Below are 72,089 nucleotides of genomic sequence, written 5' to 3'. Positions count from 1 at the left end.
TACAACGCGTCATCTCTCAAATCAATTTGGCTGTGGTATCTCTAGTACTTCTTGGAGTTGCATTTTGGTTGGCCAGCAGTATAAAAACACCCTCATGGACGCCTTTCCGCGACGCTCCGTCTTGGCAGCCTCCAGTAAACTCGACAGGAGATTTCAGCAGTATGCTCCTACGACGGTTAACTCCTTACCAGTATAATTTGACAGTTCCATAAAACGCTCAGCATCGCCTCGTTCGATGATGGTTGGCTCTCGGCCTCTTTCCGTGTGGACTCAAATGGCTCAAATGGCTCCGAGCACTATGGGACTTAACATCTAAGGTCATCAGTCGCCTAGACTTAGAACTACATAAACCTAATAAACCTAAGGACATCACACGCACCCATGCCCGAGGTTAGGGTGGCCGTGCGGTTCTAGGCGCTTCAGTCTGGAACCGCGTGACCGCTACGGTCGCAGGTTCGAATCCTGCCTCGGGCATGGATGTGTGTGATGTCCTTAGGTTAGTTAGGTTTAAGTAGTTCTAAGTTCTAGGGGACTGATGACCATAGATGTTAAGTCCCATAGTGCTCAGAGCCATTTGAACCAAGCCCGAGGCAGAATTCGAAACTGCGACCGTAGCAGCAGAGATTCCGTCGTGAGTAATCCACATGTTTCCAATGCTTACTTTTCTCCTTTGTTTCGGGGTCATAGCGACACGCAGAGCACTCGTCCATAGTGATCAGCCTCCTGAAGTCACCTGGGATTGGCCTTAGATACATCTACATCAACATCTACATGATTAATCTGCAATTCACATTTAAGTGCTTGGCAGAGGGTCTATCGAACCACAATCATACTGTCTCTCTACCATTCCACTCCAAGAACAGCGCGCGGGAAAAACGAACACCTAAACTTTTCTGTTCGAGCTCTGATTTCTCTTATTTTATTTTGATGATCATTCCTACCTATGTAGGTGGGGCTCAACAATATATTTTAGCATTCGGAAGAGAAAGTTGGTGACTGAAATTTCGTAAATAGATCTCGCCGCGACGAAAAACGTCTTTGCTTTAATGACTTCCATCCCAACTCGCGTATCATAACTGCCACACTCTCTCCTCTATTACGTGGTAATACAAAACGAGCTGCCCTTTTTTGCACCCTTTCGATGCCCTCCGTCAATCCCACCTGGTAAGGATCCCACACCGCGCAGCAATAATCTAACAGAGGACGAATGAGTGTAGTGTAAGCTGTCTCTGTAGTGGACTTGTTGCATCTTCTAAGTGTCCTGCCAATGAAACGCAACCTTTGGCTCGCCTTCCCCACAATATTATCTATGTGGTCTTTCCAACTGAAGTTGTTCGTAATTTTTCCACCCAGGTACTTAGTTGAATTGACAGCCTTGAGAATTGTACTATTTATGGAGTAAGCGAATTCCAAAGGATTTCTTTTGGAACTCATGTGGATCACCTCACACTTTTCGTTATTTAGCGTCAACTACCACCTGCCACACCATAAAGCAATCTTTTTTAAATCGCTTTGCAACTGATACTGGTCTTCGGATGACCTTAGTAGACGGTAAATTACAGCATGATCTGCGAACAACCTAAGAGAACTGCTTAGATTTTCACCCAGGTCATTTATATAGATCAGGAACAGCAGAGGTCCCAGGACGCTTCCCTGGGGAACACCTGATATAACTTCAGTTTTACTCGATGATTTGCCGTCTATTACTACGAACTGCGACCTTCCTGACAGGAAATCACCAATCCAGTCACACAACTGAGACGATACCCCATAGGCCCGCAGCTTGATTAGAAGTCGCTTGTGAGGAACGGTGCCAAAAGCCTTCCGGAAATCTAGAAATACGGAATCAACTTGAGATCCCCTGTCGATAGTAGCCATTACTTCGTGCGTTGCACAAGAACGATGTTTTCTGAAACCATGCTGATTACGTATCAATAGATCGCTCCCTTCGAGGTGATTCATAATGTTTGAATACAGTCAAATGGTAGTTTGAAGTAAAAAGTTATAGTGTAATTGTTTTTGGTGGTTTATGTCATGTATTTTGCGTGCTGAACACGAATCTGGAGTCGTTCAACAAAACATTTCCCTAAAAATATGACAAATCATCAGAAAACCATCCAAAACAATGTTCGGTATGGTTTTCAGCTTATAATTTGCAAAGCAAGCTACTTGTAGTAAAATAAAGAGAAGAAAATTACCTACATTTAAGTACCTAACATTTTTTCTGCGTCATATGGTTTCCACGCAAAAGAGTGTTGAAATATCGGGGAAATAATTAATTTTTGGAAAACAGCAAAAACATCTTTAATATATATTTCTTTATTTCATGCAGGTGATCATTATTCTAAACGCTAATAAAGGAGGCGAATTTCTGTACAATTTACAAGTATTTAAGTACTCAGTTTTTCTACGCCTAAATCAAATAATCAGTGACTTAATTCCAAATACTTGGCAATTTATTGAACATATGAGGTAGTAGTACTTACTAAGAAACATATCTTGAACACAAAAATAAATAGTGAGTGAAGAAATGAAGGTGAGATAGAATTGTTTATGCATGGTTACCTTCAAGTAATCCTGGGAACTCCGGGCCATTCTCTGCTTCATCTTCAATTTCTGCAACGGAAATGTTTTATGGCAGCTGTTCTTGCAGTTCAGGCAACTGCTGAGGCCTGGCTTTTGCAACCACATTTTGTCTGACAGGCCTTCATGCATTTACAAGAAATAAGTTTTAAAACTGCATCTGGTGCTGGCTGCTGACCACCTTTCGTTTTCTTCCAACCCCATTGCTGAGGATCTTTTTTCGTTTCCAAGCCATTGTTGTAATTGAAAGTATACTCTCGACGTATGTTGCTGTACTGCAGTCTCAGTAGGAGATACGGACGCCGTTTGGGCTGGTGCTCTTTGCGGAGACTTTAGGTAGCATGTATGCCTCAATTTGTTCAAGGACGTGCCTTCCTTATCAGTCAGTTTGTACAATACAGTGAAAAAGGTAAGGCCAGCATAAGTGACAGCGTCAGTATGTGTCGTAGAATCTTTCAAAATTTCAGTGCTCTTGTTTTAACGAGGCTGAAATTGTGTCACATCCTTCCACGGCATCCATAAACAGTATGTTGGCAGTGGGGAGTCTGATTGGCAGTCAGGAGAAAAAAAATGAGTTGTGAAACTGTCTCTTTGCCCGGCTTCAGGAGGTATACATTTGAATGTACGCCCCGACAACGACCAATCATGATCACCTGCAAATCAACAAAAAATGGTTCAAATGGCTCTGAGCACTATGGGACTTAACATCTATGGTCATCAGTCCCCTAGAACTTAGAACTACTTAAACCTAACTAACCTAAGGACATCACACAACACCCAGTCATCACGAGGCAGAGAAAATCCCTGACCCCGCCTGGAATCGAACACGGGAACCCCGGCGTGGGAAGCGAGAGCAAATCTACATCTTTATCTTTTGTATCCCACCTGGGAGGCGGCACTTGGGTAGGAACGGGAAAAGGTAATACAAGTCGGTACTGCAAGAACGTGGTTTACTGGTGCAAAAACAAGGTGATAAACGATTACATAACTTTGTACGTAGGTGTGATGCTGAAGCGAAGTGTCCTGGCTGGCTGCACCTGATCAAATGGGCTGAAACAGTCGCGGAGCTCGTAGACCTCGACAGCACCGGCTAGAGGACGCTGTCGTCTGTGTCTCTCGTTGTGCCAACTTGAGAAACTATTCAGTGGCATCGTTGCTGTCTATACCACATTATCCATAATAACTTCGGAGTTACGCTCTTGTGCGAGAGCCATTGCTGTGGTTACAATAAGTGCGTCCGCATCCTCTTACACCTTCTTTGCGTGAATGCCAGATGTTGCAAAGTTGCCTTTCAACCCTGCAAGGATACCGCTTTGCTTTTTCATACTGCCTACGAATTTTTCGCGTGATATGGGATCATTGTTTCATCTAACATGCCACCTGCTGACACCTGTTTGCCTGATATTCTTGCTCGGTCAGCATTTTTAGTACGTTCTTGAGACGACTACAGCACTATCCTTGTTCTTGGACTCAATATATAAAACATAAATTTCACGAACTGATGAAAACGATTGACCCATGGCGCACACGACACTATACAGCAAGTATCCTCCATGTGTAAAGTACACACGCCCTTAGAGATTTTCCCGTTCAGCTAGGTTGAATGTTTTGTATAATGCAGAACTGATTCCTTTTCTCACACCGTAGGTGTCAAGAGACAACGTATAAGTGCACAGTTCGTATTTTAAGAAATCTTCATGTTTTTGATCAGATTGTTTAGCAATTGTGATTCTTTGAAAATAGTCGTAGGACTGATGGAAATGGATTCATTTCTTATTTTGAGTGCATTGTTCAAGGTAGTAAACGGCAAAACCCTGTCTTTCCTGTAGAATTTAACAGTTTCAAAACGACCATCCTCAGTTCTATCGACTGCGAGAAGTCGAGTCACTGAGACCGTGTTACAGGTGATGGTGCTTCTCCTACAGCACCAGCGGTAAGAATCGACCAGGTTGGTCGAAGTTGTTCACAGTCGGTTCTTGATTAATCGATTTGCTCTTCTCTATGCTGTAAAGCTGTATGTAGTGCATCGCGATCAAATGATGGAGCGTTTATAAAGGGAAGACAAGTAATGTGGGTAGTATCAAAGGGGAGACAACTTGTGATTTGCTCCATGAAACCATGGAATCCTGGACACATCTTCCCACTTGCCGCAAAGCCAAATCAGGTCTGCCAAAGACGGTGTGATGGTATCAGCTGAAATAAATAGCTGTTTGAGTTCCTCGATGTTGATACTGATTCAGCCAAGAGAACCTGTTTTTTTTTTTTTTTTTTTTTTCCAAAACGTTTTATAGCAACAGCTCCTATCTCACGAACTAGTTACTCGGACAATTCCTTGATTTGGAGCAATAGCATTTCTAGGGGTTACCAAATGTATTCCCCCCTTCACATGGAAGGCATATCCATCCATTGTACGAGTGTTAAAGCCTTCGTCGTCATGAACACATTGATGGAAAGCTGTCGGGTCTATTTTTAATGATTGTCTTATCATTGCTGGCACTTCAAGCCGAACAGCTTCGCAATAAGAGGTGCAATATACCAAGGATGATACAGCATCAACTAGTTTTCGTGACTCGTACTTCTTATAAATAAAAGATGACAGTCCAGTTTGTAAAAGGGAAAGGAAAGAATTTGGCGTGAGAACGCTTATAACACAGTATGAAATGGCTAAAGCTTTTTTCCCAATTGTCAGTGTTCCCTCTCTTCTTCTTGAGTATCAGTCTAAGAAAACTTAGAGAACCCCCGGTGAAAGACTTTCATTTTCGTCCAAGAAAGACTCTGAAGGAGGCGTACGGTACTGACCGTATCTCTTCAAGAATTATATCGGCCGCTGTCTCTACCCATCTAAAACGTTCTTTCCTTCTGATGAACGTTTTCCACTGTACCACACATCTGTCAAAATCTTATGGCCTATATTTTTGAAACGTACGTTTGTATTCTGTTCGTTCTTTGATATGATAACATCTTCCCCACATTTAATTTATGGATGTCCATCCTATTGCATGGACGTGGGACTTCAGCTGACAATATATATGGGAAAAAGAACCACCACAGCTATATCTTGAAAATACCTTTATTGTCCCACACGACGTTTTAGCGGCACATTACCGCCATCCTCAGGCCCCACCAATGCTAAAACAGTTTTAGATTTCCTTGGCGCATTTGTTGCGGAGTCCTTGTTACTAGCACATATGGGCTAACTTTCATGAGGAGTCTCTACTGACACCCTACATTTCTCCCATAAATGTTGTATTACAGTCTCTCTTTGAGGAAAGTAGTTGCCCTCTGCCTGAGTCACTAAGAAGTCGAATGAAAACTGACATTGCTCGACACTGCTTTCCATAAAAATGAAAATGTAATTCATAGCCCTCTCAACCTCTTCACCATGAGGGCCAACCTTCCTTTTTTTTCATGATCTTTGGGCCTATTAATGAAGATCTCTTTAAAAATTTATCATGATGCTGACGACGAGTAGTAACCACGTCTGTTACCGGCTGTATTCTGCTGATAACTGCTCCACCGAAATAACGTCCACGTAGCTGAGCCTGTTTCCCAGCTGTATCTCTATTTTCGTCACTTGAAATACCAAATTGCGTTTATGAGGAAGCAGTCGCTGTTGTGTCCTTGCGTAATCTTCAGGAATGCCTGTTAGACACACAAAACAATATGTTTTGGAATAAAAATACTCAGAGGATGACCTGAATTTTCCTGAAGATGTGCTTGGTTTAGCGGCTTTCTTCAGATGAACAGCTATCATTCTTTTATTTATGTAACTTTCTTGACATGAAACACGTACGCTAACAGAAGTTTTACTCTCCAAAACATCTTCCTTCCTGTCATTTTCTTTTACTAGCACCCCAGAACACTTCTATTCTTCTTTCGTGGACCACTTTCATTGCACACGCATTCAAATCTTTTTCTGAAATAAAACACTTATTACTGGACGAAAACACTCGGAAACGAAATTAATTTCACCCCGCTGTAGAGAGAGAGAGAGAGAGAGGACCGCGGCAGTGGACGTAAACGAACTGGGGTAGTGAGGACCATTAGGGGTTTAGACATGAACAATTCCGCCCTCTTCCCCCTTGTGATTTAGTGAAGGTCACAAATGACACAAGGGAGGGCTTCTTCTATGGTTTTCCAGGTAAAAACGTTGATAGTCAAGGAACTACAAATGAAATACTGGTTTGGTGCATAAGTTCGTGGCGTTTTCCCTAAGTGTAACAAAGACAAGCGATACACGTAACAGAGACTTTAATCATCAATAATACTGTAAGGGGTCCATGACTAAGGAATTTTTTGCTAGCGCACTCGAGCATATGTAATTTCGATGGATTGCTCACGCGCTGCCTGCGATATGTAAGCTATAGGAGAATCTCAGACCAGAGAGCAGTGTGTGGAAGTAGGAGTAAGAAGTAGCTAGCAGTCTGGTGTATCGTGTTGGCTGGGCTGGTCGTAGGGAGCGATGGCGGTGCCTGAGCGATGTAGTTTAAGGTAAAAGCAGCACCGCGCATATGTACCATTGTTTTATCAAGTCCCATGTAAAATGTTTTAAAATATATCTTAATAATATTCTTTCTTATAAAAAAATTAACTTTTGACAATCATTCATCTCAACTTAAAGAATTTACTAATTTCTCCAATCCATGGTCATCCCGATTATTGTAAAGAAAAATCAGTTGTTTCTTTTTATGCATGACAAATCTATCGGCGAGCATTGCACTGGGCTCTGCCAGAAAAATTTCTTATAGGAGCAGATATATATGCGTTATCCGGCGACCTTATTGAGGTAAGAATTTTCAATTTATTCAGTATGATCTTTCAGGGCCATGACTCAGCACTGCTGACGTCCATATTTTTCAGTTTAGATTCACAGTCCGTTAATTATTGAAAGGTTATATATGAGTCACATTTTTTTATTGAGAGATTAGTCATACGTTATTATTGCAAGGTTACGGGATAATAAACTGTTCGAAAGTTTCACTGAATGTGAATGTTATACGGCATTTATCTGTTGGTAGGTTATGCTGAATGTGAATGATATATAATTATATTTTTTAGTGTTGGGAGGTTATATGCAGGGTGTTACAAAAAGGTACGGCCAAACTTTCAGGAAACATTCCCACACACAAAGAAAGAAAATATGTTATGTGGACATGTGTCCTGAAACGCTTACTTTCCATGTTAGAGCTCATTTTATTACTTCTCTTCAAATCACATTAATCATGGAATGGAAACACATAGCAACAGAACGTACCAGCGTGACTTCAAACACTTTGTTACGGGAAATGTTCAAAATGTCCTCCGTTAGCGAGGATACATGCATCCACCTTCCGTCGCATGGAATCCCTGATGCGCTGATGCAGCCCTGGAGAATGGCGTATTGTATCACAGCCGTCCACAATACGAGCACGAAGAGTCTCTACATTTGGTACCGGGGTTGCGTAGACAAGAGCTTTCAAATGCCCCCATAAATGAAAGTCAAGAGGGTTGAGGTCAGGAGAGCGTGGAGGCCATGGAATTGGTCCGCCTCTGCCAATCCATCGGTCACCGAATCTGTTGTTGAGAAGCGTACGAACACTTTGACTGAAATGTGCAGGAGCTGCATCGTGCATGAACCACATGTTGTGTCGTACTTGTAAAGGCACATGTTCTAGCAGCAATGGTAGAAGTCAACATTACCTTTCTTCAATTGGGCCAACTAGTGGTGAATCGAGGAAGTACAGTACATACTGACGAAACTAAAATGAGCTCTAACATGGAAATTAAGCGTTTCCGGACACATGTCCACATAACATTTTTTCTTTATTTGTGTGTGAGGAATGTTTCCTGAAAGTTTGGCCGTACCTTTTTGTAACACCCTTTGTATATATATATATATATATATATATATATATATATATATATATATATATATATATATATATGTGTGTGTGTGTGTGTGTGTGTGTGGGGAGGTTACAATATATTCTCCTGCAATAATATTTACAACCGTCTGCCAACGCTCTGATACGTTTTTGATTCCGCGACTGTAGGAATGAAGTGGTTTTGAGGCGAAGGACTCGTTGAGGCATGTTCGGAGCGCAGTTTCACCCGGGGAAGTTCCTTGAAGATTGTTCGATAGAGGGCGCAAAAGGTGAAAATCTGAGGGCGCAAGATCAGGTGGGTACGGAGTGACCTTCCAACCCAGCTGCTGCACAGTGTTTTTTTTTTTTTTTTCAGTCTAGCAGAATGTGGGCGGTCATTATCGTGGAGTGGCATCACTTCACGCAGTCTTGCTGGTCGTTGTTCTCGGATTGCGTCTGCAAGATGTCGCAGTTGTCGACAACAAATGACAGCACTTATGGTTACACTTCGGGCAAGCAATTCGAGGTACATCACACCGTCGCTGTTCCACGAAATGCATAACATTATCTCTTGCGGAAGTGCGCAGGTCCTTCTACAGGAATCGCTTGGGCTCAACCATTCCTTTCTTTCCATTATGTTACCTTACAGCCACCATTTCTCGTCACCAGTAAAGATATAGGAAAGGTCGGTGTTGTTCATGACCCAGTTGATGACGAGCAAGCAGAGATGCACATGTGACCATCCACTGATGTTTGAGATTTTGGTTGAGAATGCAGTACCAATACGCGATCTTTGAACCTTTCCCATTGTACGGAGGAATGATCACAGTTCTTCACATCTGACAGATATTGAGTTCACTGACGTGGGTCATTGAGGGTTATTGCATTTAAACGATCTTCATCAAATCCCAAAGGTTTTCCTGAACTTGGAGGGTCACTAATGTCAAAACGATCCTCCTTAAAACGAAAAAACCATTTTCTTGCCGTGTTCTGTCCAGTGATATTATCCCCAGTCACAGGCAAATGTTTCTGGCTGCTGTCACCCCCTACCCCCTCCTCACTGAACTTAAACATGGCAAAACATCGAAAATGTTCCCATTTCTCCACTTGGCAATCGATTTTCTGCCATCTACAGCTCCGCTGACTATCTCCAAATGACAATATGTAAACTCGAATAGCAAGAGTGTACTACAAATAAAAAATCGAAATCTATAAATAAATCCATAGTATCCGGAATACCGACAAGTAAAACAGAAACGCCACAAACTTATGCACCAACCTAATAATTCACCTAAACAGAGAATTCCTTTTTTTTCCCTTCGCTATTTTCCAAAAGTTACTGATTTCCCCGATATTTCACCACTCTTCTACATGGAAACCATACGACGCACAAAAAAATGTTACAGACATAAAGTCTTGGTAATTTTTTCTTCTTTATTTTACTACCAAACCACTTTTTGCACAAATAGCTTCCTTTAGAATTTATAGGCTGGTCCCGGCGGAGGTTCGAGTCCTCCCTCGGGCATGGGTGTGTGTGTTTGTCCTTAGGATAATTTAAGTTAAGTAGTGTGTAAGCTTAGGGACTAATGACCTTAGCAGTTAAGTTGTAAGTAGGCTGTTTTTGTTTTCTTATTGGCAACGTTACGTAGCGCTCTGTATGAAAATCACTGGCTGTGCTGTGTGCAGTCTGTGGCTAGTTTGCATTGTTGTCTGCCATTGTAGTGTTGGGCAGCGGCAGTTGGATGTTAACAGCGCGTAGCGCTGGGCAGTTGGAGGTGAGCCGCCAGCAGTGGTGGATGTGGGGAGAGAGATGGCGGAGTTTTGAAATTTGTAAGACTGGATGTCATGAACTGCTATATACTCGTATATTATGACTATTAAGGTAAATACATCATTTCTTCTCTATCAAAATCTTTCATTTGCTAACTATGCCTATCAGTAGTTAGTGCCTTCCGTAGTTTGAATCTTTTATTTAGCTGGCAGTAGTGGCGCTCGCTGTATTTCAGTAGTTCGAGTAACCAAGATTTTTGTGAGGTAAACGATTTGTGGAACGCATAGGTTAATGTTAGTCAGGGCAATTTTTTGTAGGGATTTTTGAAAGTCAGATTGCGTTGCGCTAATAACATTGTGTGTCAGTTTAAACCCAGTCACGTATATAATTTTTCAAAAGGGGATGTTTCATATGTCGACCCTTAGCCGAGAATACCTCACTGGAATCTTCTGATTTTTTCTTGTAGTTGTGTAATTAGTGTAGCTTTTGTTTATTGCTAGCGCGTAATTATAGAGAGAATTTCCTTTGTAGTTGTAGTTTTTCATTGTTGTACAGTAAAACAGTTGTGGCATGCATGTAGATTTGCAGCAAGTATTTCGCAGTTGCGCTTGCAATTAACTAGATATTATTTTCAGTGTTATGTTAATGTGTTCTCTTATTTTTGCTCTTCAAATTGTGTTTTTCTGTGTTGTCGTGTGAAATATTGTGACAATAACGGCGTGTGAAAAACGTAATACTAGGCTCCAAAGTAAACTGAGAAATGACAGTGAAGACGAAAGCAGTGTGTTAGCGCCACCATGTAATGAATTAACTAATGTTCAACATAGTAATTTGGTAACTGTGCATAGGGAAATGGAGCGGGCGGCAAACAATGGCGTAGGCAGTGAAACAATTAGTGAACAGGGAAGCATTATCGATCGATCGGTCGGCAATAGCTCGCCTCAGGAATCCGAAATGGCAGGACACAATTTTGCAAATACTGTAGATTCAGGTTTTGCGTCCTCACCGTTTTCTCAAATAAGTCAAGACACATTTTCTGCTTGTCAAAATGTGAATGTTGCCGGTGCTAATGCACTGCCGAAAAGTGTAGAGGAACAGATTCCAGACACTAATGCATTGTTATTACAGCTAACGCAACAAATGGAACAAAAGCAGAGACAAACACAGCAAAAGCTTCAAAAGTTAGACATAATGGAACAAAATCTTCAAAAGTTAGACCCAATGGAACAACACCAGAGACAAACACAGCAACAGTTAGATGCAATTGGACAAAATCTTCACACCACGCTTGAACAAACACGTGAAGATTTAACTACTGAGTTACATAAAACAGAATCGAAATGTCAAAAAGTCTGTAATGACGCAAAAACACAAATTTGTGAACATTTCCAACCTATTTTTTCGCGGCATGAAAATGCATTGCAGAATCACGAAGCAGCCATAAAAGAACTGCAAATTATTGTTCATGAAAATCATGAAACCTTGCAAGCTAAAATTGACTCAGTTGCATCTACCGATTCGGTTACGCAACTTGCAAAAACTCAGGAAAACTTAAAGGACACAGTGGAAAGACACATGGAGGAAATTAGTTCATTACCAGAGAAAGTAGATGAACTTTCGGATCAGCTAAATAATTTATCTACAAAGCTAGATGATAATCTGAATGACACAAAACCGGTAGTCTTTAATGACACAGAAGAGTGCGAACAAATTAGGAAATTCAAACAAAATCAGAATCAAATTAATACGCAACACCAAAGAGAAATCTGGGGGAGTACAAGATCAGCTGACACAAGTAATACAAAAATTACATATTTCAGAGGACACTCGCGCTCCAACACCGGAAGAGGGACTTAGAAATACGGAACAACCACAAAATAATAACACAGGACACTTCGGAAATTATGAAAGAAATTGGCAAGGCACACCGAATTTTGAGATGGAACCGCCGAAACGGCGTAACAATGACCGACATGTGACTCGCCGACATGATGATTTTGACTATAAGCTGTTCATTACTACACGTGAATTCAAAACATTTAAGAATTCTGGCAATGACATTCATCCACAAGCATGGCTTCATCAATTCTCTCATTGTTTTCCTCCCAACCGGTCATTAGAGCACAGATTAGAATTTATGTGTGGCTACTTAGAGAATGAACCAGCTGTAAGAATGCGATCGGTCATTCACGATTGTCACAGTGAAGGAGAATTTTACCATGCCTTCCTCTCAGCATATTGGTCTCAAGCTACACAAGACCGAGTAAAACATAGCATCATAATGATGAAACATTTCGAACAATCTGAATTTTCCTGTCTTGTGAAATATTTTGAAGACATGTTGCACAAGAATCAGTACCTGTCAGACCCATGCAGCCCCTCAGAACTCATCCGCATTTGCTTAATCAAATTACCTGAACATTTACGACATATTATTTTGGCAGGACGTTGCAAAGACGACATTGAAGCTTTTCAGGGACTCTTACAAGAATTAGAAATTGACACTGATAATCGCGGAACGCGAAAACAGGAACACAACAATTACAGGTCACATTCGTCGCAATTCCGCGATGAAAGAAATAATGACTGGACACGACAAGGCTATTCTCACAACACAAATCGTGACCAAAACAGACACCACCCGTACGAAAACCGTTGGCAGAGTTGTAATAACTACAGGGAAAGATCACCTCTCCGCGGTAATGACTATCACAGAGACAATCAGAGAAACAGACAATATGGGAACCAAAATAAATATTATCAAGGGAGACAGAATAACTTTAGACGCAACGGACCAGCACGCAGTTACGATTCAGGGAGAAGTTCTCCACCACGTGACCGACAAGAAAGAAACTATGGAATCTACCGACATGACGACAGACGATATAATCGTAACGACAGACCTGAATTGCATCAGAACTGGCGGGATTCAGACAGAGCAGGGCCCTCTCGACAAGGTGAATTTGTAGAAGTTAGGTCTCCAAATCCCAATAACGGCGCGCGCCAACAAAGAGACAATAGGCAATGACTCATACCGCTGGCAGCCACGAAACGTACGTATGAAACTGACGACGCAGCTGCCGCAGCTAGTAATTACGTAAAAATGGAAGACATTAGGGACATCTTACTCCAGGAACACGACGTAAAACATAACAACATTGCATATCCTGTGATTCACATTACAGTAAATGACGTAAAATTTACGGCAGTACTTGACTTTGGCAGTCCCATTTCAGTAATTAGTGAAACAGCCTTTAGCAAATGTAACAAATCGAACGATTGCCCCACACTTCCGTTACGTAAGATTAAATTACAAGGTGCAATCTTTGGAAAAAGTGTAGATGTACGCCAGCAAACCAACTTAGAATCCTTTTGTCAAAGCCACAGCTTCTCTATGAACTTTCTCATTGTTCCATTATTGTCGACGGAAATTATATTGGGAGTAGACTTTTTGAATGAATACAAAGCAATCTTAAACTTTCACGATGCTGAAATAAGTTTAGAGTAAGAAGGTAAGTCAATAGCTTTGAAATTTGAAGATTGGCTCTCAAACCATGACGAGGAAATTAATCGGCTTTACCTTCTGTTAGACAACATTTCGGAATTTTCTACGGAACTAGACACTAACAATCACTCTGCAAGTACGACATATTTGATACTAATGAGTTAATTCAGAATAAAATTCGAACAATTGAGAATTGTAATGACACTGATAGGCAAGACCTTTTTGAGATTTTACAAACACATTCCACAGTTTTTACTCACAAAACATGAACAATCAAGGGATTTCAATACCAATTTCGTGTTCGTGAGCATACTAATTGTATTGCAGTAGTTCGAGTAACCAAGATTTTTGTGAGGTAAGCGATTTGTGAAACGCATAGGTTAATGTTACTCAGGGCCATTTTTTTGTAGGGATTTTTGAAAGTCAGATTGCGTTGCGCTAAAAACATTGTGTGTCAGTTTAAGCCCAGTCACGTATACAATTTTTCAAAAGGGGACGTTTCAAAGTCCCATACGATTTCACACACATTTGAACATTTTTTAGAAGTTATAAGCTGAAAACCACTAAACACATTATCTTAGTGGTTTTTTGATTCATTCTCGTAACTGTGGGGAAAAGTTTGGTTGGACAACTTAGATTCAAGTTCTCTGTCCCCAAAAAAACGTAGGATAAACCACTAGAAACAACTACACCAGAACTTTCGACTTCGAGACTTTTGTACACCATTTGACTGGACTAATAGTTGCAACATTTCAGCTTCCGGCTCGTTTCGGCGCACTTTTCAATGTGTGTCAGCACTTGCGGAACCCAACCGTTGGAGACATCTGTCGTGCCATTCAAGATGTTGAATACTGATCAGTGATTGCTTCTCACTCTTTCGGTTACTACTTCGATCGTCATACGCCGGCCTTGGAACATTAGGACCACCACTTTTTTTGTGATTTCTGGTTCTTCACTAGAGATTGTCTGCCATTTCGTTCTTCATATTAGAACTTGCTTGATCACGCTGAAAGCCATATGATGGAGCATTTGCTGTACCATTATGTTCTAGCTCCTCTGGCGGCATGCTGCGGTACTGTGGTGAGGGAATTTCAGTGTGCACCAGCAAACATATAATTAACTACGAAACTTTATTTTTACGAGGTGGTAATATCACATAACACTCTGACTGTGAAGAGACACGAAGACAGTTAACAGTGTTGCTGAGAGCAAATATACGACATAATAGAAATGTTTTCTTATTGCAGGCATGATCACTGCTTCTCAGAGCAATGTAGACGTGGAAGTGATAAGATTAGCAAAGAAGTTGCTGTTGTCTCTAATGGGTCGCTGGAGATCAAACGTTCCTTATAACACCTAGCAAAAGATTCGTGTCGAATTGTTTGTCACTAGAATCTTCACTCATACTGTATAAATAAGTTGCAATCATGATGCATTCAGCTCTTCATTTGCGTACACACAGTATCAGCAGCAGCCGAATGATTACTTAAGATGTTTCAACTCGGCCTCTGCAACTACTAAAAGTGCGTCTTTAATCCGTCGTATGCGTTTGATTTTATCATCATCACATATCTCAGAGATTGAGAATTTTCATCTGTTCTGTCTCCCTCAAAATTGGTCAAGCCATTTTAACCGGCCCCTTCGCTTATGTTGTTCATGTCATTCTTCCATCTGGCATAGACTTTATTTGTTCTTTCTAGTTATTGTTTTATTCTGTCAATTATGTTTTGCATATTCAGTACAACCGGAATGTCATCATTTATCTTGTTATCCATTACGGCAGGGTATATACATCAACTTATCTAAGGAAGTTCATTTCACATGCTTCTATTGTCTTTCCATCTTTCTTCTTAAGGGTCCAGTTTTCGCATCCACGTTGTTTTTGTTACGGTTTCCAGTCCAAAGAATGGTTTTATGCAGCTCTTCATGATATTCTATACTGTGCAAGCCTCTTCATCTGCGAGTAACTACTGCAAACCTACATCGCTCTTAATCTGCTTACTGTATTCATCTCTTGGTCGCCCACTATAATTCCCTTCAACCCCCCCCTCCCCCCATGCTTCCCACCAGCACCAAATTGGTAATCCCTTGATGACTCAGAATGTGTCCTACTAATCGATGCCTTCTGTTAGATTGCACTAAAAATTTCTCTTCTCCCCTAATCTATTTACTACCTCCTTATTAGTTACGTGATCTAACCATCTAATCTTCTGCATTCTTCTGTAGCACCACATTTCAAAAGATTCTAGTCTCTTCTTGTCTAAAGTGTTTATCGTCCATGGCCACACCCCATACAAATGCTGTCAGAAAAGACTTCCTGACACTTAATTCTGCGCTCGATGTTAACAAATTTCTCTTCTTCAGAAACGTTTTTCTTACCATTGCCAATCTATATTTTATATCCTCTCTATTTCGACCATCATCTCCTCCCAAATAGCAAAACTCATTTACTACTCTAAGTGTCTCATTTCCTAAACTAATTCCCTCATCATCACCAGCTTTAATTCGACAGCATTCAATTATTCTCTTTTTGCTTTTGTTGATGTTCATCTTATATCCTCATTTCAACTACTCTTTCAAGTCCTGTGCCGTCTCTGACAGAATTACAATGTCATTGGTAAATCTAAAACTTTTTATTTCTTCTCCCTGGACTTTAATTTATATTCCAAATTTTTCTTTTGTTTCCTTTACGCTTACTCAATATGCAGATTGAATAAGATCGAGGATACGCTACAAACCTGTCTCAATCGCTTCTCACCCAGTGCTTCCCTTTCATTCCCCTCGACTCTTATAACTGCCATCTGGTTTCTGTTCAAATTGTAAACAGCCTTTCGCTCCTATATTTTATCCCTGCCACCTTTAGAATTTGAAAGAGAGTATTCTAGTGAACATTGTCAAAAGCTTTAGCTATGTCTACAAATGCTATAAAGGTAGGTTTGCCTTTCCTTAATCTTTCTTCTAAGATCAGTCGTAGGGTCAGTATTGCCTCACGTGTTCCTACATTTCTCCGAAATGCAAATTGATCTTCCCCGAGGTCGGCTTCTACCAGTTCTTCCGATTTCTGTGAAGGATTCGTGTTATATTTTACAGCCGTGACTTATTAAACTGATAGTTCTGTAAATTTCACACCTGTCAGCACCTGCTTTGTGTGGGATTGGGATTATTATATTCTTCTTGAAGTCTGAGGTATTTCACCTGTCTCATATATCTTGCTCACCAGATGGGAGAATTTCGTCATGGTTGGCACTCCCAAGGCCACCAGTAGCTCTAAAGGAACGTTGTTTACCCCTAGGACCTGGTTTCTATCTAAGTCTTTCAATGCTCTGTCAAATTCTTCACGTAGTATCACATCTCCCTTCTCATCTTTTCTTACATCCTCTCTCATTTCCGTAATATTGCCCTCAAGTACATCTCCCTTGTACACACACTTTATATACTCCTTTCACCTTTCTACTTTCCCTTCTTTGCTTAAGATCTGAACTCTTTATATTCATACAAGTGTTTCTCTTTTCTCCAAAGGTCTCTTTAATTTCCCTGTAGACAATATCTGCCTTATCTCTAGCGATATATGCTTCAAAAAATGGTTCAAATGGATCTGAGCACTATGGGACTTAACATCTGTGGTCATCAGTCCCCTAGAACTTAGAACTACTTAAACCTAACTAACCTAAGGACATCACACACATCCATGCCCGAGGCAGGATTCGAACCTGCGACCGTAGCAGTCGCGCGGTTCCGGACTGAGCGCCTAGAACCGATATATGCTTCAACATCCTTGTATATATCCTTTATTCATTCGTGTTTAGCCATTTTGCATTTCCTGTCGATCTCATTTTAAGACGTATCTGCCTTATCCCTAGCGATATATGCTTCTACATCCTTGTATATATCCTTTATTAATTCGTGTTTAGCCATTTTTCACTTCCTGTCGATCTCATTTTAAGACTTTTCTGTTTCCTTTCCCCTGCTTCATTTATCGCCTTTTTATATTTTCTCCTTTCATCGATTAAATTCAATATCTCTTGCGTCACGCAAGGATCTCTACTAGCCCCCATGTTTTTATCTACTTGATACATTTATCTACTGGATCCTCTGCTGCCTTCGCTATCTCATCACTCAAACTTGCCCAATCTTCTTCTAATGTATTCCTTTCCCCTGTTCTTGTCAATCGTTCCCTAATGCTCCCTCTGAAACCCTCTAAATCAAATGTTCAAATGTGTGCGAATACCTAAGGGACCAAACTGCTGAGGTCATTGGTCCATAGACTTACACACTTCTTAAAGTAACTTATGCTAAAAGCAGAAAACACACACACACTTACTCACACCCATGCCCGAGGGAGGACTCGAACCTCCGGCGGGAGGGGCCGCGCAGTCCGTGAGGTGGCGCCTCTAACTGTACGGTCACTCCGCGCTGAAACCCTCTACAACCTCTGGTTCTTTCAGTTTACCCAGGTCCCACCTCCTTAAATTCTGCCTTTTTGCAGTTTCTTCAGTTTTAATTTGCAATTCATAACCAATAAATTGTAGTCACAGTCACCACCTGCAATTTCAAATGTCTTACAATTTAATATCTGGTTCCTAAATCTCTCCTAACCATTTTATAATCAATCTGAAACCTTCCGGTGTCTTCAGGTCTCTTTCACTTATTCAACGTTCTTTTACGATTCTTAAACCAGATGTTAGCTATGATTAAATTACAATGCAAATTCTACCAGCTGGATTCTTTTTTCTTTCCTTTCCTCCAGCCCATATTCACCTACTACTTTTCCTTGTCTTCCTTTTCCTACTATCGAAATCCAGTCACCCATGACTATTAAATTTTCGGCTCCCTTAACTATCTGAATAATTTGTTTTATCTCATCATACATTTCCTCTGTCTCCTCCTCATCTGCGGAGCTAGTAGGCATATAAATTTGTACTTCTGTGGTGGGTGTAGGCTTCGTGTCTACCTTGGCTACGATAATATGTTCACTATGCTGTTCATAGTAGCTTATCCACATTCCTATTTTTTTACTCATTATTAAACCTACTTCTGCATTATACTCATTTCATTTTGTATTTATATACCTGTATTCATCTAACCAGAAGTCCTGTTCCTCCTGAAAACCGAACCTCACTAATTTACACTATGTCTAACTTTAACCTATCCATTTCCCTTTTTAAATTTTTTAACCTATCTGCCTGATTAAGGGATCTGACACGCTCAGATCCGTAAAACGCTAGTTTTGTTTTGGTAGATGTTACGAGGCCAGATCAGTCAATCATCCACACTGTTGCCCCTGCAACTATTGAAAAGGCTGCTGCCCCACTTCAGGAACCACACTTTTGTTTGGCCACTCAACAGATACCCCTCCGTTGTGGTTGCATGTACGGTATGGCTGCCTGTATACCAACGGCAAGGTCCATGGCTCATGCATCCTTAGAGTATGCATGTATAGACATAATCTTGTAGAAAATCGATAGATTATCTCTGTGGTCTTTCTTTCCCAGCGTTCTGCGTGTACCTCCACAGAAATAGTTGAATAAGTCTAACTTATTTTGCATTTCATTATTTGTCCCATATGTAATACACTACTCTAAATATTTAGATGTATTAACTTGTTCTATGATCTGCTTGTCAAAGTCGATCTCTTTCTTATGCATTTATGTACAAACTGCGCAAGCCACCGTTTGGTGCATGAAGGAGGTATCTTAACTAACATCGGCTGGGGGCTCAAAAATGCCACTGATTTTTCTTCGCAGAGGAAATGTTCAGTTTGTATTCCCGGGGCTATTTTACTTAAATTAAAAGTAATTCTTTGTAGGTCATTTTTATTCTAACTGATAGTTGCTTAGTGGACAGCAGAAGGCAGAATACTCGCATCCACACTGAAAATTTTAAACAATTTTGTGATCTGTTCCCAATTTTTGATTACATCGTCAATATACATACTAAAAAGAGTGGGTCAAAGAGGTCACCATTATCTGTCCACTTGGTATATTTCCGATATATTATACCTGCTGCCGGATATTTTATTTTGTTATTCGTATTAGGCCCTTTACTGTTCTTACAAGATGAGATGGAATCCACCTGTTCCTTAAAATGCCCCACAGTGAGTTTCGATTTAGTCCATCAAACATTTTTGGATTCATTGAAAGCAGGAAAAGTATGTAAATTGAATTCATGAATTTTTTTCTATTAAATGAGGCATATCCGCCGCTCGTGGTCTCGCGGTAGCGTTCGCGCTTCCCCGAGCACGGTGTCCCGGGTTTGATTCCCAGCGGGGTCATTCATCCCCATTACGGTCGGAGGAAGGCAACGACAAACCACCTCCATTAAGACCTTGCCTAGTACGGCGGTGTGGGTCTCCCGCATCGTTCCCTATGCTCTGTCAAGAAGCATGGGACTCCATTTCCATTTCCAATATAGTCATAGTGAAGATGTGGTGCGGCAATGATGTTTGTTAGTGATAATCAAGATAAGCAACTGATGACATCGTTTTGTTAAAATTAGCATACGATTTCTAACATGGATTTCGCAGGCCAAAAACGCTTGAATTCTAACGTTCTTAACTATTTCCTTTCTTGTAAATCTGGCCCATATTCCATTATTCGGGTATATAACCACTTAGTCAGCAGCCACTGATAAAATCGAGTATTGTAATCATGTCATACTAATAATTAATTGCTTGTCGAAAGATGTAGTTTAATTTACCAGAGGAGCCTCGGGAGTTCAATCCTAGTCAGTGGTATATTAACGCTGTGCTTGGTAGCGAACTCCAATGACGATGTTTCATAATAACAGTCTAATAATACGATTATTTAATTTAAAGAAGTACATTATGCGATCAGCATAAATAACTTCTTACGAAAAAACTGAGTATCAATATTTTTCATATATTTGGTTATGAAACGTCCCCTTTGAACTATTTATACAGGACTGTGCTTAAACTGACACACAATATTTTGTTAGCGCAACGCAATCTGACTTTCAATAATCCCTACAAAAGAATGGCCCTGACTAACATTAACCTATACGTTTCACAAATCACTTACCTCACAAAAATCTTGGTTACTCGAACTACTGCAATACAGCGAGCACCACTACTGCCAGCTAAATAAAAGATTCAAACTACGGAAGGCACTAACTACTGATAGGGATAGTTAGCAAATGAAAGATATTAATAGAGAACAAACAATGTATTTACCTTAATCGTCTTAATATATGTAGCAGTTCATGACAAATTACAAAACTCCGCCATCTCTCTCCCCACATCCACCACTGCTGGCGGCTCACCTCCAACTGCGCAAAGCTACGCGCTGTTAACAGCCAGCTGCCCAACACTACAATGGCAGACAACAATGCAAACTACCCACAGACTGCACACAGCACAGCCAGCGATTTTTCATATAGAGCGCTACGTGGCGTTACCAATAAGAAAATATAAACAGCCTACTTACATGGTGCATATTTCATCAGTTCCAAACTGATTTTATCATAAGCTGGTGTCTTCCCGTTCCTCCTACAATTTAATGCATCCTGTAGTTCCTACTTCCTGTCTGCTTCAACCAGAAACTCCTGACTGTCTTGACCTTTTGTCCAGACTCCCACAGTATTGTTACCAACTAGTTTCAGATATTGTGTTCATTTATAGATTGTCCTTATCTTTGTTTAAATGTTTCATTATTTTGTACGCTTTCTCTTGTCTTCCTGTTACATAATGTTCGATATCTGTAATATACATTTCCCCAACTATGGTTTTTAGCTTAACTGACTTTCGTTTCTACTAGAGCTGATATTCTTTTATAATTTAATCTCAGATGTAGATCACCTGATTACTTCATTCTTTTTAAGTAGGATTGTCTTATCTTCAATTAGGCTATTCATCATGCAGGATTGCAGATCACTTTTGCAAAACTTTTCTTTCTTTGCTGCAAAAACTAGTGCTTCTTTTATATTATTCCGTTCCTGTTTGATATTATCCACTTTTAAATTTAAACTTATGCATTTCTCAATTTTAACTAATATATAATAATTGGATGCTCTCTTCTCGATTTGGATGCACTTTTAATGTTGTATCATTATTATTTTGTTTCTGTTTGGAAATTGTCTTCCATAATTTAAGTAGTTTTATTCTTCAGACTAAAGAGACATGGTCTAAAGAACATCTGGATCTCTGAATACTTCTGTGTCTTGCATCAGAGACCAAGTCTTCTTATTTGCTATCACATAGCATACAGTTTTGGCAGAACCTATAGCTGCCCAGGTGTATCTGTGGATCTTTTTATGCCTGAAGAAAGTGTTCGTTATCCTTAAATCATTATTTAATAAGAATCACTTCTGTTTATATTCATTATGATTAATGACCATTTACTTCCCTTTCAGAACCAATAACATTTGCCACGTGTTGTTACCCACCTTTGCATTTAAATCTGTCGCCCTTATCAGATAACCATTGTCGTTTAACTTTTTTCGGGTTGTCGCTTCCCAAACGTGAATGTTGTCGGGGATTGAGCGACAGAGGCTCGCTAGGTCCGAATTTTTTGAGAAGGAATCTTGACCAAGCTATTCCTCCTTGCAAAATAGGATAAGGACTGGAAGGCAAAAATCTGTTTTAATGTCCAAGATCATGAAACGTTTCAAGGTAGGATACTGCAAGCAGTAAGGAAAACTCCCAAGGACTGTATTAAGAAGTTTGCAAAACTAAATAAAGTACTTGGACATCATTGAGTGTAGATCAGTGGTTATCCATTGCTCCAAAATGGGAAGTCCGACGATTTTTTTTACTGACGACATGCCGAGCGATGTGCTGGTCAAAGGTTCAGCGAAATTAACATTTTAGGGTAAATCTAAAGGGTATGCAAGACAGGTGTCCATACAGTTCGAACGAGTAATAAGAATTAATGTGACCAGCGCAAACATAGTGCTAACCTTAGACATGGAGATTGACTGCTGTTTAATAAACAAAGGAAACAGGAACATTGCCAGTTAAATTTAGAAATGCCGTTGATGCATGAAATGTAACATTCAAATGACCTTAAAACATCAGGTTATAAAATAGCAGAAGTAGAAGAGGAAATAGCTTTCCAAGAGTAGTTAAGTTTCTCAGAAACGCCTAGGTATCGTTATTGGTTCTGGTCTTACTTAGGAGTTGCAATACTTACCACTGAGTTTATATGTTTTCTGTGCAGGTATTGCATATGTTTTTCACATATATCGGGAAAATCATCGCTGATGATTGTTGTCTGAGGACGACAATAGTAAACACATGTGAAGGATCGGACATGACACGTATTAGTGGCAGAAGGCACCTTCGTCCAAGTAGAGGAAATAATGAAGAGTATAATGAAACTCCATTACGTCTGAAAACAGTGAAGAAACAACCTTGTTATCTATGTTAGCTCCATTCAGAAATCAAAGATAAAGCAAGGTACTGCTCCCTTATTACACAAAAAATTGCTGTTGTGAATCACGCAGAGAAAATGTGTTCAAGATTTTCGAAATGACACGTCTTCTCTTTCAAGTTCATTGTTTTAATTATGATATACAGTAACACATATAAGCGTACCTCATAAGTATCTAAAACACTGGAACAGCAGCCTATTCTAGAATTGGTATGTGTACAGTTGCCAGAATCGCAATACACCACTTCAATATGTTCCACTGCTCTTCCCTGACTTCATGTGTCCCTTCAGTTTCATGTAGTTTCATGCATTTAAGGAATATAACAGTATCGAAACGCTAATTTCGTAACATTTTTCTATTCATCAGACCAGGATTTCACATATAGTACATTTTTTGATAGTTCAATGATGATAATAATTAAAATATTATAAATAATAATATTATTAATAATAACGGTAATCACAGAGGTGGAAGGTTGTTCTCCGTGTATCTAAGGCCATTTTGAGTTCTCTGTACAGTCTTGAAATTAATAAAATTTATACCAATACTACTACCAACAGTAAAAAAAAAGAAGTAATAATATTAGTGGTTAGAAAAGAATGTACAACAGCAACTATCAGTAAGAATACAAAACTGAAACAGCAGGACGTAATGAGCTCTAAGAACAGGATGTTCAGGTAGGCTGCCCCAGCTAGGAACTTTGGGAAAGCAGGGTACTTAGTTGTAATGGTTAGGTCATTAGCTGTCTTTTGAAGCTGTAGCTGTAATTAATTTCTCTGATATTGCCATACAGATCATTCCAAAGTCGGTATGCTATCGAATTTTTACTTGTTTACGGCTATCTAGCATTAGTAGAAACATAAAGAGAACTTCCGTTCAGCACCTCAGCTGTAAATATCGTCTAAATCCTTTCTGATGATTGCGTATCACAGTTTACCTCAACATGTTGCGAAGTACCAATTACAGATTATTCGCTTCAGTCGTAATTTTTATATGAATTTTCCTATTATTTTACCACCCACTACAGATTTAATTAGATGGAAGGTTTGACGTAAGTCTAAAGCCATTGTAAATAAACAGTTGTCACGCTCTGCTTGTACTTAAAACAGGCAAATTTTTGTGACGACGGTGTACTGAATATGGCTCCAACCTGCCGCAAATATCTCAGCAATGACAGCAGCTATCACGGGTAGTTTGTTGTTGTTTAGGCTGCATTGTAGAAGTATAGTGAAGTCTATGTACTATCATATACAGCGAACACCTTTGTTGCAACTGGTTGTGTGCTTTTCTTCACATCGGAGCAATTTGCTGTCTATATGAATCTTCTACCATAAAATTAGAATTTTGCGAAACAAATTTTTAGTGCAATACGTAATATAACTACAGATGAATCTAACAACATAGCTTCATATTCAAAATGAATTCACTTTGAGGTTCCCACTTGAAACTATACGGTCAGCTGACTCACTGCTCACAGAAAACGGTCGAAAAATGTTTGCTTTTTTGTGTCCGCATCTTAGTGTCATTGTCTTAGCAAATATTTCTGATAAATTTTAGCTGAGATGCAAACCTAGACAACAAACGTTTTACGGCCGTTTTCTATGAGCAGCTAGTCATCTGCCACATTGTCTGAAGCATGAACCACAGCAACAGCACAAAAGACGAAGTCTACAAGCCAGCACGAGAGAAGAGTCTCCTTTCTAACAACGGTGGTGGGCTTATGTGGCATAAACTCTTAAGGAATAATGTACGACAGTCCGATAGCAATTCCAACTCCGTTCGTCAATGTATGGATGGGGGAAAAGGTGGAGAGGATCCTTGTTGTGTACCACGGGTAGATGCCGGACGTCTTGAACACGATTTTGAGAGTGTACGTGTAACCGATGACGTCAGAGAGGTAAGCGTGGATAAGCGGTGCGCCGTTGATCGTTGCATTCCATAGCGGGATGTCCAACTCCTGCCCGTAGCTGACAATGCCACTGAAGGTGCCGGACGCTTTCAAGTACGTCCGCACCTTGGACGCAGTGCTGTCGAGATCCGTCTCGTACAGGAAAAGATCAATCGCTTCCTCGTACGTTACATTGGTCGTTGTGCCTGTAAAGAGAAACAACAAAGAAATCTGTGAGCCACAGGTACTTTGTATCAGGATCAGTTCTAAGCGATTTCATTTACACTTCTGGCCATTGAAACTGCTGCACCACGAAGATGGCTTGCTACAGACGCGAAATTTAACCGACAGGAAGAAGATGCTGTGATATGCAAATGATTTGCTTTTCAGAGCATTCACACAAGGTTGGCACCGGTGGCGACACCTACAACGTCCTGACATGAGGAAAGTTTCCAACCGATTTCTCATACACAAACTGCAGTTGACCGGCGTTGCCTGGTGAAACATTGTTGTGATCCCTCGTGTAAGGAGGAGAAATGCGTACCATCACGTTTCCGACTTTGGTAAAGGTGGGATTGTAGCCTATCGCGATTGTGGTTTATCGTATCGCGATATTGCTCCTCGCGTTGGTCGAGCTCCAATGACTGTTACCATAATATGGAATCGGTGGGTGCAGGAGGGCAATACCTAACGCCGTGCTGGATCCAAACGGCCTCGTATCACTAGAAGTCGAGATGACAGGCATCTTATACGCATGGCTGTAACGGATCGTGCAGCCACGTTTCGATCCCTGAGTCCACAGATGGGGACGTTTGCAGGACAACAACTATCTGCACGAACAGTTCCACGACGTTTGCAGCAGCATGGACTATCAGCTCTGATACCATGGCTGCGGTTACCATTGACGCTGCATCACAGACAAGAGCGCCTGCGATGGTGTACTCAACGACGAACCTGGGTGCACGAATGGCAAAACGTCATTTTTTACAGATGAATGCAGGTTCTGTTTACAGCATCATGATGGTTGCATCCGTGTTTGGCGACATCGCGGTGAACGCACATTCGAACCGTGTATTGATCATCGCCATACTGGCGTATCACCCGACGTGATGGTATTGGGTGCCATTGGTTACACGTCTCGGTCACCTCTTGTTCGCATTGACGGCACTTTGAACAGTGTACGTTACATTTCAGATGTGTTACGACCCGTGGGTCTACCCTTGATTCGATCCCTGCGAAACCCTACATTTCAGCAGGATAATGCACGACCGCATGTTGCAGGTCCTGTACGGGTGTTTCTGGATACAGAAAATGTTCGATTGCTGCCCTGGCCAGCGCATTCTCCAGATCTCTCACCAACTGAAAACGTCTGGTGAATGGTCGCCAAGCAACTGGCTCGTCACAATACGCCAGTCTTTATCCTTGATGAACTGTGGTTTCGTGTTGAAGCTGCATGGGCAGCTGTAACTGTACACGCCATCCAAGTTCTGTTTGACTCAATGCCCAGGCGTATCAAAGCCGTTATTACGGCCAGAGGTGGTTGTTCTGGGTACTGATATCTCAGGATCTATGCACCCAAATTGCGTGAAAATGTAATCACATGTCAGTTCTAGTATAATATATTTGTGCAATGAATACCCGTTTATCACCTGCATTTCTTCTTGGTGTAGCAATTTTAATGGCCAGTAGTGTATTTATATATCGTGATAACGTGATAAAATCCCCACATGGAATCAAAAGACAAGAGTGGACATCTTTGTTGATGACGATGATTTTGGATCTAAGGGGTGAAGAACTTGGTCATCAGCGACCTTACAAAATACAAGTCTAGACATCTGAACGGCATCTATTCTAACAAGATAAATTGCTGCGACGATTCCTCAGTAGCATATATTAACAATATTCTTCAGATTGTCTGCCTGCGACGTAAATATGTGAGTTCGTCGATGATAAAATCTATTTATCAGTTACCTTGTTATGTACTAAACTCAACCATGCTTTTGGACACATGTTAACATGGATGGTAATAACTGCGTTATGTTATGCACAGCTGCATTAGTATTAGTGTATTTTATCAGAGACAGTTTATTTCGGTCTAGGATCAGACCATCATCAGTTCCATTGTACCAAAGAAGAACAAAGACACTGAGGTGACTGAGGTGACAAAAGTCATGGAACGACGATATGCCCATATACAGATGGGGTCAGTATGGTGTACAGGGGGAAAAGGACTGTGCACTGCCGGAGCTGTCGTTTGTATTCAGATGATTAATGTGAAAAGTTTCTGACGTGATTATGGACGCACGACGGGAACGAACAGACTTTGAATGAGGAATGGTAGTAGGGGTTACACGCATGGGACGTTCCATTTCGGAAATCGTGTGGGAATTCAATATTCTAGGATCCACCGTGTCAAGAGTGTGCCGAGACCACGAACAACGCAGTAACCGATTGCTTTCACTTAACGGTCAACATGCGTGCAGAAACATAATCAGTTCATAAATAGGTGCCTGCCTCTGTTATGTAAATGTAAGTGCACTGTTTCTGAGGAGTGAGTTTGTTCGTTTGGCTTAATCTATAAGACAGCTAGCACTACTTGCAGTAAGATATTCTGCTTTTTCTGGCGTTAAATTTCTTATTTTACATATTGTAAAGATTTTGCTGCTGAACAGGAACAGTGATCAACTAAGAATTTGCATGGAATTTGTAATGGATCTGTTATAATCCGATGTCTTTATTGTCTGGACAGCGTAGTTTCCTTTTTGCCTTACAACATGTCCACGGATCTTGAAATATTTATTACTTATACTACAGCAGAGCAACATAACTAGCGTACGAACAATAGAGCAAAGGTGTGTTTTAATAGGGCTAAAGAAGGAATTTTAAGCCCATCCATTTGGCAAACAGTATGATATGCGAGCCAGATGCAGCAGACAACTGCAGCCGGTGTCCAATACGAATCGCGTACACAATATTGGCGACACGTATCGTATGCACAAGTTGCATGGTTTCTGAGCGTTCACCAGCACGCTGAACTTGGCACGCTCGGCGTTGACGTTCGACAGCATGGTCCGTGTGCCGACGGCTGTATCGTAATCACGTAACTCCTTTCGTTGCAATCGTGCTAACTCGGCATATGAAGCATGACATGGTCAAACAGACCAGATTTTCCAGATATCACTCATTCAAACGCTCAGAATTAGTTATAGCTGTCACTATTGTTGGATTTCGTCGCAGTAGTAAAGTTCACGAAAAGATACAACCGCATTTTGACTGTATGATATGCTATATTACACGACCTAGATCCTGTATTAAAGAATTATCGTATAGTCAAAAGGCGGTTATATCTTCCCGTAAGTTTTATATGACTTTGGTAAAGGTTCAGCATAAATTGTTAATGTTGTAAATTTTTACTCAGTGAACAGTCTATTTTGGAATTATTGTTGCATGATAGTGGTTAGAATATTGGTAGTCGACTTGTTGATGAACAGATACAACATACACGTGTAGGACTTCCGTAATTAGAAAGAGAAATGAATGTTACAGTCAAAAATGTAATACACTTTCTATACACTGATGAGCCATAACATTATGACCACCTCCTCAATAGCTTGTTTGTCCGTCTTCGGAACGAAACACATCACTGATTCTGCATATCAGGGATCCAACAGTTCGTTGGTACGTTTTTGGAGGTATATGGCATAAGACACCTGCGCACAAGTGATCTAATTCACGTAAATAACGGGCCGCTGATTTGCGTACGCGGTGATGGCGCCCGATAGCCACCCAGATGGGTTCCACAGGATTTACATCAGGCGAATTTGGTCATGGAGACATCGACACGAGTTCACCATAATGCTCCTCAACTCACTGTGGTACGGTTCTGGTTTCGAGACACAGACAGTTACACTGCTGAAAGATGACATCGCCGTCGGCTCAAATGGCTCTGAGCACTATGGGAGGTCATCAGTCCCCTGGAACCTAGAACTAGTTAAACCTAACTAACCTAAGGACATCATACACCTCCATGCCCGAGGCAGGCTTGGTTCAAATGGCTCTAAGCACTATGGGACTTAACATCTGAGGTCATCAGTCCTCTAGAACCTAGAATTAGTTAAACCTAACTAACCTAAGGACATCATACACATCCATGCCCGAGGCAGGCTTGGTTCAAATGGCTCTAAGCACTATGGGACTTAACTTCTGAGGTCGTCAGTCCCCTAGAACTTAGAACTACTTAAACCTAACTAATCTAAGGACACCACACGTATCCCTGCCCGGGGCAGGATTCGAACCTGATACCGCAGCGGTGTGGCGGTTCCAGACTGCAGCGCCTAGAACCGCTTGGCCACACCGGCCGGCCCCGAGGCAGGATTCAAACCGGCGACCGTAGCAGTCGCGCGGTTCCGGACTGAAGCGCCTAGAACCGCTCGGCCACCGAGGCCGGCATCGCCGTCGGGAAAGACATCACGCATGAAGGGGTGCAGGTGGTTCGCAGCTGTCAGCATGTCTTCGATTACTACTACAGGTCCTATGCAAGCGCAGGAGAATGTCTCCTTTAGTATAATACTACTGTCACCAGCATGCGTCCGTGACACACTGAATGGTCCGAGCAGGCGTTCACCTCGATGGCAGGGTTTGTGGAGACGATCATCTGCGTAATGTAGCAAGGATCTCATTCCCCCCAAGAGCTGACACGTTTCCAAAGATCTATGGTCGAGTCCCAATAGTACCGTGCCTACTGCTATCATAATTGGCAATGTCGTTGGGTCGACATGTGGGCATGTAGAGGTGGTCTGCTGCGGAGCTCCATGTTTAACAATTTACGATGAACGGTGTGTTCCGAAACACTTGTGCGTGCACCAGCATTGTGTTCTTTCGGCAGAGATGCTACAGATCACCGTCTATCCAAATTTACAGAGCAGGCAAGCCTCTGAACACCACGTTCTGTGAAGAGTCGCGGACGTCCAACCACTTAGCGCCTAAAGGTAGGTTCACTGTCCTTCTACCTCTTTCCATAGATGCTCACGACAGTCGTTTTCGAGCTACTCGTTCACAGGCCCTGCATAGTAATAATCTGACCGCTGTCGAAGTCGCTTATCTCAATGCATTTTTCCCATCTGTAGCCCACATCTTCGCTAGGATGATCCACCGTCCGTGTCTGCTTCACTTACATAGTTTTATTGCCGCGTCTCGTGCTCGCAATGCTGCCAGGCGGCATCCAACGTTGCCGTGGGCAGTGGTCAGTCATAATGTTTTGGCTTATCAGTGTATTTCGTACCAACGTAAATCGAAATAAATTCCAAAGAGACTCAGTGATCTTGGGTAGCATAGCCGCTCCGTTAAGTAGAGGTCGCGGTTCGAGTCCCACATCGAACATAAGTGAGAGTTGCTGAGTGTATATTTTAGAGTAAGAGAATCACAGAGATTATCGTAAATGCCTGTCCGCCGAATATGATGAAACTAAATGTATGAATAAGAAGAGCTACGTTGCCAGCTACAATAAAAATAAATAAAAATTATGGGAGAGAGATCACGCAAATTTGGAATTTTGAAGATAACACGTAAACATCGAGTGTTGCTTCTGGGTCCAATAAATCAGCGAGTAAAGGCAAAGCCGTCATGAACTCGAAATTTTGTTTGAATACCGTAGTGCTTTACTAGGAAAGGTGGAAAGCCCTTGCCTTCCTCAGACCATATATCTCGCATACGCAGCAAGTTATACGAAAAACTACCGTTTAATGTGGACTATGAGAGGTGGTACAACTCACAATTGCCAGAAAAATGTTTATTTCACAAAACTGAGAAACAACACCCAGTCCGCAACTGGAATATTTCAATTCATACAAGTACTTGAGTGTAACAGTCTGTAAGAACATGAAATGGAATGATAACATGGCATCGCTTGTAAGCAAAGTGTGCAGCAGACTTCGGTTCATAAGTAGAAAACTAGAGAAGTACAATCAATCCACGAAGGAGATTGTTTACGAAATACTTGTGAGAGTCATTATACAATAATACTCAAATGTGTGAGATACGTGCCAGATACAACTAACGGGGGATACTGAACGTATCAAAGATGAGCAACACGAATGGGCATAGGTTTTACAAATCAAAAGAGCATCGCATAAGTGCCGAAAGACCTGAACTGCAAAAGGATCCAAACTAGCTGCAATCTGCCCCATGAAAGCCTACCTGCAAACCTTCATGAACTAGCTTTAAACGACGAATCTAGGAACATACACCACTGGCCATTAAAACTGCTACACCACCAAGAAATGCAGATGATAAACGGGTATTCATTGGACAAATATATTATACTAGAACTGACATTTTCACGCAATTTGGGTGCATAGATTCTGAGAAATCAGTACCCAGAACAACCACCTCTGGCCGTAATAACGGCCTAGATACGGCTGGGCATTGAGTCAAACAGAGCTTGGATGGCGTGTACAGGTACAGCTGTCCATGCAGCTTCAACACAATACCACAGTTCATCAAGAGTAGTGACTGGCGTATTGTGACGAGCGAAGTTGCTCGGCCACCATTGACCTGACGTTTTCTATTGCGTGAGAGATCCGGAGAATGTGCTGGCCAGGGCAGCAGTCGAACATTTTCTGTATCCAGAAACACCCGTACAGGACCTGCAACATGCGGTCGTGCATTATCCTGCTGAAATGTAGTGTTTCACAGGGATCGAATGTAGGGTAGAGCCACGGGTCGTAACACATCTGAAATGTAACGTCCACTGTTCTAAGTGCCGCCAAAGTGAACAAGAGGTGACCGAGACGTCTAACCAATGGCACCCCATACCATCAGGCTGGGTGATACACCAGTATGGCGTTGACGATTACACGCTTCCAATGTGTGTTCACCGCGATGTCGCCAAACACGGATGCGACCATCATGATGCTGTAAGCAGAACCTGGATTCATCCGAAAAAATGAAGTTTTGCCATACGTGCACCCAGGTTCGTCGTTGAGTACACCATCGCAGGCGCTCCTGTCTGTGGTGAGCGTCGAGGGTAACCGCAGCCATGGTCTCCGAGCTGATAGTCCATGCTGCTGCAAACGTCGTCGAACTGTTCGTGCAGATGGTTGTTGTCTTGCAAACGTCCCCATCTGTTGACTCAGGGATCGAGACGTGGCTGCACGATCCGTTATAGCCATGTGGATAAGATGCCGTTGGGATCCAGCCTGGCGTTCCGTATTACCCTCCTGAACCCACCGATTCCGTATTCTGCTAATTGGATCTCGACCAACGCGAGCAGCAATGTCGCCATACGATAAACCGCAATCGCGATAGGCTACAATCCGACCTTTATCAAAGTCGGAAACATGATAGTACGCTTTTCTCCTCCTTATACGAGGCAGCACAACGTTTCACCAGGCAACGCCGGTCAACTGCTGTTTGTGTATGAGAAATCGGTTGGAAACTTTATTCATGTCAGCACGTTGTAGGTGTCGCCACCGGCGCCAACCTTGTGTGAATGCTCTGAAAACCTAATCATTTGCATATCACAGCATCTTCTTCTTTTCGGTTAAATTTCGCGTCTGTAGCGCGTCCTCTACGTGGTGTAGCAATTTTAATGGCCAGTAGTGTACTACTTTTCGCTCCATTGGGAATTACAACGACATGATTTAACTAATTACAGTGCATACAGAGGCGTTCAAGCGATCATTCTTAACACTCTCGATAAGTGAGAGACAAAAATCGTAAGACTTACCAGGTATCAAACTCCAAACGTTTGGATGTATAGTCTGGCACTTATTCGCCGCGTTCATAACGACTGAATACTTCAAGGTACTTTTAAATCAGTAGCTGTTTTAACAGTGTCTACCTGGGCTGCAGACGTTGACTTGCGACGGAATAACGATGGACGTCAAGTTGAATCCAGAATTCTTGAAATACCACGTCTCGTTGTGAGGTCCTGACTTGGAGCCGTAGAGTAGGTCGGGGTCCTTGGGGTTACGCACAACCTCTTCGTACCGCGGATACTGCGCCACTGCAACAGCAAGAGAACATTTGAATCTAAACTACCCTAAAAGTCAAAGTTTCAAGTAGAAACAAGATTTACGAAAACTGTGTATCGTTTCTGTGCTATATCATTTTATCTCTATATCAACTATCAGTCCCAAGAACCCCCTGACAATCTCAAACACTTATCAGTATCCACCCTCTTGCTCTTGGGGGTGGAAAACTGCCCCTAAAGGCTGAAAAATGAGCAATGATCAACGGCATGAAGATGCAGAAGGCAATGGAAACAATTACATTAAAGACAAATACTGTGTATCCACAGGACACGTAGCCTGTAACGAAAAAGTGGAATGATGATCTCTCCATCGGCAAAAGGTTCCGGAATGTCCCCCATTCGGATCTCCGGGAGGGGAGTGCCAAGGCGGAGGTGGCCATGAGAAAAAGATTGAATATACAACTAAAGGATAATGTTCTACCAGTCGGGGTGTGAAATGTCAGAAGTTTGAACGTGGTAGGGAAACTAGAAAATCTGGAAAGGTAAATGCTAAGACTCAATCTACATTTAGTAGAGGACAGTGATGTGAATTGGAAAGAAGACAAGATTTCTGATCGGATGGGTATAGGGTAATATCAACAGCAGCAGAATTCGTTATGAATATCGGCGTCAACAATAGTTTAGTTATATGTGCCGACCTGCAAACCGAAAATGAAGAGATAAAATATTTGAGGATGCTGAATGGGCAATTCAGTAAATAAAGGGAGACAAAAATCTAATAGTTGTGGGGATTGAAATGGAGTTGCAGGGGAAGGGAGTAGGAGAAACGGCTACAGGAGAATATTGACTTGGGACAAGGAATGAGAGGAGAAAGACAGGTTGAGACCTGTAATAAATTTCAGCTAGTAACGGCTAATACTCTGTTCAAGAATTACAAGGGGAGGAGGTACACTTGGAGAAGGCCGTGTGTTACGGGAAGATTTCAATTAGATTACATCATGGTTAGGCCGAGATTTCAAAATCAGATATTTGATTTTGTGGCGTACCCAGAAGCAGATATAGACTCAGATCACGAGTTAGTAGTGACGAAGTGCAGCCTGAAGTGTAGGAGACTGGTCAGGAAGAATCAATGCCAAAGAAATGGAATGTGGGAGTAGATACTGCGATAAGAATTAGCTTAGTTGACGAGGAATGGACATCTCTAAAAACGGAAATCACAAACGTTGGAGAGAAAAACATAGGTACAAAGAAGGTAGCTGCGAAGAAATCATGGGTAACACAAGTAATACTTCAGTTGATCGATGGAAGAAGGAAGCAAAAAAAATGTTCATGGACATTCAGGAATACAAAAATGCAAGTCACTTAGAAATGAAATAAACAGGAAGAGCAGGGAAGCTAATGCGAAATGGCTGCTGGAAAAATGTGGAGAAATCAAAAATGAAATGATTGTCGGAACCACTGACTTAGCATAAAGAAAAGTCAAAATACCCTTCAGTGAAATGAAAATCAAAGATGGTAACATTAAGAGCGCACTGGTAATTCCACTGTCAAATGAAGAGGTGTATGTATGTGTGATGTGTGTGTGTGTGTGTGTGTGTGTGTGTGTGTGTGTGTGTGTGTGTGTGAGAGAGAGAGAGAGAGAGAGAGAGAGAGAGAGAGAGAGAGAGAGATAGAGAGGTGAGAGAGAGAGAGAGTGAGTAGATAGGTCTAAGGAGTACGCTGAATACCCCTCGAAGACTCGTCTGACGACGTGATAGGAGAAGAAACAGGAGTCGATGTAGAAGAGATACGGGATCCAGCATTATAATCAGAATTTAAAAGAGCTTTGGAGGACTTACGATCGACAGAAGGAATTGTTAATATTCCATCAGAATTTCTAAAACCATTGGGGAGGTGGCAACAGAAAGCTCATTCACGTTGATGTGTAGAATGTTTGAGACTGGTGATATATATCACCAAATACCATACAAACAATTCCGAGGACTGCCAGTTTCACAGCTCTTGCATCCAAGTTGCTGACAAGAATAATGTAAAGAAAAATGGAAAAGAAAAATGGGGATGTGTTAGATGACGATCGGGTTTGCCATTAGGAAAGGTCAAAGCACCAGAGAGGCAACTCTGACGTTGCGGTTGATACTGGAAGCAAGACTAAAGCAAAATCAATACACATTCAGAGGATTTGTCGACCTGTAAAAAGCTTTCGACAGTGTAAAATGGTGCAAAATGTTCGAAATTCTCAGAAAAATAGGGGTAAGCTACTGGTAATATACAATATGTACAAGAACCAAGTGGGAAAAATAAGTATTGGAGAAGAAGAACGAAGTGCTGTGTTTAACAGGAGAGCAAGACAGGGATGTAATATTTCGCCCCTACTCTTTAATCCGTACATCGAAGCAGCTTTTGCGGAAAAATTTAAGTCCTCGTTTTTCCTGTGCGCCATTCGCGAGTTGAACGGTAGAGAGACAGCTTGAAGGTGGTTCATTGAACCCTCTGGTTCAAATGGTTCAAATGGCTCTGAGCACTATGGGACTTAACATCTGTGGTCATCAGTCCCCTAGAACTTAGAACTACTTAAACCTAACTAACCTAAGGACATCACACACATCCATGCCCGAGGCAGGATTCGAACCTGCGACCGTAGTGGTCACGCGGTTCCAGACTGAAGCGCCTTTAACCGCACGGCCACACCGCCGGCCATTGAACCCTCTGCCCGGCACTTTATTGTGAACAGCAGAGTAATCACATATAGATGTAGGAGTGGAATTAAAATTCAAGGCGAAAGGACATGAGCGATAAGATACGGTTACATCTACATGGATACTCTGCAAATAACATTTAAGTGCCTGGTGTAAGGTGGCGTCGTCTCCTGGCCTTCATTTCTTACATATTCCGACCTCACCATCGTATTTTGCGTTTCAAGACGTTTCATTCGACCCCAAACTCGATAGGGTAGAGTCAATTATACATATTTCCATTTAATCGATATGCAAATCTAATAAATAAAACGCAAGTGCGTACCGAAACTAAGAAGTCGAGGCTGACATACACAAACATTCAAGACACGACGGCCACAGGAGTTTTTGTTCAGCAGAGGCAACCAGTCTGCTGAAAAGTCTGTAGGAGGGTGAGTTAGCATGCAGCTGTGCTGGCTGGCTGACCGACCATGGACCAAAACAGTTTTTGACAGAGAAAAGGGATAATGGCCTGCATGTTCACCTTAAAAGCAAAACCCGCCGTACTCTTTGGGAGTGCCCCAGGATACGCATTTTTTTGACGGACCTACTGTGCAGTTTCAGAGTTCTCACAAGTGGACAGTAAACGCCTAACGCAGATGCTATATATTTCCGGATTGGTCGGCTTAGCCATTCTCCCGTTTGTAAGAGTAACGCTGATTGGTGAACTATTTCTAAAGCTATGAGCCGGAGGAGTGAGAGAAAGACAGCGGATGATATACCCTTTTGCTTTTTGCGTGGAGGGAAGTCGTTCTGGTGACACTCTTGTAGCGGGAACATGTAGCGGGAGCGAGTGCGCTCATGCATGTACGCAGAGAGCGAGGAACAAAGTCTCTACTCAGTACTGCACTGAGAGAGCACCTCTGTCGCTAGCGAATCGGAGTAATACTCTATATTGAGTCGCTAGCAATTATGCGTTTGTTCAGTGTGTTGGCCGTGACACTTAATGTGCGGTGTGAACACAGTTATTGCCTGCGAACAAACATTGAGTGGCATCTCGATGGAATGGTTATATGACCAGTGTACCACGCCAATAGTTAGACTAGGGGCAGATAGGAGTCCTTGACTTCATCAAGGTGTAGTGAGAGTTCGATTGGCAAAGGTCAATCCAGATAGAAAGAGATAGCTTTGTTATTTTTCAGCGGCGAACGACGCAGGCAGCAGTCGTCGCAGCTCATGGTATTGTGCGCTACAGCGTAGGCGAGCCCCATCTGTCCTCCATTAGAAATAACGTACTTCATTCATGTCACTCCATTACATTACAAACGCGACAGCCTCGACCGTACTTAGAAAAATTCAATCGGATAATTATTCAAGTTGAGTAGGCGCGGCTTTCAGCCATTCTGCCGAGTAAATAATATTCTTAAAGAATAGGGATAAAAGAGATCTCCCACACTTTGTATATAAATGTCATTAACAGGATTCCTATCCAAAAGAGGTAACCTCCTATTCCGAAAAGTTTGTGTATCAGTTTATAAATAAAAATTTCACTTTATTTTCTTAAATTTTAAGATAAATAATATTTTCCGTCTGTTTAATGTTTTTCTTACACTAACTAGCAATACTCCGGTACCCAAGTATCCCACTAGTTACGTAAGAAAATAGAATATTTTTGTGCCTTTTCCTTACAGCGGACGACTCCAGAACATATTTATTGCTGAAAGTTTTTCAGGCATATCTTTTTGGTATGTTATGAGCGTCTGTCTGGCTTCTGCAGTAGTGTGGGGTGGAAATTGCTTCTTCCAGGAGTCAAAGGGTACTTGTCAGATCAATCCGTTGCGCAAATCGTCAACATACCACCCACACACTGACACTGGCAGAGGGTTCATCGAACCACCTTCACAATTCTCTATTATACCAATCCCGTACAGCACGCAGAAAGAATGAACACTTATATCTTTCCGTACGAGCTCTGATTTCCCTTATTTTATCGTGTTGATCGTTCCTCCCTATGTAGGTCGGTGTCAACAAAATATTTTCGCATTCGGAGGAGAAAGTTGGTGACTGGAATTCCCTGAGAAGATTCCGTCGTAACGAAAAACGCCTTTCTTTTAATGATGTCCAGCCCAAATCCTGTATCATTTCTGTGACACTCTCTCCCATATTTCGCGATAATACAAAGCGCGCTGCCTTTCTTTGAACTTTTTCGATGTACTCTGTCAGTCCTATCTGGTAAAGATCCCACACTGCGCAGCAGTATTCTAAAAGACGACCAACAAGCGTAGTGTAGGCAGTCTCCTTAGTAGGTCTGTTACATTATCCAAGTGTCCTGCCAAAAAAACGAAGTCTTTGGTTAGCCTTCCCCACAACACTTTCTATGTGTTCCTTCCAATTTAATTTTTTCGTAATTTTAATACCTAGATATTTACTTGAATTTACGGCTTTTAGATTAGACTGATTTATTGTGTAACCGAAGTTTAACGAGTTCCTTTTAGCACTCATGTGAATGACCTCACACCTTTCGTTATTTGTGGTCAACTGCCACTTTTCGCACCATTCAGATATCTTTTCTAAAACGTTTTGCAGTTTGTTTTGATCTTCTGATGACTTTATCAGTCGATAAACGACAGCGTCATCTGCAAACAACCGAAGACGGCTGCTCACATTGTCTCCCAAATCGTTTATATATATATATAAGGAACAGTAAAGGTTCTATAACACTTCCTTGGTGCACATCAGAAATCACTCCTGTTTTACTCGATGACTTTCCCTCAGTTACTATGAACTGTGACCTCTCTGACAGGAAATCACAAATCCAGTCACATAACTTAAACAATATTCCATAAGCACGCAATTTCACTACGAGCCGCTTGCGTGGTACAGTGTCAAAAGCCCTCTGGAAATTCAGAAATACGGATCGATCTGAAATCCCTTGTCAATAGCACTCAACACTTCATGTGAATAAAGAGCTACTTGTGTTTCACAGGAACGATGTTTTCTAAACCCATGTTGACTGTGTGTCAATAGACCGTTTTCTTCGAGGAAATTCATAATGTTCGAACACATTATACAGGGTGTCCGAAAAGACTTTTCCTGATTACATAAATTGATAACTCAGGCTAGAAGTAAGATACAAATATGAAACTTATGTCGAATTGTTTACGACTATCAGAGTTTTATATCTGTTTTAGGTTCGCAGTACGTAAGAAGTGGATGAGGTGCAGTGTCCAAGAAGCCATGTTAACCAATCAGGAGAAGGCACAGTGTGTCCTGTGGTACCATGAGACACGATCATCAACCACAGTTCAGAGACACTTCCAAACAACATTTGGAAGGAATCCACCTGATGTCAAGAGGATTAAAGCCTGGTATGAGAAGTTCAAGAACACAGGATCGGTTGCTGACCCTCCGAGGTCTGGTCGACCAAGAACCTCAGCAGACAGGGTGGAAGCTGTAAGGCAGTATTTCGGCGAAGTTCGAAGAAATCGGTGCACAGGGCCTCACGTGAATTACAGATGCCAAAAAGCTCTCTCCATGACATTTTACACAAACGTTTATTGTTTCGTGCATACAAAGTGCAAATCGTTCAGGCCTTGTTGCCCAATGACAGTACACGTCGATATGACTTTGCGGTCGAAATGCTATCACATATTGAGGACAATGATGGTTATCTCAGACGAATTGCCTTTTGCCGGCCGGAGTGGCTGTGCGGTTCTGTGCGCTACAGTCTGGAGCCGAGTGACCGCTACGGTCGCAGGTTCGAATCCTGCCTCGGGCGTGGATGTGTGTGATGTCCTTAGGTTAGTTAGGTTTAATTAGTTCTAAGTTCTAGGCGACTGACGACCTCAGAAGTTAAGTCGCATAGTGCTCAGAGCCATTTGAACCATTTTTGAATTGCCTTTTCCGACGAAGCGACATTTTTTGTCAGTGGAGTAGTGAATCGCCATAATGTGAGCATTTGGGGTTCACAACCCCCTGGCCAAGTCATGGAGTGCACCAGAGGCAGTCCAAAGGTGAATGTTTGGTGCGCGCTATTGCAACTGTATGCTGTTCCTCAGCTGCTTCAGTATCACCCCGATGTCTTGTTTCAGCAAGACGGTGCACCGCCTCATTGGGATTTGGACGTCCGCGCCTATCTCGATGTGACCTTTCCTGGGCGGTGGTTTGGTCGTGATGGGCCAACGGTTTGGCTCAAAAAAATGGTTCAAATGGCTCTGAGCACTATGGGACTCAACTGCTGTGGTCATAAGTCCCCTAGAACTTAGAACTACTTAAACCTAACTAACCTAAGGACAGCACACAACACCCAGCCATCACGAGGCAGAGAAAATCCCTGACCCCGCCGGGAATCGAACACGGGAACCCGGGCGTGGGAAGCGAGAACGCTACCGCACGACCACGAGATGCGGGCCAACGGTTTGGCCTCCACGCTCTCCTGACATAACCCCATTAGACTTCTTCTTATGGGGTTATGTCAAGGAAGAGGTCTACCGAACACGTGTACCAGATCTTGAAACCCTGGGGCAATGGATAACCACAGTCGTTGAATCGATACCTCCAGTGATGTTGGCTAATGTGTGGACGGAAATTGAATATCGCCTAGATGTGCTACGTGCTACCAAGGGTGCTCATATGGAAGTTTACTGATGTGTGAAAGAAAAGCTTTGATAGTTTGTAAACAATTTGACACCAGTTTCATATTTGTATCTTACTTCTAGCCTTAGTTATCATTTTATGTAATCAGGGAAAGACTTTTCGGACACCCTGTATCTTCCAGAATCCTGCTGCATATCGACGTTAATGATGTGGACCTGTAATCTAGTGGATTACTCCTACTACCTTTCTTGAATATTGGTGTGACCTGTGCAAGCTTCCAGTCTTTGGGTACAGATACATCGTCGAGCGAACGGTTGCATATGATTGTTAAGTATGGAGATAATGCATCAGCATACTCCGAAAGGAACCCAATTGGTATACAGTCTGGACCTGAGGACTTGCTTTTATTAAGTGATTTAAGTTGCTTCACTACTCCGAAGATATTTAATACTACATTACTCATGTTGGCAGATGTTCTCGATTCGAATTCTTGAATATTTGCTTTTTCTTCTTTTGTGAAGCCATTTCGGAAGGCTGTGTTTAGTAACTCTGCTTTGGCCACACTGTCTTCGATAGTATCTCCATTGCTAACGAGCAGAGAAGCCATTGATTGTTTCTTGCCGCTAACATACTGCACATACTATCAGAATATCTTTGGATTTTCTGCCAGGTTTCGAGACAAAGTTTCGTTGTGGAAACTCTTATAAGCATCAATTGAAGTCCGCGCTAAATTTCGAGCTTCTGTAAAGGTACGCTGATAACATTGCTAGCCTAAGTGAAAATGAAGAATTACAGTATCCCCTGAATGGAACTAACAGTCTAATGAGTACAGAATATGGAGTAATAGTACATCGAAGAGAGATGAAAGTAATGAGAAGTAGCAGAAATGATAACAGCGAGAAGCTTAACATTAGGACTGGTGATCACGAAGTAGATGAAATTAAGGAATTTTGCTACGTAATCAGCAAAATAATCCATGACGGTCGGAGCAAGGAGGACATCAAAAGCGGAGTAGCACTGGCGAAAAGGGCATTCCCAACCAAGAGATACCAGTGTCAAACATAGGCCTTAATTTGATGAAGAAATTTCGGAGAATGTACATTCAGCGCATAGCATTGTATAATAGTGAAACATGGACTGTGGGAAAACCAGAAAAGAAGAGAATTGAAGCATTTGAGATGTACTGCTACAGAAGAAAGTTGAAAACTAGGTAGCCTGATAAGATAAGGAATAAGAAGTCTCTCACTGGAATCGGTGAGGAAAGGAATTTACGGAAGAAACTGACAAAAAGAGAGGACGGAATGGTAGGACATCTGTTAAGACATCATGGATTAACTTCCATGGTACTACAGGGAGCTATAAAGGACAAAAACCGTAGACGAAGACAGAGATTGGAAAACATCCAGTAAATAATTGAGGACGTAGGTTGAAAGTGCTACTCTGAGGTGAAGAGGTTGGCACAGGAGAGGAATTCGTGGTGGGCTGCATCAAACCAGTCAGAAGAAAACTAATCTTCTGAAAAATGACCTATATAAATATTAATGGAAAGCCAACAACGAAGTGATCGTATTAAAAAATGAAGTGAAACAGGGATTTAGTCTATCTACCCCACAATTCACACTATTCATCGTAGAAGCAATGATGGAAATAAAAAAAAAAAAAAAATGTTTCGAGAATGGGATTAAAAAAGATCCGCTGATGACATTGTTATCCTCATAAAAAGTGAATCAGAATTACGGGACGTATTGAATGGAAGGTACAGTCCAGTGAGTACATGATGTGGATTGAGAGTAAACCAATGTAAGCCGAAAATAATGACAAACAGCAGAAAGATATTAGCGATAAATTTGGCATCAAAATCAGGGACCACAAAGTGGACGAAGCTACCTTGGAAGCAAAAACTAGACGAAAAAAGCAAGGAGGACATAAAAAGCAGATTAGTTAACTGTCGTGGAAAGCCCATGTTCAGGATTTTGTGCGAAGACTTAATGCTGCAATTTTTACTGTTCGAACGGTATCTGAAGTAATCAATCGTTCGACACGAAAAGTAGTCTACTTTGCTTATTTTCATTCGCTTATGTCGTGTGGTATTATATTTTGGGGTAACTCTTCCCAATCTAAAACGATATTTTTGGCTCAGAAGCGGGCTGTTGGGGCAATACGTACTGTAAGTTCACGAACCTGTTGTCAACCCCTGTTCATTAGTCTGGGTATTTTGTCATTGCCCTCTCAATATATACGAGGGTTGGAACTTTAACAGTGGCAACTATTTATTTACAGGTCGCACAAAATAGATAGGCGTTTCAAAGTTTTACTGACCTTCAAAGCAGTCACCAGCATTGTGTATAACCCGTTGCCAGCGATGTGGAAGTCGTAGGATACTCTTAGCAGTGCCAGTTGTGTTGACAGTTCGAGCGGCGCGGTCTATTACTCGACGAATTTGTAGCAGTTCTGAGGTGAATCGTGAAGTGTTTTCTTCAGTTTAGAAATCGAGGTGAACTTACTAGGGCAAGTCAGGGGAGTGCAGTAGGTGGTATAACACTTACCAGCCCCATCAGACAAACAAATCATTAACAGCTTGCAGTGTACGTGGTTGAGTATTGTACTGCAGAATGATGGTCACGTCCTGCAGAAAGTGTCACCACTTCTGCCTCTATGCTCTTCGTTTTTGGAACATAACCTACGACCAGCTTAGAGACAGATGTGATGGCACTTTCTACAGGACCTGATTATCATTTTGCAGGACAATGCTCAAGCACGTACAGTGATTTGTTTGACTGATGGGGCTGCTAAGTGCTATACCACATACTGCACTCCCCTGACTTAAGCCCTCGTGAGTTCAACTCGATTTCTAAACTGAAGAAAACACTTCACGGCAATCACTTCAGAACTGCTACAAATTCGTCGGGTAATAAACCGCGCCGCTCGAAGTGTCAACGCAACTGGCACTTCTAAGAGTATCCTACGACTTCCATATCGCTGGCAACGGGTTATACACAATGTTGGTGACTACTTCGAAGGTCAGTAAAACTTTGAAACACGTAGCTATTTTGTACGAGCTGCAAATTAATAGTTGCCACTATTAAAGTTCCAACCCTCATATATTCTTTACTGTCGTTTCTTGTTAACAATATTAGCTTATTCCCAAGAGTTAGCAGCTGTCACTCAGATAACACTCGGCAGAAATCCAATCTGCATTTGGATCGCCCTTCCTTAACTCTTGTGCAGGAAGTTGTGCACAATACTGCTGCATCGATTGTCAATAGGCTACCACAAGAATTCAAAAATCTTAGCAGTAATCCAAGCGCTTTCAAAGCGAAACTGAAGAGTTTCCTCATGGGTCACTCCTTCTATTCTGTTGAGGAGATCATTGAAAAAGTAAGCTGATTCTTATGTTATATTATTGATTGCGCTTACTTAAAGTTATGGTTTTAATTTTTTGGGTTCATAAACATATTTTTTTATCTGTTTTTACTTTTATGTTGTAATTTCATGTACTGACACGTTCCATGCCCTTTGAGATTTGTTCCTCAATTTGGTCCTACGGACGTAGACGTGTAAATAAAATAACGAAGATGTTAAGACGCCAGAGAATAACTTCAGTCCTAGAGGGAGCTGTACAGAGTTAAAAACTGTAGAGGGACACAGAGATTAGAATATATCGAGCAGACAGTTGCGGACGTAGTGTGTAAGTGTTACTCTGGGATGAAGAGGCTGGCACAACAGGAATTCATGGTTCAACAATCCACAGCAGGGGATGCAACATCGAGCAGTAGGTAAAGCCTTCCTCTTAATATTACGATAGCGTCTAAGACAAACACCATATTCCTTCCACTTGGATAGAGTGGTGAGCCAAACAACATGACCATCACCCACAACAATACTGAATGTCAACTGATACCACTGTGAATACTTGACGCAGTAAGTGTGTAAGCGGAGCAGAGGACAACGGGGGATCATTCTACGGACTATACGAGCTGAAAATGGGGAAACTACTGTCAAATGACTCTGACAAATCGCCGATCGGTGTTGCCCACTACCTGGAACGAACATCTCGGAGAAGAAGAAGCCTGTCGGCTCTTCACTTGCAACTGTCGTGAACATCTATGGAAAGAGGTTAAAGGACGGTGAAGCCGCGGCTGGGCGACGATGTCTTGGACCTTCACGGCGCGTCAGAGAACGTGAACTTCGGAGGCTTGCCCCCTCTCCCAATGGAAGATAGGCTGCGATCTGTGACAGAGTGCGATGCTAGCGCAGGCACTAGTGTTTCTGAGAACAACTTTGAGCGCACGTCCCCCGTAGACAAGGAATGGAAATCATTTATCTCCAATATGGTGGGCTGAACCCGGCGGAGTTTCGAGTACCCCTCGGACATGGGTGTGTGTGTTTGTCCTTAGGATAATTTAGTCTAAGTAGTGTGTAAGCTTAGGGACTGATGACCTTAGCAGTTAAGTCCCATAAGATTTCACACACATTTGAACATTTTTTTCCAATATGATGGACGAGACAAACTATGAACAAAGTATAAATTGATTGTAAATGACGCTCTTGAGGAGTACTTGCCGACTAAGTATATTAAGAACGGAAAACATTCACCATGGTTTAGTAACAAATTTCGGAATTGTTAACGAAAGACCAGGAACGCGACAAAAATTCTTGTCCTACGTAAAACAGCTATGTGGGTTGAAGGCTTCTATTCAACACTCGTCGACCAGTCTGGTGCGGCAACAGAAGGGATCAAGAGGAAATTTCACGTATAAAATATCATTCACACACGAAGATGATACAGATATACCATCGTTTGACCATCGCACAAACTTCCATACGCAGGACCTATAATCAGACATCCCTGGCGTTGAGAAACAACTGAAGGACTTTCAAACACACAAAAGTCGCCAGGTCCGGATAGAATCCCGATTTGGTTTCACAGATAGCACTCTTCGGTCTCTAACTTAGCTTATTTTCATCACGAATCTCTCGGCCAGCGCAATGTCCGAAGCGACTGGTAAAACGCGTTGATAATTCCCCTTCTTAAGAAGAGCGAAACAACAGACCCGCAAAATTAACTGACCAGTATCTCTGACGTCATTTTGCTGCAGAGCTCTTGAGAATATTCTGAGTTCGAGAATAATGAATTTCCTTGGGAGAGAAAAAGCTCCGTCAACAAATTAGCACAGATTTAGAAAGCATCCCTCCTGTGAGACTCGGCTCCCGTTTTCTCACACGATATCCTGAGACCCATGGATCATGGGCAACAGGCAACTTCTACATTCCTAGATTCCGAAAAGTTCTATAGTGACCCAATGCGTTGTTACCTTTCAACCAAACATTGCAAGGAAGCTGATAAACCGTTGGATTTCTTCGAAATGAAACTGAAAACCCTTAACTGTAAACCCTAAACCAGCAGTAAACTACAACGATTTCAGATAAACAAATAGTAATGTTATTTGTTGATTTAAAATAAAATTACGTTATTGATCACTTATTTATTTTTCTGAACTAACATTATCTTTACTTGATTTCACATATCCAGCAGCAGTGAGAAAGCTTTATTGCATGGTTATCGAACCGCTAACGCAGGGAAGCTGTACAAAGATGCCGCCAATCTTGTTTTGCCAGCAGCCCTTGATATGGTTGAAATTTCGTTGGGTAAGCAGGAGACAAACAAGCTATAAATCTCACCACTTTCTAGTTACAACTGAACGCAGAATAAACGATATGGCTGATGATATTCGAGAACTACTAGTCGAAAAATTAAACAAGAGCTCACCTTTTGCTCTGCAGTTTGAAGAACCTACTGATGTTTCAGATTGTACGTAATTTACGGTATCTTTGCTCTCAGAAGCAGATGAAAGTGTCACAGAAGACATTTATTTTGTAAAGCACTTCTTGCGAACACTACTGGCCAGTGTTTGGACGACATGCTTTTAGAAAGCACTCGCAGCTAAGAGATTGATTAGAGAAAATGTGTCGCTATTTGTATTGATGGTGCTGGCAATGAAAGTAGTTTCGTTACGAAATTAAAACCAGTAAAGCAAGATGTTTCATTGAAGCACTGCTTCCTTCATCGACAAGCTCTGGCGGCCACGGTTTTACATTCTGACTTAAATGACGTACTTCGGAAGATGATCTCCTTTAGCACGCAAAGGTCAAGTGGTTTTCCAAAGGACAGGTACTGACATGAGTTATGGAACTAAAAGCTGAACTGTTAATGTTATTGCGAGATTCTAAACCTGCATAGGCGAATTATTTTTGTTACCCTATTTGGCTATTATGATTAATATTTCTCGCCGATCGTTTTAACGATCTAAATATTTTAAGCAAGAACCTTCAAGGGAAAGAAAGAAACGTTATAAAGGCCAATAATTAAGTGAAAGGATTTCTCACGACGTTTTCAACGTTTTTACAATAGATGCGTTTTGAGTTTTTATCTTCCATTCAGAATATTGTCGAAAAAGCTGCAATAGACCAGTCGGTGGTGTAAGTACACACATTCCTTGCATGATACAGAGCTTGAGTAATTTGGAAGATAAGCTATTAAGTTACCTTCCAGAACTGAACTCTGAAGTTGACAACGGTCATAGATGGATACTGAACCTAATTTTTGATATGTTAGTACAACTGGCTGACCTGAGCACGAGAATGAAATAGACTTTCATTGATTTTGTTGCTCATGGAATGTTAAAAATGGAATTTAGTTCGAAAAGGATTGACGTCTTCTGGAGGAAGAGAAAAGAAGAATATCAACAACTGGAATATCTACAAATAGCAAACGGAAGTATGATAATTATTAGTGCCATTCGCCACTTCCTACCAATGTGAGTATTCTCTTCAATGGTCAACATAAAAACTAGGAAGAGAAAAAAGCTTCAATTAGAAAATTATTTGGTTATTTGTGTCTCAAAGTAGAACCACGATTTGACAAAATATTAATAAATAAACAGAACAGCCTTCTCATTGAAATTGTTGTATATTTATTGTAACGTAGGACATACAGCCCTTGCTTACTTTTGTCTGGCTAAATGGCAGCCGTGACAGATATACACTCCTGGAAATTGAAATAAGAACACCGTGAATTCATTGTCCCAGGAAGGGGAAACTTTATTGACACATTCCTGGGGTCAGATACATCACATGATCACACTGACAGAACCACAGGCACATAGACACAGGCAACAGAGCATGCACAATGTCGGCACTAGTGCATTGTATATCCACCTTTCGCAGCAATGCAGGCTGCTATTCTCCCATGGAGACGATCGTAGAGGTGCTGGATGTAGTCCTGTGGAACGGCTTGCCATGCCATTTCCACCTGGCGCCTCAGTTGGACCAGCGTTCGTGCTGGACGTGCAGACCGCGTGAGACGACGCTTCATCCGGTCCCAAACATGCTCAATGGGGGACATATCCGGAGATTTTGCTGGCCAGGGTAGTTGACTTACACCTTCTAGAGCACGTTGGGTGGCACGGGATACATGCGGACGTGCATTGTCCTGTTGGAACAGCAAGTTCCCTTGCCGGTCTAGGAATGGTAGAACGATGGGTTCGATGACGGTTTGGATGTACCGTGCACTATTCAGTGTCCCCTCGACGATCACCAGTGGTGTACGGCCAGTGTAAGAGATCGCACCCCACACCATGATGCCGGGTGTTGGCCCTGTGTGCCTTGGTCGTATGCAGTCCTGATTGTGGCGCTCACCTGCACGGCGCCAAACACGCATACGACCATCATTGGCACCAAGGCAGAAGCGACTCTCGTCGCTGAAGACGACACGTCTCCATTCGTCCCTCCATTCACGCCTGTCGCGACACCACTGGAGGCGGGCTGCACGATGTTGGGGCGTGAGCGGAAGACGGCCTAACGGTGTGCGGGACCGTAGCCCAGCTTCATGGAGACGGTTGCGAATGGTCCTCGCCGATACCCCAGGAGCAACAGTGTCCCTAATTTGCTGGGAAGTGGCGGTGCGGTCCCCTACGGCACTGCGTAGGATCCTACGGTCTTGGCGTGCATCCGTGCGTCGCTGCGGTCCTGTCCCAGGTCGACGGGCACGTGCACCTTCCGCCGACCACTGGCGACAACATCGATGTACTGTGGAGACCTCACGCCCCACGTATTGAGCAATTCGGCGGTACGTCCACCCGGCCTCCCGCATGCCCACTATACGCCCTCGCTCAAAGTCCGTCAACTGCACATACGGTTCACGTCCACGCTGTCGCGGCATGCTACCAGTGTTAAAGACTGCGATGGAGCTCCGTATGCCACGGCAAACTGGCTGACACTGACGGCGGCGGTGCACAAATGCTGTGCAGCTAGCGCCATTCGACGGCCAACACCGCGGTTCCTGGTGTGTCCGCTGTGCCGTGCGTGTGATCATTGCTTGTACAGCCCTCTCGCAGTGTCCGGAGCAAGTATGGTGGGTCTGACACACCGGTGTCAATGTGTTCTTTTTTCCATTTCCAGGAGTGTAGTTAGTGTCACACTATGACTAAAACCAGATTAATTACATTCTGTGTCTTCCCATGCATCCACTAGACATACCACTGCGGGGGATTTAAATGTTCTCCTCAGAAAATAGATGAAGATCGGGTAGTACTCGGCAGCGCATTGTATCGGACACGAGCTGTTTCCAAATGATATCACTAGAGAAACCACACGTCGCGACACTGCAGTTTCAGCTATGGAGAAATAAGACCAATCGCACGATTTTGAAAAAATGCAATAGTGCTTTTCGGAGCAGCAAGTTATTTGTTTCTAGTGAGTTTTCCAATCCACGAGTTTTACTTAGAGGTGTGCTGTGTGTAGTTTCCAAGTCAATAATTTTACACTTTAGATATAACTGAAATTATTCTCTATATTGTAGACTGTGACACTCTGTAACCCGAGTAACAACAATGGGATTGGGAATCTTCCACAGCGGTACGTTCGGTTTGTAGCGGACGAAGGAGATTCAGGCTGTACTGGACGAAACATATAGCATAAATTTTAATTTTTACTATTCTTTAACAGACAAAATTGGATAAGTCAGAACCCAAATGAGATGAAAATGACAGAAAGGAAGCCGTAGAAAAAGATCGACTTATTGAAATGACATTGCGAGAGGCATTGCGATAAATTTTAATCCGCAATAAGTACCGGGTGATCAAAAAGTCAGTATAAATTTGAAAACTTAATAAACCACGGATTAATGTAGATAGAGAGGTAAAAATTAACACACATGCCTGGAATGACATGGGGTTTTATTAGAACCAAAAACAAAAAAAAAGTTCACAAAATGTCCGACAGATGCGTGTCGTTTGGTGATGATCGTGTGCTCAGCAATCACTTTCGTCATGCTTGGCCTCCCAGGTCCCCAGACCTCATTCCGTGCGATTATTGGCTTTGGGGTTACCTGAAGTCGCAAATTTATCGTAATCGACCGACATCTCTAGGGATGCTGAAAGACAACATCCGACGCCAATGTCTCACCATAACTCTGCGTGTGCTTTACAGTGCTGTTCACAACATTATTCCCCGACTACAGCTATTGTTGAGAAACGATGGTGGGCATATTGAGCATTTCCTGTAAAGAACATCATCTTTGCTTTGTGTTACTTTCTTATGCTGATTATTGCTATTCTGAGCAGATGAAGCGCCATCTGTCGGACATTTTTTGAATTTGTTTTTTTTTTTTTTTCTAATATAACTCCATGTCATTCCAAGCATGTGTGTCAATTTGTAGCTCTCTATCTACATTATTCCATGATTTATTCAGTTTTCAAATTTATGCTGACTTTTTGATCACCCGGTACATTAGGTGACAGATACAGTGGTGGTCATGAAATAAGTTTCAGGTATTAATAAGTGTTTTCCAAGAATATTCTGTAATGAAATCATGTAGCAAGATCATGTTAAGAATTAAGATAACCAGCTTGCGCCTTAAAGATGAGCTCTTAAACCTAGTGTACAAAATTGCAGAGCAACTGGAAATAAAGCATCGCTTCTGTAAGACAAAACTGAACACAGGGAAAGACTTTCACTATGGCTTTATGAAAAATGTGAAGACTTAATGCTAAGGACAGCTCAGTCCACGAGTTTGCACGGGTTTGCAGCGAGCAGTAGAAGGTTTCAGCAAGGAACAAGTTGATAAATTCTTTGACATAATAAGTGCGTTGACGAACAAGTTCGAGTTTATAACCGTTTACGGTCCATTATACACATTTATTGCCACAACAATGACTTCTTTTACACCTTTCGATCTCATATTCAATACAACCCTCCAAAAATTAAAACGACCAAAACGCAAAGCGAGGCAGGAGGAACTAACTTAAACTCCGTCCGAACAGGTCTCGGGAGACCGTACGGTACCGACCGACCGCCGTGTCATCCTCAGTCTATAGGCGTAATTGGTTGTGGATGTGGAGGGGTGTGAGGTCAGCACACCGCTCTCCCAGCTGTTGTCAGTTTTCGTGACCGGAGCCGATACTTCTCAACCAAGGACCTCCTCAATTTGCCTCACAAGGGTTGAATGCGCCCCGCTTTGCCAACAGCGCCCAGCAGACCAGATGGGCGGCCATCCAAGTGCTAATCAGCCCCGACGGACCGGTGTTCCCACTGCGGCAAGGTTGTTGGCATTTTCAAATCAACGAACGTATATTCCTCTGATTTCGAGTTTTCTGATTCTGTTAAGCAACGTATCTTACTGTTTAATGTGAAGGACGGTCCAATACAACTTTCAGAAAATAGTTTCGAAGAACCTTTTGTGTCCTACACTACCGACCTTCCTGTAACTTGAAAGATCACCGTAGTTTCATTGCTAGCCTCGTGTCTCTCTTACCGGATCCTGAAGCAGCCAACAGCAGGGTGACCACCAAACTCTTCATCATTGCGGCTGGAGACGGAAGCATAACTGCTACCGTTCGGCGGTCTCCTTTATAAGAAGATCCTCTTTCCTATTGCGGTGGTACAGAATTATCTCTAAGATTACCTCTAAGACCTCGCCGAGGAACTGGGTCTTAAATTTTGTGTATCACGTTCGTCGCACCATCGGATTACATCGTGCAAACAGCATTAGTGTTCCTAAAGCAAGGTGGAAACTGTAACCAAGTGCTCGCACTCCACCGCGAGATAAATAACGTAAACATGTTTTCGGACTCGTGATACAATCTCGGCGATAAGAACAACGATGCTCCAATGCGCTAAGGAAATACCAGGTACTACCTCTTTCTTCCCGAGAAGACATTCGTCTGGCACAGCTCTCGTAATCCCAGGCCGCGTAAATGACGGGAACTAGCCCCAGTTGGTGCGTGAGATAAATATAAAGAGGTGTCAGGCATTTTAGGCTGATTTTCTATCCAGTTAGGGCCCGTGTAAAGCGTCATAAATGTTACTACCGGCAGGGGGTTCCCATATCTGTCTGGCTACTCTAGAAAGGTTTATTAATTCGCAACAGTCTTAACAACAACATTTAAATATAATGTAACAGACGTATGTTCTGAAACAGTAAAAGAAAAGAATATCATGAAGCCGAGGCCATCTTTCGCTGGCGTTACACAATTACAAAACGATGAGGAGAACAAGTATTTAACGTCAGAAACATAAACACAGCTAAGAACGAATTGCAGAGAGACTGCTGAACTACGAGAAGCAGAACAAAGTGATAAAAGCGAGGAGAAGGGGGAGGGAGGGGAGGTGACATTTGGGTGGATCTTACCACGTGGATGATGCCATTGGCCTTCGTCATCATCGTCCTCATCATAATATGCATTCATGAATTAGGTTCGATGAACCTGTTCTGGTCCTAGCGTCCTACTCAGGGTCAGCCTGCTAGATCACTTACCCGTTTGAGTTTACACTACTGGCCATTAAAATTGCTACACCAAGAAGAAATGCAGATGATAAACGGGTATCCATTGGACAAATATATTATACTAGAACTGACATGTGATTACATTTTCACGCAATCTGGGTGCATCCGGCCATAATAACGGCCGTGATACGCCTGGGCATTGCCAAACAAAGCTTGAAGCTGCCCATGCAGCTTCAACACGATACGACAGTTCATCAAGAGTAGTGACCGGCGTATTGTGACGAGTTGGTTGCTAGGCCACCATTAACCAGACGTTTTCAGTTGGTGAGAGATCTGGAGAATGTGCTGACCAGGGCAGCAGTCGAACCTTTTCTGTATCCAGAAAGGCTCGTACAGGACCTGCAACATGCGGTCGTGCATTTTTTTTTTTTTCATCAGTCTACTGACTGGTTTGATGCGGCCCGCCACGAATTCCTTTCCTGTGCTAACCTCTTCATCTCAGAGTAGCACTTGCAACCTACGTCCTCAATTATTTGCTTGACGTATTCCAATCTCTGTCTTCCTCTACAGTTTTTGCCCTCTACAGCTCCCTCTAGTACCATGAAAGTCATTCCCTCATGTCTTAGCAGATGTCCTATCATCTTGTCCCTTCACCTTATCAGTGTTTTCCACATATTCCTTTTCTCTCCGTTCTGCGTACAACCTCCTCATTCCTTACCTTATCATTCCACCTAATTTTCAACATTCGTCTATAGCACCACATCTCAAATGCTTCGATTCTCTTCTGTTCCGGTTTTCCCACAGTCCATGTTTCACTGCCATACAATGCTGTCCAGACGTACATCCTCAGAAATTTCTTCCTCAAATTAAGGCCGGTATTTGATATTAGTAGACTTCTTTTGGCCAGAAATGCCTTTTGTGCCATAGCGAGTCTGCTTTTGATGTCCTCCTTGCTCCGTCCGTCATTGGTTATTTTACTGCCTAGGTAGCAGAATTCCTTAACTTCATTGACTTCGTGACCATCAATCCTGATGTTAAGTCTCTCGCTGTTCTCATTTCTACTACTTCTCATTACCTTCGTCTTTCTCCGATTTACTCTCAAACCATACTGTGTACTCATTAGACTGTCCATTCCGTTCAGCAGATCATTTAATTCTTCTTCACTTTCACTCAGGATAGCAATGTCATCAGCGAATCGTATCATTGATATCCTTTCACCTTGTATTTTAATTCCTTTCTTTTATTTCCATCATTGCTTCCTCGATGTACAGATTGAAGAGTAGGGGCGTAAGGCTACAGCCTTGTCTTACACTCTTCTTAATACGAGCACTTCGTTCTTGATCGTCCACTCTTATTACTCCCTCTTGGTTGTTGTACATATTGTATATGACCCGTCTCTCCCTATAGCTTACCCCTACTTTTTTCAGAATCTCGTACAGCTTGCACCATTTTATATTCTCGATCGCTTTTTCCAGGTCGACAAATCCTACGAAAGTGTCTTGATTTTTCTTTAGCCTTGCTTCCATTATTAGCCGTAACGTCAGAATTGCCTCTCTCGTCCCTTAACTTTTCCTAAAGCCAAATTGATCGTCACGTAGCGCATTCTCAATTTTCTTTTCCACTCTTCTGTATATTATTCTTGTAAACAGCTTCGATTCATGAGCTGTTAAGCTGATTGTGCGATAATTCTCGCACTTGTCAGCTCTTGCCGTCTTCGGAATTGTGTGGATGATGCTTCTCCGAAAGTCAGATGGTATGTCGCCAGACTCATATATTCTACACACCAACGTGAATAGTCGTTTTGTTGCCACTTCCCCCCAATGATTTTAGAAATTCTGATGGAATGTTATCTATCCCTTCTGCCTTATTTGACCGTAAGTCCTCCAAAGCTGTTTTAAATTCCGATTCCAATACTGGATCCCCTATCTTTTCTAAATCGACGCATGTTTCTTCTTCTATCACATCAGACAAATCTTCACCCTCATAGAGGCTTTCAATGTATTCTTTCCACCTATCTGCTCTCTCCTCTGCATTTAACAGTGGAATTCCCGTTGCACTCTTAATTTTACCACCGTTGCTTTTAATGTCACCAAAGGTTGTTTTGACTTTCCTGTATGCTGAGTCAGTCCTTCCGACAATCATATCTTTTTCGATGTCTTCACATTTTTCCTGCAGCCATTTCGTCTTAGCTTCCCTGCACTTCCTATTTATTTCATTCCTCAGCGACTTGTATTTCTGTATTCCTGATTTTCCCAGAACATGTTTGTACTTCCTCCTTTCATCAATCAACTGAAGTATTTCTTCTGTTACCCATGGTTTCTTCGCAGCTACCTTCTTTGTACCTATGTTTTCCTTCCCAACTTCTGTGATGGCCCTTTTTAGAGATGTCCATTCCTCTTCAACTGTACTGCCTACTGCGCTATTCCCTATTGCTGTATCTATAGAGTTAGAGAACTTCAAACGTATCTCGTCATTCCTTAGTACTTCCGTATCCCACTTCTTTGCGTATTGATCCTTCCTGACTAATGTCTTGAACTTCAGCCTACTCTTCATCACTACTACATTGTGATCTGAGTCTATATCTGCTCCTGGGTACGCCTTACAATCCAGTATCTCATTTCGGAATCTCTGACTGACCATGATGTAATCTAATTGAAATCTTCCCGTATCTCCCGGCCTTTTCCAAGTATACCTCCTCCTCTTGTGATTCTTGAACAGGGTATTCGCTATTACTAGCTGAAACTTGTTATAGAACTCAATTAGTCTTTCTCCTCTTTCATTCCTTGTCCCAAGCCCATATTCTCCTGTAACCTTTTCTTCTACTCCTTCCCCTACAGCTGCATTCCAGTCGCCCATGACTATTAGATTTTCGTCCCCCTTTACATACTGCATTACCCTTTCAATATCCTCATACACTTTCTCTATCTGTTCATCTTCAGCTTGCGACGTCGGCATGTATACCTGAACTATCGTTGTCGGTGTTGGTCTTCTGTCGATTCTGATTAGAACAACCCGGTCACTGAACTGTTCACAGTAACACACCCTCTGCCCCACCTTCCTATTCATAACGAATCCTACAACTGTTATACCATTTTCTGCTGCTGTTGATATTACCCGATACTCATCTGACCAGAAATCCTTGTCTTCCTTCCACTTCACTTCACTGACCCCTACTACATCTAGATTGAGCCTTTGCATTTCCCTTTTCAGATTTTCTAGTTTCCCTACCACGTTCAAGCTTCTAACATTCCACGCCCCGACTCGTAGAACGTTATCCTTACGTTGATTATTCAATCTTTTTCTCATGGTAACCTCCCCCTTGGCAGTCCTCTCCCGGAGATTCGAATCGGGGACTATTCCGGAATCTTTTGCCAATGGAGAGATTATCATGATACTTCTTCAATTACAGGCCACATGTCCTGTGGATAAACGTTACGCGCCTTTAATGTAGTGGTTTCCATTGCCTTCTGCATCCTCATGTCGTTGATCATTGCTGATTCTTCCGCCTTTAGGGGCAATTTCCCACCCCTAGGACAAGAGAGTGCCCTGAACCTCTATCCGCTCCTCCGCCCCCTTTGACAAGGCCGTTGGCAGAATGAGGCTGACTTCTTATGCCGGAAGTCTTCGGCCGCCAATGCTGATTATTTATCAAAATTTAGGCAGTGGCGGGGATCGAACACGTTTTGATTATGAATCAAAGACGCTACCCCTAGACCACCGTGAACCTGTAACGCCTTCAAAAACCACGTACAAGGTTTACATTTTCTCCCATTCAGTATGCACAGACTATTAGTCCTGCAGTGAAGATCAACGGGACCTTTGTTGTAGGAAATTTCATGTTGCTAAATTTGGCACTGGGACACGTTTTAGCTAGAGATCTTAGTTTTCGAATTGTTAAAGAAAAACATTCAAAACTGACTTTCAGATGCGTTTTTCTTGAATAACTCGAAAACTGTGGCCTCCAGCGAAAACGTATTGCAGCACAAAATTACATTATGTAAGTACATTTAATTTTCTACAAAAAAAACACGTTTAGTTTTCTGTGGAACTAATAGTTTGCGCGTAGCGAGCGAAGGAATATGAAAATCTTGCATGTGGTTTTTTTACGCCGTTGCGGGCTGCATAAAACCAGTAGTCGATTTCAGTTGAATTGCCCTGTACGTGTCGACTTTTTCTGTTGTTGCAAATTCTTTAAACTCGTTTCTTAATGTGTCTTCTAGTTTACAGCTCTTAACTGACCGAAGAAATTTCATTTCTGACGTAACTGTTCGAGTTATGTCTTCCTTTTTTGCTGCAAAGCATCAAGCCTGTAGAGTTTCAATGAAACAGCCAGTGTTTTATAGAATTACAGTTGCGTTTTTTAGTTGCCTTCCTGTTGAATCCTCTTTTTTATTGTTCCACAGACACCTTTAAATTTTACTGTCTTATTCTTTATATCTTTATTGTAATCAGAAGAGCCCCGCACAAGTAGTTAAAATGACTTTTTTTGTTATGAGTCTTCTGGCTGATTTGATGCATCTCTTCATGAATTATTCTCCTCTGCTAACGTCTTCACCTTGCCCCCTACGACCCCGTTCACTTATTGGATGTATTCCGTTCTCCGACACCCGCTACAGCTCTTTTCTCTACACAGATCCCTCGAGGACTACTGAAGTTATTCCCTGAAATCTTAACAAACGTCCTGTCCTCTCAGCCCTTCTTCCTGTCCGTATTTTCCATATGTTCCTTTCTTCGCCGATTCTGCAGAAAACGTCCTCATTAGTTATATGATCAGTACACCAAATTTTCAAGACTGTTCTGTATCACCACATCTTAGATGCTTCGATTCTGTTCTTTTCTGGTTTTCCTAGTGTCCATGTTCCACTACTACACAATGCTGTGCTTCAGCGTATATTCTCAGGAATTTCTTCCTCGTATTAAGATCTATGTTTGGTACTAGACGTCTCTTGGTCAGGAATACCTTCTTTGCCCGTGCTATGCTGCTTTTTATGAATTACTTGTTTCGTCCTCCATGGGTTATTTTGCTTCCCAGGTAGCAGAATTCATTAACTTCTTCTACTTCGTAGTCATCAACTTCGATATTAAGCTTCTCGTTATACTTATTTCTGCTACTTCTCATTACTTTCGTCTTTCTTCGGTATACTCTCAATTCACATTCTGTACTCACAAGGTTGTCCATTCCTTCCAATATGGCCTGTAATTCTTTTTCGCCTTCACTGAGTATAGCACTGTCATCAGCGAATCTTATCATTGGCATTCTTTCTCGCTGAAATGAAAGTTTCTTTTATATCCGTCATTGGTTCTTCAGTGTAGCTTGATCAGTAGGCACGAAAGACTGCATCCCTATCTTACACTCTTTTTCAATCCGAGCACTTCTTTTTTGTCTTCCAGTCTTATTGTTCGCTCTTGGTCCTTGTACGTATTGTGTATTACCCGTCTTCCCCTATAGTAATCCCTATTTTTCTCAGAATTTCGAACGTCTTGGACCATTTTACATTGTCGAACGCGTTACCTGTTATCCACAAAGCACGCAAGCTGTCTCTTGGGAGCCAGCGTATGACGAAGGAGGTTGGATTAGTAGCTAGGAACGCAGCTCTGTTTGTTCAAAAATCTAGTGCTGACGAGAGTTCCATACGTCAAGTCAGAAATGACCAATGTCTTTAATTTATCACATTGTTGCTCAAACTGTCACAAGTAATGGTGGCTCGCCAGTTGATTCGTTACCGTTACTCCAAGGATGGGATCTTTTAGTCGTTCATGATTTATTTGCGTATAACTAGTCTTAGTTTCGCACAATAATAAACATTTGTCACAGTAGTAAACACTATAGTTTAATTTCCAAGGAATTCTTATCTCTTTGAATTCCAGTCACACTCTCCAACTCACAGATTCGTTATTTCAGAGAATTTGGAAAATATTCTAAAACAAATTGACTTTAAGGGAACCGGGTAGTGGAAAATCCATCGAAATAACGTATTTGTTTATTGTGTTCAGTTACTTCGCAGTCCTTTCTGAAACATAATATGTATGGTTTTTACACATTTGGTGCATGTAAATAGGAAAGAAAGAACATTTTCTAAACAACGACAGGCCCCCTTCTGTCTGCCGTCAATTGAGCTATGTTTATACCGGGTGCAGCAGACTTCCTTTGTATTTATATATTCTTTGACCGCTGTTTTGCAAGTTGGTCATCATGGTGCTAAGCGAGTGTAGGTAGCAGCTGAACACCAGTTCAGCATTTCGCTTTCGTTTTACTCGTCGTAGTGGTTTCAGATAGTACTTTATTTTAGGAAGTAATCTTATTGTGTTTATAGTTATATTTTACTAGTGCAGAACGTAAATATGGACATAATAAGGAACTTTAACTGTAGGAATACGTTTAAAGGCAACAGAGGACTCTTGTCACTCTGCTGTCCAAAGGTCCCCGAGTCGTGGTGTAAGTATGGGAGAGCGCTCGGATCGGTTCCGCCGGGTGGGGGAAGTAACAGGGGGTCTCAGGGAACGAACTGACACTGCAGCAGTTGCCTCCGGAACCCTGGAGTATGCGTATCGCTTGCAGCGTGTCATTAACCTCGGTCGAAAAGTGGGAGAGGCGGAAATGGAGCAGCACTTGAAGCAGCGTTATGTGATTAAGTTTTTCGTGCGACTGAACAAAACCTCCATGGAGACTCTCGGTATGATTCAATAGGCCTTTAAGGAAGAAGCCAAGTCCCATGCAATGGTTTTCATGTGGCACAAACGTTTCAAAGATGGTCGCGGGAATGTTGAAGACGACGACCGCTCTGGGAGGCTATCATCAAGCCGAATGGATCAAAATGTGGAGAGAGTGCGGGAACTTTTAAACAATGACCGTCGTCTTAGTACTAGATTGATTGCCGACGAACTGGGACTCAGTCAGAGTACAGTGTGGAGGATTGTGACGGATAATTTGATGATGCAAAAAGTGTGTGCCAAACTGGTGCCAAAAGCTTTGTCGGTGGATCAGAGGAAACGGCACGTGACTGTTTGCCAGGAAAAGCTCCAACGGTTGAATGTTGATCCGAACCTTCTGGAGGAAGTGGTTACTGGTGATGAGACCTGGGTCTACATGTAAAGCCCAAGAAAACTCGCATGAGCAGGTCGTGTGTGATGTGCATGCTGACTGATATTTTTATGGCAAAGGAGTGATTCACAAGGAGTTTGTTGCTCGTGGACAGGCTGCCACAGGTGACTTTTATGCTGGAGTGCTCCGCCGCTTGAGGAATCGAGTTCGCCGCGTCCGCCCGGCGATCAAGGGCGATTGGATTCTCCACCAGGACAAGACGCCCGCTCATACGTCGCCCGCCGCCGCCGCCGAACTTTTGGTCAAGTTCAACGTGATAACACTGCCGCAGCCACCCTACAGCCCCGACTTGGCTCCAAGTGACTTTTTCCTCTTCCCCCGAATCAAAACAGGCCTAAAAGGCAAGCGATCCGACTCCACTGACGCCATCCAGCAGGCTTCGACGAGAGCCCTTGACAGCATGACGCCCGAGGCCTTTCAGAAGGGCTACGAACAGTGGAAGACGCGCTGGCAGCGCTGTGTTGATGCTGAAGGATTATATTTTTGAAGAATTTTAGTCCGCTGTACTTAAATGTCCAATAAATTTCTAGTTCTGAGTTAAGTCTTGAAACTTTTGAATCACACCCTCTATATAGACATAACTATCCTCTACCAATGACAATAGCAGACGTTGTAAAACCTATCTATAGTGACTGAACAAGCAAAAACTTGTTTTCTTAATACATTCATGAGAGAACTCAAAATCTCAACGAACCGTGTGCTGGAATGCTTCCCTAAAACAATATTTCTGAGTCTCAAACCCCTAAAATATGGTGTTATGGATCCAGCGCTGTGTTTCGGTGATAGGTCAGTCATCAGCCTGAAATATTTCATAGATATGGCGATAGATCCTGAGGTGCACGTGACGACTGAGCTTCTGTCATTTGACCAGCTGAGGGTGTGGGAGGCTGAGAGAAATGCCCCACAAACGACAAAAGATGCCAGAATTCAGAAGAGAATCTCCCAATGTAACCTGGAGGATACAGAAACCCACAACGATGATAGCAATATAACTGGCGACTTTTAACTTTGAATGGAGGTTGAAAAGGTTGTACCAAAATATTTCAGTGCATTTTCTCGAAAGTTTGAAATTTTTGGTTTTAGGTACAAATTTCCCTGAATCTAATATATCTATGTGAATGGAACTTGGTACAAAGATTAATTACGTCACTTTCATTCAAATGTACTAGAATAATGGCAATTAAATACAGGGTCTAACAAATATTTAGGTCTTCCCTTTTTAAATATCAATTTCTTAGGTCACGTATCTTTTTTGGAATTTCTTCTATGATAGCAATGATATTGTCATATAAGTAACACACTCTGAAGAAAATGTGACAACTTATGCATGTTTTAAATTTGTTTTGATAATTTTTGAGGAAAGTGTTCCAACATTAGTATGGCCAGCAATAGGAATTTCGCTCACGACCGGGTCCATTAAGGAAAATCTAGCACCCCTCTTCTAGGCCTACTGCTTGTCTCCTTTTTTTAATATTTATAGTAAACCTATGGTCTTATACTCATATGTCCATAAATTAAGGAACACTTCCAACTATGTGAACACGATTCTTTCCATTTCTTTTTTTACTTTACCAAATTAAGGAGCAAATCTCCTTGGTCATGGAACGAGTCAGTACACGAAATTAACAACAGAAAAGTGGTAATACATAAAATAAAATGTACACGAATCCTATTCAGACGACAAGCTGCTAGTACATATTAGCATTGTCAACAGTATTACATAGAAATAAGCCTAATTTTTTTCAGGAATTCCCTGACAGAAAAGAAGAAGTGATCTATGAGGAAACCCTTCAGTTTAGACTGCAGTATTTTTAAATTCTTGGGTATCTTATTGGAAATGGATACCAGAGAAAACTACGTACCTTTCTGGACAAGACTCAAGGAGGTACGATCCAAAAGCATATTGCATTTCAGTCTTCTATTAATTGAGAAAAAGCTGTTAATTCTTAGGAATGAGCTCACATTAAAACAAGCTGATTCCTTAGTGAAATCATAGAAGGCGCCTAATTTTCCCAAGGTTTTCTTTAATCCTTCCAACGGCTCACAAAAAAAAAAGAGAATATAGGGTTTTCAGCTGAAACCCAACTGTTATTTTGACAGCAAATTATCTGAATTTAAATGGTCAATTACATTTATACATACGGTCTTTTCGATAACATTTAAAAACACTGATGTCATAGAAATAGGTCTAAAGTTACCTGCATAATCACTCTCTCCTTTTTTCGCCATTTAGTATTTTAATCGTTCAGTAAACTGACCATTCCTGAAGAAATGCACCACAGGACATTACCACTTCTACTTAACTTCGTAAATCAAGCAGTGAAGTGCTAAGTATCTAACTGTGCTATATCTACACTGACGAGATAAAATGTAAAACCTTCTGCAACTGACACGTATGGCATGGAATACGAGTAACTCTTTAATACAAGCTCGCTCTTTCAGCGTGCAGATATAGCGACGGCCGATAGTAAAATATGAGTCACTGGAGTTCGATCGGGTTTTATAAGTTCTTAGGCGGCATATTTAGCAAGTAGATTATTGTGATAATGGAAGATTTCTCTGTTCCCTTTTGGTTTCCGGAAGCTCTCTGTTTAATAAGGACACCGTTCTGACATGAGTAAAATGGTTCAAATGGCTCTGAGCACTATGGGGCTTAACATTGAAGGTCATCAGTCCCCTAGAATCTAGAACTACTTAAACCTAACTAACCTAAGGACATCACACACATCAATGCCCGAGGCAGGATTCGAACCTGCGGCCGTAGCGGTCACGCGGTTCCGGACTGAAGCGCCTAGAACCGCTCGGCCACCGAGGCTGGCACATGAGTAAAAGATCTGTATGCTCGTGTCAGTACTTCCTTCTTCAACAAATCACTTTCCCGAAGTGTTAGTTACTTTTTGGTCAAAAACCCATGTCTCTGATGTAGATTGGTCTGCTACAGTCGTCGGGCGCATCAGATGGGTACTTACTGACCTGCTCTGAGGGAGATAGACAACTTTCAGTTATGTAAATTTGTTGGAATGTTCACCAGAATTTGAACTGGGACGCACAAACACTATCTATTGCAGCGTACTTTCTGTGCTGCAGTGCCTCATGTCTTCTCACAGTGGCAACCTTCGATATTGAACCGGCTATTTTCCTAGGTTCTTCTTTCTCTCGTAGACACTTTCACTCTTTTCCCTTACATCACTTTTCATCTGAAGTAATTTTGGCCTCATTCTGCGTTTGCCTCCATTTTTTCCTCTAGTGTGGACTGACGGATGAAGAACTCCTTAAACAGTGCCTACTGCCTACAATGTTGACCATCCTCTGCAGAAAATAATTATGTTGAGTGTTATATGAGGTTAAAAAGCTGACGCGATAGCCAATCCGACATGGTGGGATCATTACCTACGCGTCTGGCAAAGCTCCCTGACAACAGAGGGATGACGTGGCCCATGCATGTGTTGCTAACTCCCCATGCATGCCATGGAGTAGATTCCCATCTTCCTGGGACATCCCAGCAATGGCTCTCGTGCCAGATATCCTTTGCTGTGGCTGCTTGGCACCTGTGGAGAGATCGCTTGCTCGGAGTAGGTGACATGACGACAGATGTTATGCACACCGAACCAACACATGGCTATTCTGATTCTTCCGTATCAATAGGCAGGTCTATATATTTCAACACAGACTTGCCTATTCCATGGAAAGAGGGACAAGCCAGACGACTGAGAGCGAAACAATTTGCTCAGTACCTAGTGTGTTGTTGAACAGATTGAGATACTTTATGGAGAGAAAATCGTTCCATTTTTCAGTAACACACAGAAGATAAAATGTAGAAGATTTCTCATTTGGGGCCGAATGGTGTGCCCGAGCTGTTCTAGGCGCTTCAGTCTGGAACCGCACGACCGCTACGATCGCAGGTTCGAATCCTGCCTCGGGCATTGATGTGTGTGATGTCCTTAGGTTAGTTAGGTTTAAGTAGTTCTAAGTTCTAGGGGACTGATGACCTCAGGTGTTAAGTCCCATAGTGCTCAGAGCCATTTGAACCATTTCTCATTGGGAAAATGCGCGATGGACCACTATTAATTAAGGCTTCCTCTGCTGCCAATCTCAAACTCTCCAGGCATGTGAACGACTGGGTGACATATCAATACTGTTGTTCCACATAAAATTTTGAACATGACGCAAGGAGTTATCTTTCACAGAGACCTCATACTCCAGACAGACGAGGAGCTACGAGCTAAGCTCGAAGGGCGTGCTGTATACTTTGTTCGATGATTATATAAAGGTCCCATGGCTAACTTAACAGAAACAGGTGCTTCCATTTTAGCTTTGAAGTTAAGGTATACAGGCGCGATGTGAAACTTTATGTCGTGACGTCAATGAGGTATTTCAGATGTTAACGGTTTACCTGCACGTCATTCGGCTGTACAGCGGACCCAAATGCAGAAACTGCAGACAATAGCTCCACGAAGGTAGCCCTTGTGAACAACCGCCTTTGTATGTCAATTTTACTGAACACCAACCTCCACATTCACTGCTTTGCCCCGCATTTAAGAAAGTACACTACTGGGCATTAACATTATTGCACCAAGAAGAAATGCAGATGATAAACGGATATTCGTTGGACAAATATATTATACTAGAACTGACATGTGATTACATTTTCACGCAATTTGGGTGCATAGATCCTGAGATATCAGTACCCAGAACAACCACCTCTGGCCGTAATAACGGCCTTGATACGCCTGGGCATTGAGTCAAACAGAACTTGGATGGTGTATACAGGTACAGCTGCCCATGCAGCTTCAACACGATACCACAGGTCGTCAAGAGTAGTGACTGACGTATTGTGACGAGCCAGTTGCACGGCCACCATTGACCAGCCGTTTTCAATTGGTGAGTGATCTGGAGAATGTGCTGGCCAGGGCAGCAGTCGAACATTTTCTGTATCCAGAAAGGCCCGCACAGGACTTGCAACATGCGATCGTGCATTATCCTGATGAAATGTATGGTTTCGCAGGGATAGAATGAAGGGTAGAGCCACGGGTCGTAACACATCTTAAATGTAACGTCCACTGTTCAAAGTGCCGTCAATGCGAACAAGAGGTGACCGAGACGTGTAACCAATGCCACCCTATACCATCACGCCGGGCGATACGCCAGTATGGAGATGACGAATACACGCTTCCAATTTGCGTTCACCGTGATGCGACACGGATGCGACCATCATGATGCGGTAAACATAACCTGGATTCATCGGAAAAAACGACATTTTGCCATTCGTGCACCCAGGTTAGTCGTTGAGTACACCATCGCAGTCGCTCCTGTTTGTGATGCAGCGTTAAGGGTAACCGCAGCCATGGTCTCCGAACCGATAGTCAATGCTGCTGCAAACGTCGTCAAACTGTTCGTGCAGATGGTTGTTGTCTTGCAAACATCCCCATCTGTTGACTCAGGGATCGAGACGTGGCTGCACGGTCCGTTACAGCCATGCCGATAAGATGCCTGTCATCTCGACTGCTAGTGATACGAGGCCGTTGGGATCCAGCACGGCGTTCCCTATTACCTTCCTGAACCCACCGATTCCATATTCTGCTAACAGTCATTGGATCTCGACCAACGCGAGCAGCAATGTCGCGATACGATAAACCGCAATCGCGATAGGCTACAATCCGACCTTTATCAAAGTCGGAAACGTGATGGTACGTATTTCTCCTCCTTACACGAGGCATCACAACAACGTTTCACCAGGCAACGCCGGTCAACTGCTGTTTGTGTATGAGAAATCGGTTGGAAACTTTCCTCATGTCAGCGCGTTGTAGGTGCCGCCACCGGCGCCAACCTTGTGTGAATGCTCTGAAAAGCTAATCATTTGCATACCACAGTCTCTTCTTCCTGTCGGTTAAATTTCGCGTCTGTAGCACGTCATATTCGTGGTGTAGCAATTTTAATGGCCAGTAATGTAAATAAACGATTATAAATCATGTAACTACTTGGCATATACTGGACAAGAAAAAAATTAACTCCTGCATCCTGTCGAATTGATGACCAATTACGCAAAGTCACTGCATTCACCTTCCGTCCCAACACCTCAGTTATTTACGCATCAGGTCTACAACTCTCCACTACTCACATCGTTCTTGCGTCACTATCTTCGAGAACTATTTTGTTCACCCGGCCCGAGAAGGGGCTTCCTCCTCCAGCATCTATTGGTGACAAAGCCTACGTCTCGAGACCCCTCTCCACGGAAACCTAAAGATCAGACGCATGACATCAGCCAATGTTAGGAGGAATCGTGGCCTGTGGGCTCCATAGCTGTCGCCCTTCATCTGTCCTCATGCCTACAGTGGATAAGCAGTCACAAGAACACGGCCACCAAAAGTTGCGAAAGAGGAGGAGGAGAAGAAGAATCGAGAGCAGGCTACTCTAGCGACTCCGGTGGCGCCAGATCCGCTCACACCATCGGATTCAGAGCAAATGTTCATTAATGTTGCCCGCCCACACCAATGACAGACTGGTCCTGGAATGTGACTGGTTCTCGGTGGCCCTTTCACGACTATCGGGGACATTCACAACACGGTGATCCAATTGAATTGTGGTACTACTGTCACCTGCCGGAACTGCTGCAACTAACTTCCTCGTATTCTGCAGACCGCGCGAAATGTCGCAGTGGTTCGCACACTGGACGCGCAGTAGGTCTGGCCATCCAGATTTACGTTTTCCATGATTTTCCTTAATCGCTCCGGGCAAATACCGGGATGCTTCCTTTGACAGTGCACGGCGATTTCCTTCCCCGTACTTGAAACATTCCGAGCTTATACTCTGCCTCTAATGATCTTGCTGCCGAAAGGACATTAACCCGAATCTTCCTTAATTCGTATTCTGCAGACCCAAGAAACTCACGTCACTAATAGCAATTGCCCAATGCGTCATGGTTACCTTAAGTTATGTACGAGGATTGGCCAGCAAGTAATGCACCGCATTTTCTTTCTCAGCCGAAAACAATACTACGAATGCGAAACGTTATGTATGTATTATTTGAAGTCTCCTGAGTGGGCCCGTCAAATTTCTGTCACTTCTGACAGATAGCGTAGCTGCATGGCAGTTTCAAAATTGCGTCTGTGGGTGATGTTCTTTACAAGCAACGTGCCGTCGTTGAATTTCTCACTGCAGAGAAAGGAACTATGGGGAATATTCACAAATGATTGTGGGACGTCTATGGAGCATCTGCTGTCGATAGAAGTACAGTTAGTCGCTGAGCATACAATAAAGGATCCTTCTTTCTATGTATTCGCAATATATTACATTTGTCTATGTTAAGGGTCAGTTGCCACTTCCTGCACCAAGTGCTTATCCGCTGCAGATCTTCCTGAATTTGCTGCAATTTTCTAATGCTGCAACTTCTCTGTATACTACAGCATCATCCGCGAAAAGCCGCATGGAACTTCCGACACTATCTGCTAGGTCATTAATATATATTGTGAAAAGCAATGGTCCCATAACACTCCCCTGTGGCACGCCAGAGATCACTTTAACGTATGTAGACGTCTCTCCATTGAGAACAACATGCTGTGTTCTGTTTGCTAAAAATTCTTCAATCCAGCCACACAGCTGGTCTGATATTCCGTGGGCTCTTACTTTGTTTATCAGGCGACAGTGCGGAATTGTATCAAACGCCTTCCGGAAGTCAAGGGAAACGGCATCTACCTGGGAGCCTGTATCTAATATTTTCTGGGTCTCATGAACAAATAAAGCGAGTTGGGTCTCACACGATCGCTGTTTGCGGAATCCATGTTGATTCCTACAGAGTAGATTCTGGGTTTCCAGAAACGACATGATACATGTTCTGAAATTCTACAAAAGATCGATGTCAGAGACATAGGCCTATAGTTTTGCGCATCTGCTCGACGACCCTTCTTGAAAACTGGGACCTGACCTAGTCCTCTCGGACTTCGGGCTATTAAAGGATGCCATTCGCGGAAGACGTTTTGAGGACGATGAGGAGGTAATTCACCCAGTGAAGCACTGGCTCCGCCTCCAGGATAAGAATTCGTACTGACAGGGCATACACGCCCTTGTTTCGCCCTGGACGAAGGCCATAGAACGGGATGGAGATTACCTGAAAAAAATGGTGTGCAGATAAAACACCATGCTTTCGTGTGTGTAATTCTTGTTATGTTCAATAAAGAATTGTTTAAGAAAAAATATGCGGTGCATTATTTTCTGGGTAATACTCTAGCAATATTTTTACAAGCTGAGTTAACGGTCTTATCTTAAGATCACTCACAAGAGAAGTGGTATCGTATTACAAAACCAGTGTCAAACTGGGCGAGGCATACTCGAGGTCATCCCCGACCCGTTCCCAAGAGAAATATCCATCGCCTTCCCCTTCCCCCACCCCCTTTTCTCTCTAGACCAATAACTTTGCCACTGTAGCTTCATTACATTAGGAGCAGGTCTGAATATAATCACAGCTGACCGAAACCGGTAGTCTAAGGACCTAACAATTTTGTGATAATAGACGGAAATAAAAGAAATTTAAGGAACGCCCCCCCTCCCCCTTTTGATACTAGAGCAACTGTGCTGGGTGCTTCCCCGAAATCTGTACGCGGTACGGAGATCAGGTTTGGTTGGGGTCAGGGTGTGAGTATTTGTTACAACTAATAATAATAATAATAATAATAAATTAATTTTATTATTATTCCAATTACGTGAGTTTCGCCATTCGAGCAGTAGTAGGATCAACCTACTTAAAAAGAATGGCCGCAAATATTAGTGTAACTTACGAGATGAAATGAAATGTCGTGTGGCTAGGGCCTCCCGTCGGGTAGACCGTTCGCCTGGTGCAGGTCTTTCGAGTCGACGCCACTTCGGCGACCTGCACATCGATGGGGATGAAATGATGATGATTAGGACAACACAACACCCAGTCCCTGAGCGGAGAAAATCTCCGACCCAGCCGGGAATCGAACCCGGGCCCTCAGGAGTGACAGTCTGTCACGCTGACCACTCAGCTACCAGGGGCGGAGAGTTACGAGATAACACACTCGAACATTACAGTGTGTGTATAAATTAATAACGTCATGATGTATTCTCGAAAATTAAGGTTAATATTACGACAGTTTATCATAATTTTAACAAATCTCCGTCACCCCAACATTACTAGTGTATGTCTGACGTCGAAGTGTGTTTGTTAAAAAGAGTGCTTTATCCTATTGGCAGAAATAGTGTAATTTATCAACGTTACGGCATATTCTGCGAAATCTTGGTAAATATTAGTAAAACTTATGACGCAACATAGTTTGACAATGCAGTGCGTGACGGGCGCCGCTAAGATACCATAATGTAATTACATTACGGAATATTCTGCAAAAAGGGCGGAATATTTTGAAAGATTTATCCAGTATTGTGGAAGACTACAACATTCGTTACAATATATGACGCTGTTTCTAAATTTGGTCCTTTCCAATTCTGCAAAATGGCGAAAAATAAGTTATTATTCCATCCACCCTTCAAGGCATAGTATGTCCTATAGCCTGATAAGGTTAGCGTGGAGGAAACTTTCGAGCAGTTTCCTTCAAACGTGGGTAGTAGTGGTGCAATGCACTTGACACGAATTTGTTTGTTCCACAGACTGATCGCTGACCATATGTAGTTCGCAGCGTGTATTCAACTCAGGCAAACAATATCTGTCTACTGCCACTAAAAGCAAGCACAATCCTTGTACACAAACAGCACCTTCGGCTCGATGCCTGCAGTGACGATCTGACCACCCTCATAGTGTGTTAAAAACAAAGCCATAAGTACTTCAAATATCCGCATTTCAATTCTAAGATAAAATGTATAAGTAAATAAGATATGGCACATTCTGCAAAACGGAGGAAAATGTTGGTCGTCTAGGTGCATTGTGTGTGACAGCGTAAAATGTAAAATGTAAAACGATATTTGTCAGTAGTGTCACTGAGTACCCCAATTTTGGCACTCAGAAACGGAAGTGACGTCGTGACCACTTGATTAGCTTACGAGAGCGTGCTGAAAAGTAATGACACCGATTTTTTTTGAGAAAAATCTTCAAGCTTTTTAAGTAAAATAAACTCTGTTAACATTCTACATCTTTATTCCTCATGTCTATGCAGCTCATTTCTCAACATACCCTTGCGACGAACACGTTTCTCCCAACGAGAGACCAGTTTTTCACACCGTCACTGTAAAATGATTGACTTTTCAGATGGGCCCACAACGTCACCTCTGCTTGTACCATTTCATCACTATCAAAGTGAAATTCTCGGAAATGTTTCTTCAGTTCTGGGAATAGATGAAAATGATTGGGGTAAAGCCGGGACTAACTGCATGGAGGATGATCAACTACAGTCTACATCTACATCTACATCTACATCCATACTCCGCAAGCCACCTGACGGTGTGTGGCGGAGGGTACTTTGAGTACCTCTATCGGTTCTCCCTTCTGTTCCAGTCTCGTATTGTTAGTGGAAAGAAGGATTGTCGGTATGCCTCTGTGTGGGCTCTAATCCCTCTGATTTTATCCTCATGGTCTCTTCGCGAGATATACGTAGGAGGGAGCAATACACTGCTTGACGCCTCGGTGAAGGTATGTTCTCGAAACTTCAACAAACTCCCTTACCGAGCTACTGAGCGTCTCTCCTGCAGTGTCTTCCACTGGAGTTTATCTATCATCTCCGTAACGCTTTCGCGATTACTAAATGATCCTGTAACGAAGCGCGCTGCTCTTCGGATTGCATTTCCTTAGGATTCTTCCAATGAATCTCAGTCTGGCATCTGCTACACCGACGATCAGTTTTTTTTTTTTTTTATGATGGCCAACACAAAAGGTCTACTGCCATCTCTGCATGTTAGTATTCACTAAAGTGAGGTGTCGCAGGATGTGGGTACTGCGATGTTTGCGTACGTCTGGTTAGGATTAACCATTAATACGCGCTCATCTAGAGATAGATTGGTCGAAATCTGACGAAGGGTAGCGGTTTGAAGGGCAGAGGAAAAGAAGTGCCAAGGCAAGAGCCAAGGGAAAAAAACCTCTGCGAAAGTTAGGTCGGCTGGTAAGAGCAGTAGCGGTTGTCTTGCTGCCTGCGATAGGTTGCGCAAGGATAGGCTATGTTAGTAGTGGGTATCATGCATGTCGATACCTTGACGATGTGCGTTTGTGCTGCTCGGCGGCTGGCGCTGGGTGCTGGTACAGAGTCCTCGTTCATTGTCAGCAACCTGCAACAGTTAGGTTAGTTATCGATCTTGTGTCCGATAGGTCATATACCGGAGGCACAGTGTGAGGGAATGTTGGCAGATTGTTCGTGCGTCTGTGGGCGAGCTCGTCGGTGTCCCTGCTGTGGCCTGTTGGTCGGCTCTAATAACAGCTGGTAGTTGCCAGTCAGTGTTGCTGATATGCAGGGGCTTGCCGACGTTTGTCGCTGTTTGCGTATGTTAGTTTACCATAGGTGGCTATGCCCTAGCTAGCAGCTTTATATGATCATTCCATTTTAAATCACTCCTAATGGGTACTCCCAGATAATTTATGGAATTAACTGCTTCCAGTTGCTGACCTGCTATATTGTAGCTAAATGATATGGGATCTTCCTTTCTATGTATTCGCAGCACATTACACTTGTCTACATTGAGATTCAATTGCCATTCCCTGCACCATGCGTCAATTCGCTGCAGATCCTCCTGCATTTCAGTACAATTTTCCATTGTTACAACCTCTCGATATACCACAGCATCATCCGCAAAAAGCCTCAGTGAACTTCCGATGTCATCCACAAGGTCATTTATGTATATTGTGAATAGCAACGGTCCTACGACTCTCCCCTGCGGCACACCTGAAATCACTCTTACTTCGGAAGACTTCTCTCAATTGAGAATGACAAGCTGCGTTCTGTTATCTAGAAACTCTTCAATACAATCACACAATTGGTCTGATAGTCCATATGCTCCTACTTTGTTCATTAAACGACTGTGGGGAACTGTATCTACATCTACATCTACATTTATACTCCGCAAGCCACCCACCGGTGTGTGGCGGAGGGCACTTTCGTGCCACTGTCATTACCTTCCTTTTCAGTTCCAGTCGCGTATGGTTCGCGGGAAGAACGACTGTCTGAAAGCCTCCGTGCGCGCTCAAATCTCTCTAATTTTACATTCGTGACCTCCTCGGGAGGTATAAGTAGGGGGAAGCAATATATTCGATACCTCATCCAGAAACGCACCCTCTCGAAACCTGGCGATCAAGCTACACCCGATGCAGAGCGCCTCTCTTGCAGAGTCTGCCACTTGAGTTTGCTGAACATCTCCGTAACGCTATCACGGTTACCAAATAACCCTGTGACGAAACGCGCCGCTCTTCTTTGGATCTTCTCTATCTCTTCCGTCAACCCGATCTCGTACGGATCCCACACTGATGAGCAATACTCAAGTATAGGTCGAACGGGTGTTTTGTAAGCCACCTCCTTTGTTGATGGACTACATTTTCTAAGGACTCTCCCAATGAATCTCAAACTGGTACCCGCCTTACCAACAATTAATTTTATATGATCATTCCACTTGAAATCGTTCCGCACGCATACTACCACATATTGTACAGAAGTAACCGCTACCAGTGTTTGTTCCACTATCATGTAGTCATACAATAAAGGATCCTTCTTTCTATGTATTCAAATGGTTCAAATGGCTCTGCGCACTATGGGACTCAACTGCTGAGGTCATTAGTGTGGTGTCACCGCCAGACACCACACTTGCTAGGTGGTAGATTAAATCGGCCGCGGTCCATTTAGTACATGTCGGACCCGCGTGTCGCCACTGAGTGATCGCAGACCTAGCGCCACCACAAGGCAGGTCTCGTGATACGAACAAGCACTCGGCCCAGTTGGACGGACGACCTAGCTAGCGACTAGATGTACGAAGCCTTTCTCTCTCATTAGCCGAGAGACAGAATAGCCTTCAGCTAAGTTAATGGCTACGAACTAGCAAGGCG

The 72,089-nt window shown here is 42.5% G+C and overlaps 1 protein-coding gene across 1 annotated transcript; it reads right to left on the bottom strand.

Moving 5' to 3' along the window:
* Positions 1 to 23,336: 23,336 nt before the first annotated feature.
* LOC126456555 (uncharacterized) lies at positions 23,337 to 51,081 on the bottom strand. The gene is made up of 3 exons (XM_050092302.1): positions 51,031 to 51,081; positions 32,818 to 32,982; positions 23,337 to 25,183 (listed from the first exon to the last, which is right to left on the bottom strand). Exons 1-3 carry the CDS (start codon positions 51,077 to 51,079, stop codon positions 24,825 to 24,827), a joined length of 573 nt encoding a protein of 190 aa, XP_049948259.1. The 5' UTR covers positions 51,080 to 51,081; the 3' UTR covers positions 23,337 to 24,824.
* Between the last annotated feature and the right edge of the window lie 21,008 nt (positions 51,082 to 72,089).

The sequence above is a fragment of the Schistocerca serialis genome, chromosome 2 (genome assembly GCF_023864345.2).
Source record: "Schistocerca serialis cubense isolate TAMUIC-IGC-003099 chromosome 2, iqSchSeri2.2, whole genome shotgun sequence".
Taxonomy (NCBI): domain Eukaryota; kingdom Metazoa; phylum Arthropoda; class Insecta; order Orthoptera; family Acrididae; genus Schistocerca; species Schistocerca serialis.
The sequence above is the reverse complement of the archived record's forward strand: the minus strand, read 5'-3'. Positions and strand labels throughout refer to the sequence as shown.

Bases quoted from the DNA above. Each gene is read 5' to 3' on its own strand.
- LOC126456555 (XM_050092302.1), bottom strand. From the start codon at position 51,079: ATGATGAAGAGTTTGGTGGTCACCCTGCTGTTGGCTGCTTCAGGATCC. The intron at 32,983-51,030 runs GTAAGAGAGACA...TTGCTGTTGCAG, and splicing joins GTTGGCTGCTTCAGGATCCG to TGGCGCAGTATCCGCGGTAC. The intron at 25,184-32,817 runs GTAGACACTGTT...TTCTCTTTACAG, and splicing joins AGTCAACGTCTGCAGCCCAG to GCACAACGACCAATGTAACG.